We start from the raw sequence: 71,486 nt of genomic DNA, 5'->3' as shown, positions 1-71,486 counted from the left end.
CTGTCCCTGTGATGGGGCAACCCCGAATGTCCAGACAGACTGGGAAGGATATTCTGCATAGCAGCGCTGGAAAATGGCCTCTGGGGTCCTGGTGGATGGCCAGTTGGCCAAGAGTCAGTGGTGCTCTGGCGGGGGCTCCCTGCTCGGTCACAGGAGGGTTTTCAGACACACGAATCCTTCGCTTGCACACAGACACAGACAGTTCATGGTAGCAGGGTAGTATCTCCTGGGGTTCCTGCTGCCACTCCAGGAGCCTAGATGCACCTAAGCCCTTGTGGGGTGCCATCTGCTCTGCCACTACCTGAGATGCCCCACCGCCTGAGAGATGGAAACGCGGAGCTCTGTCCAGGAGAAGCACATCCCAGAGCTGCACGCATGGGCTTTGCCAGGATTTAGAACCGGAAATGCAATGTGACACCTAGACACTCTTTGTCCCACAGAACTTCAAGGTCTCCCCAGGAGGTTGATGGCAATTGTTCTTGCTCAGGGTCATCTCCCCACACCAACAGCAGGTGTGTGCTCAAGACTTGTCTGTGCAATGCAAACAGATACACGCTGTCTAGTTCTTCCTGTCTCTCCAAGGAAGGCAAAAGAATCTCTGTGTGCCGGGTGAGAAGCCGGTGCTGGAAGCTGTGGTTCTATTGTGAGTGCCAAGAGCGGATGGCAGGTCTGTGATGAATGCCCTGAGGAGATGACCTGGGTTTTCCAGTGCACATGGCAATAGATCACACCCTGCTTTGGTGGACATTTATGTCCTACGGAGGTGACAGAGATGGGAAAGAGAATGAAATTTTTGAATGTGCTTCTGAGTGCCCCTCAACCTGCTGCAAATGTGCAGATTCCAGTACATCCAGTTCAGGTGTGAGAGGTTGTTCCCTGGTCCTCTGAGCAAGAAGAGCTGGAGGGGGGCACAGCAGAACTCGCTTACTGAGACTGCATCTCCATGAATCCCAAAGCAAGTGCGAGGGTTTATGCCATGACCGAGTTTTCTCAGGGGAAGGTGTTTCTCCCATGCACTGCCTCCCCGTGGCACTGGTGCCACAGCCCCTGACAAAACCACAAGTGGTCTTTGTCCCTAGCAAAAGTGCTCCTACCGCTAGCAGGGATGTTCCACGGGAAAGGTCAGGAGAGGTTGAGTCCGGAGGGCACTGAGCCCGGAGGGATGTTCTGCCTCTCGTGCCCCTCGACCATTCTCGCAAGCCCAACCCGGCCCCGCCGGTTCTACGGTGCAGAGCACGGACCGCTGCCGCGCTGCCGCCGCTGTCGCCTCCCCTCCGCCTCCAGCCAGCACCTGAGGAGAGCCCGAGAGGCTCTCCAGCTGTCCCAGCCCCGGGGGCGGATTTGTCGGAGGAGGACAGGGGAGGAGGGAGAGGAAGGCAGAGGAGGCGGAGAGGAGGTAGTCCACCAGGAGCAGGGAGTCGGGGATTGCGGGGGCAGCGAGGCGCCGGGAAAAGGATCGGCTGCTGCGGCGCTGTCGAGGAGCGGTGCTGGCGGCGCTGGTCGCTGTTTTGATCTGTGTGTAGGGCTGGTGGCCGGAGACCGTGTCCATTCTTACCGGCAACTCCCGGGACATAGCCCCGAGCTACTTCTACGCGCTGCTAAATTGTCCAGAGACCTGCGGGCTCCAACGGGGTGGCTGTTGGTTACGGGAGACGGTCTTTCCGCTGTCCTCTGCCTCTCCGGACCCCATCATGGGAACGCGGCTCTGTATTCCTGGACCCTGGTGGACACGGACTCATTGACACTGTCGTCTTCAGAGATTTCAGGGAATTCTCTTAGAAACAAATCTCGGTTAATTGGTTCTACTTCATAGCAAATTAGCACCCCTATGAAAACATGGCTTTTCCTTCCTACACAGAGGGCAGGCTTGCGAAAGAGTGCCTGAGTGCAAAGTGATTTATACAGCACAGGGCAGCACAAATCTGGGCATCCTGCACTCAGCTGCCATGTGTGTCCCTAGTTTCTCTTGAGACATCGTCTCATGGTTACTCTGATCCACTCCAGGCAGGAGCCGCGATTCTCTGGTTCATGAAGATCTTTTTCTTTGTATAGGAGGAGGGGTTCTTGCCTTACCTGGAGTGTGGAAAAGACAGAGATTAAGGGTCCGCAAGATTTGGAGTGTCACTCGTCAAGGATCTGAACACTACATCTCGGACGTGTTCTGAAGAAGCTGTGAAGGCAGACAGTGCGAAGGAGCGAGGTGCAACCAAGCCAGACCAAGCGTTAGAGGTGGTGAGAGAGTAAAGCAAAGCAGTAAGAAAGGAGAGACCTCCAGCTATGTGGCCCTGGCCTCAGGAAGGATGGTTGCAGGACCATCCTTCATTAGCCTCTCAGTAAAAATGCAGAATTCTCAGCTTCCTCTAAATGTGTTATCTCTGCTCTGATACTTACGATGGTAGAAAATTTTCAGGAACACACAAGCATAAGGGGGGTGAACTCCATAATACTCTTCCACCTGGGAAGCATGTGAAAGCCTCTGTTTCCTGTGGTGTGATGGGTGCCTGGGATCCCTCTGGACTTGGTTCAGGGAAGGGGCTGGGTGTAAGGGTCTCCATCTGCCAAGCCCCCAGACCTTCAACTGCCCTGGGTGGGCCAGGGCTCTCCTAGCCCCACCACTCGCAAGCAACACTCTGGTAATTACCCCATGTGCTCCCTGCATGTGCGTAAGGGTCTTCATCCTGTTCCCTACTCATCCCTCAGTACATTCCCTAGGGCATATGCTCTCCTTGCCATCGCTGGAACTGGGATATCCAGCAGCCCTGCTGGAGCCACGTTCCTCTCAGACTTTGCGTTTTGGCAGAAGAGAAAGGCAAATCTAGAAACACTGGGCTGCTGCCCAGCAGGGCTCATCTCCCATTCCCAGGGAGCTGGGAGGGAGGCATTCTTCCCAGGCAGATGAAGAAGGACAGGGGAAAAGCCACAGAAGCGGAGGAGACACGTGTTCCCCGAGGAAGTTGCAAGCAGCCCAGATAGCTGCGGACAGCACGGGAAGATGTGAAACGTGCAGAAGGGTAGAAGCCCGGAACTCCCAAAAGCACAACAGTGGGTGTGCAGCAGAGCAGGCGATTGCAACTGGTGAGGGGAGGACTGCACTGCGAGCTGACCGGGAACAATCTCTGCCCATGAGTGAGACCCCAAAGCCAGGCAATGCTCAGAATGCCATCGGCTGGGGGAGCCAGACGAGCTGCTGCTTGGGGAGGGAGAAACCCAAAGAGAGCATTTGAGGTACTGAAAATACAGTTCATTTCCCAGCCCTCCTGCTTCCTTTGCTCCCCCTCTAAGAGATTTGTTTCTGGCAACTCTCTTCTCTCGGCACAGGGTGGAGATTTCTGACACTCTCGGCAAACAGGTAGGTTCGTCTCAGCATGAATTTTGGTTACCTCGTCGTCACTTTCTGCCTGGTACACCTCCTCTCTATATCCCAGCTTTACATAAATGCATTCTTTTTCCTCCCAGGAAATAGTCAACTGCATTTTCAGGCCCCGTGGGGGAATACAACTGAATAGAGAAACATCGCAGCCGATCATGTACTTGCTGTCCTTACTGTGTTCACTCCGGACGATCTTACTTCTCTAAAGAAATAAAGAGGGAAAGAAGAGAAAGCTCAGGCCTCCTTCTCTCTCTCTGCTCGCCACTTCAACTTCGCTATCCCTCTCCGTCTGTCCTCTCTTCCACATGCTGCCACCAAAAATATCTCGGCTCTCTCTGCAGTCACACATTTCTCCTTTTCTAAAGAAAATCAGGAGATCATTCCAAAGGTACTCCAGGCCTATCAAACTCTCATCTTATTAACTTTATAAATGCATCCCTTTCAACCTGCAGGTTGCCTCTGGCACGACTTCCAGTTTTCCCCGGCTGGCAACATATTAAAATCTCTCTGTTTGCAGTGGGCCATGGCTTACGGGAGTTGCGATACACCGGGAGACTGATCGACGTCTGTGGGGAGAGGAGCTGTCAGCAGAAGCATTTCCGCTGGAGACAAATAGCACCTTAGATTTAGACTTGGGCTGTGGCACCAGTTCTACGCCGAAGCAGTGCATGGGTGAAGCACCTGCCCATGAGAAATCACGGCATGGCATCTCCCACCCGCTTTGGACCAATGGAGATACAGTCTCCGTGATGAGATCCCAGTTGTGTCACTTCTCCTGCTCAGAAGACTAGGGAACACCTGAACTATGCATGCTTGTCCTGAAAACAGAGAACTCTAACTATTTGGGCAGCCTGGAGAAAACTGGAGGTCGTGCCAGAGGCAACCTGAAAGCAAAATCTGACGCATTATTAAGTTTAGTGAGATGAGGATTTGATAGGCCAGGGGTAAATTCAGTGTTCTAGCACTGGGGCCTCTTGCTCTGCGCTCTGCTTTTTACGTCACTTGACACCCAGGTACTCAAACCTGTTCTCTTTGTATGGCTGAAAACCCTGTTTTAATAGAAGGGCTAATACCCAACTCGTCTCCATGACGGTGCCCGGAGAGCCAGAGGACGGTGGAAAGACCATCACCCGTCACCCACAGCCACCCCGTTGGTGCCTGCAGCTCTCTGGACCGTTTAGCAGCTCTCTGTACCATTTAGCAAAGAGGAACTCGGGGTTGTGACCCGGGAGCTGCCGGTAGGAATGGATAAATTCACCGTTTCGTATGTTGGTGTGTAAGCACTTGGTGATTTCACTGCTCTCACTGGTCTCTACCAATGGGTCCTGCTGCACCTGGGCTCTACCTGCAGACACTGGCAGGGAGATGAAGAAAAGCTGTCGGAAGTGTTTTTGCACTGGATGTTTTTTCCCAAAACAAAGGGCACAGCAGCAGTCAAGCCAACACGGAGAAGAATTTTAAGAGGATATAAAGGTGTGTAGTAGTTGAAATGTCCATTAATATTTGCTGGAGAGAGGTGAGCGGAAAAGAGAAGTGGATTGGTGAAGTCACTGAAGAATGGAAAGCTACAGGATTAAGCCAAGCGAAGAGAGGAAGAAAAGTAGGAAAGGGGAAGGACGGACTGCACGAATTCCCTGAAGGAGAGAGCAAGGAAAGAATAACGGCTCGACAAAGAAAAAAGCGATGAATGTTCCCAGGGAATACTTTATGGACAGGAGGGAGGGAGGGCTGGGAAGATAGTTCGGGAGAAGAGCTTTGTGAAGAACCTACCAGACAGGAGGGCAGCCTCGAGGAATATGCACGTCCACCCCAGGGGGCTGCCCCGGCCCCTACGGTCTCCGGCCGCCAGCCCTGCGCACAGATCAAAACCGCGGCCAGCGCCACCAGCCCCGCTCCCCGACAGCGCCGCAGCCGCCGATCCGCTTCCCTGCGCCTCGCTGCCCCGCCAGCCCCGACTCTCTGCTCCTGGTGGGCTGCCTCCTCTCGGCCTCCTCTGCCTTCCTCTCCCTCCTCCCATGTCCTCCTCCGACAAATCCGCCCCGGGACTGGGACAGCCGCCGGTGCCTCTCGGGCTCTCCTCGGGTGCTGGTCGGAGGCGGAGGCCAGGCGACAGAGGCGGTAGAGCGGTGGCGGTCCGTGCTCTGCACCGTGGAACCGGCGTGGCCGGGCTGGGTGGCAGGGGTGGTGTTTGGTATCGAGGATCTTCAGATTGACAGGCCGTGTGCTTCTTACACCGCCATCGTCTCTTCCCTCACATCTCTCTTTTGGTACGTGAAGACTCCTGAATTGTCCCCAGGGCAAGCACTTGCAAGAATGGTCGAGGGGTACGAGAGGCTGAACATCTCTCAGGGCTCAGTACCCTCCGGACTCAACCTCTCCTGGCCTTTCCCGTGGAACATCCCTGCTAGCAGTAGGAGCACTTTTGCTAGGGACAAAGACCACTTGTGGTTTTGTCGGGGGCTGTGGCACCAGTGCCACGGGGAGGCAGTGCATGGGAGAAACACCTTCCCCTGAGAAAACTCGGACGTGGCATAACCCCTCGCACTTGCTTTGGGATTCATGGAGATGCAGTCTCAGGAAGCGAGTTCTGCTGCGTCCCTCGTCCAGCTCTTCTTGCTCAGAGGACCTGAACTGGATGTACTGGAATCTGCACATTTGCAGCAGGTTGAGGGGCACTCAGAGGCACACTCAAAAATTTCATTCTCTTTCCCATCTCTGTCACCTCCGTAGGACATAAATGACCACCAAAGCAGGGTGTGATCTATTGCCATGTGCACTGGAAAACCCAGGTCATCTCCTCAGGGCATTCATCACAGACCTGCCATCCGCTCTTGGCACTCACAATAGAACCACAACTTCCAGCACTGGTTTCTCACCCGGCACACAGAGATTCTTTTGCCTTCCTTGGAGAGACTGGAAGAACTAGACAGGGTGTATCTGTTTGCATTGCACAGACAAGTCTTGAGCACACACCTGCTGTTGGTGTGGGGAGATGACCCTGAGCAAGAACAATTGCCATCAACCTCCTGGGGAGACCTTGAAGTTCTGTGGGACAAAGAGTGTCTAGGTGTCACATTGCATTTCCGGTTCTAAATCCTGGCAAAGCCCATGCGTGCAGCTCTGGGATGTGCTTCTCCTGGACAGAGCTCCGCGTTTCCATCTCTCAGGCGGTGGGGCATCTCAGATAGTGGCAGAGCAGGTGGCACCCCACAAGGGCTTAGGTGCATCTAGGCTCCTGGAGTGGCAGCAGGAACCCCAGGAGATACTACCCTGCTACCATGAACTGTCTGTGTCTGTGTGCAAGCGAAGGATTCGTGTGTCTGAAAACCCTCCTGTGACCGAGCAGGGAGCCCCCGCCAGAGCACCACTGACTCTTGGCCAACTGGCCATCCACCAGGACCCCAGAGGCCATTTTCCAGCGCTGCTATGCAGAATATCCTTCCCAGTCTGTCCGGACATTCGGGGTTGCCCCATCACAGGGACAGAATCCGGCACTTCCCCTTGTTGAACTTCCTCTGGTTGAGGATTGCCCAAACCTCTGATTTGAGGTCTCTCTGCGGGACCTCCGTCTTCCATGAGGCCCTGGAGTGTTACAATGGCCCCTTGATTGCTTGGGAATGTGCTGTGTTCTGTGTTCCATGTGTTACATGAGGCCCCATATTGTCACAATGGCACTGAAATGAGAGAGGATCTCCATCCTTAATGGCTTCGTAAATCAGAAGTTTTTCTTAGATAAAAATCCTAATCAACAAAGGGGTTTGCTTTCCTGGCGTGGTAGCAGTCTTTTCTTTTCTTTTAAGACTACAATTAGTTGCAGGAGAGAGAATGTAGATGATACATGGAAACTAATAGAGAGTGTATCATATGCCCATCTTCATGAAATTAGCTTACACGTCTCAGAAAACTTGTTTAATAAGAGATTGTTCTGTTAAGAAGAAAGTCAATTATACATTGTTTAAGCAAATGGGAAGTTCTAAGACGCGTCTTAGCTGGTCCTAAAGTATTTAGTTTAGGGGTTAGGGGTCGGATAGATCAATCAGAGATACTACGAGGCCTGCTAAGGGAGAAGACCACTCTGTGAAAATGACTGCCCCTCCCAGAAGAAATGGACGCTAGATGGCAGTCTTGCTCCACGAATAAAATCCAAGAGGCTATTTGACCCTAAAAGCATAAGAGAATTTTGGACTGCTTGTGAAGGGGAGGGTCTTTCAAGTATCACTGTATTTATACTCCGAAATTTATACTGATTCTTTGATTCATGCATGGCAGAGTACCCCCATGAATCCCCAGCTGGCATATTAAAGAAATGTTCGATCCATTGGTTTTTTGGTCATGGGGTTTCTTTTGTTTTATCCCTTTGATTCCATGAAGTTCCAAAGATATCCCACGGTTTGTTTAATTCCATGAGGTCCCGTACATCCCAATGATGTCCCTTAAGTCCCTGGTTTCTGTTGTTTCCCAGGGAACATTTGCTTCTATGATGCAGGGCAGTGCCACGACGGCCACTTGATTCCGTGAGTTCCCCCAGTCTCCCAGCAGTCCTTTGGTTCCATGAGACCCTGCAATGTTGCAGTGGGTTGACCTGACCTGGATGCCAGGTGCCCACCAAGCTGCTCTATTGCTGCCCTTCCCAGCAAGACAGAAGAGACAGAATAAGATGGAAAATTATTTCTACCTTGAGATCAGGCACTTTACTAAAGCAAAAGCCAAAGCTTGCGCATGCATAAGTGAAGAGGAAAATAAAAAGATTTTCTCTCTACTTCCTGTCAGCAGCGATACCTGGCCACTTCATGGGAAGCAGGGCTTCACCACACAGAGAAGCCGCTCAGAAGGCATGTACTGTAAAAAAATGGATTTTCCCCCTTTCCTGTTCCTTTCCTGAGCTCTTGTAGCTGAGCTGACGCCATATATTCTGCAATGTCCCTTTGGTCCATTTGGCTCAACTGACCTGTCTGTATCGCCTCCCATGATCTTGCCCCCTATTCAGGGGATGAAGCTGACAATGCAGATGCTGCACCAGCCCTGCTCAGCAGTTGCAAAAGCAGTGGTGCGATTAACCCCTTTGTAGCTCCCAATGCAAAGCACAGCACTGTGACACCTGCAGTGAGAAAATGAACTCCAGCTCAGACAGACCCAACACATGTGGGATTCTGAAATGTCTCAGGGTTCCTTTGGTTCCACGATGCCCCTCTCAGACCTGGCAGTAGAAAAATAAATCAAAAAATTGAGAAGAAATCATCTTAAAGTCATGCTAAGCCTGTCTTCTACAGTCCAGAATCTATATATGTGTGACTGCAGATACTTGGGATGAGGGTAGATGCTCAGAGGAATTCATGGGTTTGATCTAGGAAACCTGTCCCAAAGTTTTCACTGCCTTTTCCTCCTTGGACATTTCCTGATGCCCGGAGGAAGCTCATGTCCAACAGCAGCTCCATCCCCCACTTCCTCCTCCTGGCTGCAGCTCTTGCACTTCTGCTTCTTCCTGGGCATCTCCCTGGCTGCCCTCCTGGGCAACGGCCTCATCCTCAGCACCGTAGCCTGCCACCACCACCCGCACACCCCCCAGGGACTTCTTCCTGCTCCACCTCTCCCTCACACACCCGGGCTGCATCTGCACCACTCTCCCCAAAGCCATGGTCAATTCCCTCTGGAACACCAGGGGTATGTCCTACTCAGGATGAGCTGCACAGGTGTTTTTTGCTTTTCTTCTTGATCACAAAGCGGAGCTTGCCCTTCTCACCATCATGTCCTAGGACCGCTACGTGGCCATCTGCAAAGCCCTTCACTACAGGACCCTCCTGGGCAGCAGAGCTTGTGCCCACGTGGCAGCAGCTGCCTGGGCCACTGGGAAGCGGGTCTGGCCCTGGGGCTGCAGGAGCTGCCGCCTGAGCTGATGATCTCCTGAGCAGTCCAGACATGCAGTCACTGTCCCTGTCCTCTATTGCCTCCCTTTCTTGCTGCAGGACCAGAAACGACTGTGCTGCTCTGCTGGGCTGGGGCGGGGCAGGGAGATGGGGGCACCAGGGAGGGGCTGGTCTGGGCAGTTACAGTGACTAGAAAACCCCAATGTTCATCTGAAGTGTAGGAGTGGGCAGGGTGGGAGCATTACAGGGCTGAGGTGGCTCCAGGCTCTGGGAGTGGTAGCAGGAGCCCAGGGAGACACTGTCCCTGTTGCAGTGAACTGCCTGTGTGTGTGCCAGGGAAGGACTCGTGTCTCTGAACAACCCCGTGTGTGCATCAGTCCAGCTCAGGGTTGGACACCTCTCAGAGCCCTGACACATTTCTCTGTGTGACTCCAGGAAAACCCCCGCTGTGCCAGGGAGTTACCAGATCCTTTGCTGTCACCCTCCTGGTGTCCTGTGTAATGATGAAACTAGAAAAGGTGATCATCATACCCTGGTAATTTTCTAAGAGGAGAAATGTCACTGCTGCAAAGAAGTGTCACTGAAGAGGTGAGAAGAGGGAACATCATTGTTTCCTTCAGTCTGTTCCACAGCAGGTTCCCCTGGAGCCCCAGGGACACCTGCGGGGAACCCAGAGGGGCAGAGAAAGGGCTGCCTTTGGCTCTTGTTGTGCTGCTCAGCTGGGCCGGGTTCCTGGCACACAGGGAAATCCTGGCAAGCGGGCAGCACTGCAGAGAGACAGCTCTGCCCAGGAGCAGCTCCTCTGCACAGCCCAGCAGGGCCGAGGGCACTGCCTGTAGGCACGAGAGAAGAGAAGAAAGGCAAAGGGAGGTTAAAGGCAGCAGAAAGATGGGAGGTGTTCAGCTGAGACACAACTTGGGGACACAACTTCACACTCCTCTGCAGAGTGAGTCTACAGGTGCAGGGCAATGTCGCTTGTGTTCCTGGAGGAATCTCCTAAAGCTACCACATCCCACAGCCTTGCACATCTGTCAGGAAGCTCCCAGTTTCTCTGTTGCGCAGGTTTCTCTCAGGTCACAGTGAGTGCACAGACATTCAGATGGAGTGGTGACAGGGAAGTCATGAATGGATTTCTGATGTTGAGTCTACTGTTTTGAAATCAGAAAATGTGGTGTTGAAGTCATCGTTAGCCTTTGAGAGGGAAACAGGAGAAAAATCGGATAAATTTGTTGCTAAAAATGAGCTGCTTCAAACTGAGGTTGACCACCTTCAAAGTCTTGTTAAAATTTGGATGATTATGAAACAGTCAACTCACGGATTACCCCCATCAATACTAGACAATGCCCGCAGTCTAAAGGCATAAAGCCCTCCCAGCCCCTCCAGGAACCCTCAAATCCCATCCCGGTCCCACAGGACACTCCCAACTTCCCCTTAAACCCTCCGAGGCCCCCAGACTGCCTCCCAGACCCACAAAAACCCACAAGATGCCCCCAAACCCCTCCCAGTTACCTCCAGCCCTCCCAGGACCTTTCAAACCCTCTCCTAGTTGCCCCCTTCCCCTTGAGTATGCCCCCAAACTCTCTCCCAGTTCCTTCCCACATCCCCGACGATTCCCCAAAACCCCTCACAGCTGCCCCAATCTCCCCAACCTCCCTCCCAAACCCCCAAACTCCCCCAAACACCTTCCCACTTACCCCCACGACCTCCAACCCCCTCTCAGCCTCCCCATTCCTTCCCAAAGCCCCTCCCAGTTGCCGGCCCGTCCCCCAGGCTCGGGTGAGGAGGTGCCCCAGGCTGACAGGCCCGCCCAGACAGGGGCGGTTCCAGCAGCATGTCAGGAGCCACCCCCTGCCCCGAAAGCTCCCGCCCGCCCTGGAGCCACCTCAGCTGCCCCTGCAGGGGAGAAATCCAGGCCGGAGCAGAGCAGGGGGCAGGGCCGGGCTGGGACCTCGATGGACGGGGGCACTGGGAGAGCAGGGGAGAGACCAGGATGGGCTGAGAGGGCACTGGGGGAGAGGGGAGACACTGGGATGGGCTGAGGGGGCACTGGGAGGGAGAGGGGAAAGTTTTTTGCCCCTTTCCTGGGCACTTGAACCCCCTCTGCACCCCCCTTCCCGGCCGTGCCGGCTGTCCTTCCCCCCCAAGCCATGAACAGGTTTTGGGGCTCCCTCGTGGGTCGCAGCCAATAGAACGGCTCTGCTGGAATGACGTCATTGCCAAATTCTGCTGGGCCCCTGTCCTTGTGCCGGTGAGTCACCCAATAGAACGTCGAAACTTCCGCGGGGTCTGCCGGGAGCGGGGCGGGGGGGGCGGGGGAAGGGAGGATCGGGATTGAACCCGATTGGTCCCGATCGATCCCGGCCCCAGGGTCTCCCCCCGCCGCGCTGTTTTTCACGTGCGGCCCCAAAGAGGCCATGGTGGTGTGGGGTGAGTTCAGGGGGTCCGGGGGCTCCTGGTGACCCCTCCGAATCTCCCCCAAGACTCTCAGGAACCGCCCAGATCCCCCACAAGTCTCCTGGGGACCCTCCGCCTTTCCCCCTCGTCCCCCAAATCTCCTGTGCATCCCCTTAACCCTTGAAAATCTCCTGGGACCACCTCAGACCCCCAGACTCCCTCCTGGGGACCCCCAAACACTCTTCAGGACTCCGGGGCCCCTCCCGACCCCCTCCTAGAGTCTTTTGGGTGTCACCAACCCTTTACGGTGGATTCCTCCGTCCATTTTTCCACCCCGGACTGCTGGGGGTCCACCCCCCCAAGAAACTACTGGGAACTCCCCAGTGTCCCACCACGAGATTCCTGGGTCCCTCCCCCCCCCAACCCCCTGGGGGTGCCCCCATCCTTTCTTCCCCTCGAAAATATTCTTGTGGGTCCCCCAATGTCTCCTCCAGCCCCCATCCTGCCAGGGATGGATTTGGGGGGATCTCCTTCCCCTTCCCTCTGGCCCGAAGGCAAATGCCCTCGCTGTCCTTCTTCCTTCACCCCCAGGCAGAAAAGAGAAGAGAAACAGCCAGTTGGCCCTGGCAGGTGTGGGTGTGTGCAGGCTGTGGTTGAGTGGTTGAGAAGGGAGAGGAGGGGGCTGGTGTTTGGGCCAAGTCCAGCAGGTGATGTCTTTTGTGTCTGGCAGTCCTTGGTCAGCTCCACGACCATCCAGCTGTCAGTGTTCATGACATACCCATCAGCCCTTCTCTTCTTGGCTCCTACACTTGCCAACCCTAAGCTGCTCCTAAGTTCTCTTGCTGTCAGTTCCTAAAGAGGTCTTGTCAAGTGTTACTGATTTAGAAACTAAAGCCTGACATCTTTGTCTTTGCCAAAGATGTGTGTGAAAGGGCAGTGCTGTTGCAAAGCAGTGTTGAGCTTCACATTGGGTGACTTGGCAGCTTCCTCTGCATCACCCATGCACCCTGGGTTTCTTTGAAAAGTACTTTTCACTCCAAATGTGACACCACATTAGCCTGTAGGACATCCTGTCCCCAAATGGATAACTGTAAATATTAATAATTAAAAAGTGACCCCCTCCATTATTCAAGAAAAGCTTGTATCTCTGTACTAAAAGCATCCAAGGGTCACGTCCCCCAGTTTTCTATCTGACAAGGGTTTGGAGGAGCTGCTTTGTGCAGGGAACCCTTTGGGGGCCCCTTGCACATGGGTAGGGCTGCACTCTGGGGGTGTGGGGCTTTGGTTCTTTGGTTGCCAGGGGCCACTGTGAGTCACTGAGCCGGGGTGGGGACAATGGGCAGGGCTGGCTGGGACAGGCTGTGGCACCTGTGACATAAAAGGGAAGTGTCCCCGTGGGGCAGCTCTGCAGGGCCCATCAGGGGATGCTGCCCAGTGCAGCCTGTGCTGTGGGGAGCACGCACACAGGGAGAGGCTGGGCCGGACGAGGGCCGGGGCAGCAAGGCTGTCCCAGGGAGTGGGTTCTGCCCCTGCCTGCAGGGCCCAGCCCCTGGCAGGAGCGCCTTGGGCAGGGCCTGGTGCTGCTGCTGGGGCAGGGGGTGAGGCCTTGCCGCCTGCCAGCTGCCTGGGCCCCTGTCCTTGCTGCGCCACATCCCCGAGGCTCCATCCCCGCTCCCCCAGCGCCAGCTCCCTCCTTCCCAGCCCCAACCAAGCCCTTCTCTGTGTCCTCCTGCAGGCCATGGCTTTCACAACATTCCTTTTGGTGCTTGTGCAAAGCATCATCCAGTCCCTGCAGGTGGTCGGGGAGGGGCTGCACAAGACTCAGTGAGCTTGGAGGTCTTTTCCAAGCTGAAGGACTCTTGGATTCTGTGATTGTGTGCTGGATTCAGCTGGGTCCGTGTTAGCAGCATTAGTTTGCTCCCAAAGTTTCCTCGCTGTCAGCTCTTGTGGCCTAAGGCTTGAGCTCCTTTAACTCCTTGTGCTGAGCTACTGATGGGAAAGGAGAGGCCTCTGCGAGCAGATTCCTGGTGTTCCCTGTAGAACAGTGAGGGAGAAGGTGTAGTCAAGTGGGAAGAGGAGTACTGTTTGTGTGTGGCCTCCTGTGTGGCCTTGGCGCCTTTGAGGGGCTTGAAGGAGAAAAGAGCTTTGTTAAAGTGAGAAGTGAAATAGTGTGTTGGCTGTTCTCTCTGCAGGGAGAAGCTGTCGGTGGGGGAGGGGTCACAGAGTGGGGGAGAGGCCGTAAAGTGGGGGAGGGGCCACAGAGTGGGAGAGGGGTCACAGAATGGGGGAGGGGTCACAGAGTGGGGGAGGAGCCACAGAGTGGGGGAGGGGCCATAAAGTGGGGGAAGGGTCTGAGAGTGGGGGAGGGGCCATAAAGTGGATGAGGGGCCATAGAGTGGGGGAGGGGTCAGAGAGTGGGGGAGGGGCCATTAAGTGGGAGAGGGGTCACAGAGTGGGGTAGGGGCCACAGAATGGGGAAGGGGCCACAGAATGGGGAAGGGGCCATAAAGTGTAGGAGGGGCCATGGGGTGGGGGAGGGGTCACAGCCTGGACTCGGGGGGTCAGGGCAGTGACCTCGGGGAGGGGGAGGGGTCAGGGCATGGGGTAGGGGTCTCACCTGATCCCGGGGCTATCGGGGCCATGGTGGGGCCGAACCTGGTGGGGACACCCAAGTTTTTCCCAAATTTCCCCTCATTTTTCCCAGTTTTTCATCCATTTCTCCCAAATTTCCCACTCTATCCCCAATTTTCCCCCCATTTCCCCCATTTTTCCCAAATTTCCCCGTTTTTCTCAATTTTTCCCCATTTTTTTTTCCAAATTCCTTCCATTGTTCCCAAATTTCCCCCATTTTTTCCCATCTTCCCCAAATTTCCCCCCATTTTTCCCAACTTTCCCCAATTTTTCATCCAATTTTACCCAAATTCCCCCATTTTTTTCTCAATTCACCCCATTTTTCCCAAATTTCCCCATTTTCCCCAAATTCCGCCATTTTTTCCCAAGTTTTTCCTAAATTTCCCCTAATTTTTCCCAATTATCCCCCATTTTTCCTGATTTTTCACCCCTTTTCCCCAAATTTCTTACTTTTTTCCCAGTTTTCCCTCCATTTCCCCTCAAAATCCCCCATTTCCCCAAATTTCTGACTTTTTCCCCAGAATTTCCCCCGATTTTCCACATTTTCCTGGATTTTCCCCCAGTTTTCCTAAATTTCCCCCCATTTTTCCCCCTTTTTATCAATTTTCCCCAAATTTCCCACTTTTTTCTCAAATTTTCCCCCATTTTTCCCAATTTTTCATTCATGTTCACCAAATTTCCCACTTTTTTTCCCCAATTTTTTCGCATTTTCCCCAAAATTCCTGGTTTTTTCCCCCCATTTTTTCCCACTGGGGAAATTTGGGAAATTTGGAAAACTGGGGACCCAAAAATCCAAGAAAATGTGGGGAAATGGGGGAAAAATGTGGGGAAAATCTGGAGAAAAATGTGTGAAAATGTGGGAAAAATGGGGGGAAAATCCGGAAAATGGTGAAAAATCTGGGAAAATGTGGGAAAATGGGGAAATTGCGAAAAATTCTGGGGAAAATGTGAGAAAAATCCGGGGAAATGGGGAAAACTGGGGGAAAATGTGGGAAATTCTGGGGAAAATGGGGAAAAATATGGGAAAATATGGAAAAATGAGGTAAAAAAGGGGGAAAATAAGGAAAAATGTGTGAAAATCTGGGAAAATGTGGGAAAAATGGGGGGAAAATCTGGGAAAATGGGGGGAAATGGAGAAAAAATCCGTGAAAATGGGGAAAAAATTGGGAAAAAACTGGGAAAATGGGGAAAAATTGGGAAAAACCCTGGGAAATTCTGGGGAAAATGGGAGAAAATCTGGGAAAAATGTGGGAAAAATGGGGGGGAAAGGGGAAAAAATGGGAAAAATCTGGGAAAATAGGGAAAAAATGGGGGGGAAAATGGGGAATATTCTGGGAAAATCTGGAAATATGGGGAAAAAAATCTGAGAAAAATGGGGAAAAATCTGGGAAAAATGGGGGAAAATGAGGAAAAACCTGGGAAAATGTGGAAAAAATGTGGGAAAAATCATGGAAAATGGGGGGAAATTGGGAAAACATCTGGGGAAATGTGGGAAAAAAAAGTGGGAAATCTGGGAAAATGGAGAAAATAATTGGGAAAAAATCTGGGAAAAAATGGGAAAACTGAGGAAAAATCTGGAGAAATAGGGAGAAAATCTGGGAAAATGTGGGAAAAAATTTGGGAAAATGTGGGAAAATGGGGAAAAATCGGAGAAAATGGGGGCAAAATGGGAAAAAATCTGGGGAAAATGGGGAAAATGGGGAAAAATCTGGGAAAATGTGAAAAAATTGGGAAAAACGGTGGGAAAATGGGGGAAATGAGGAGAAATCCGTGAAAATGGGGGAAAATGAGGAAAAATGTGTGAAAATGGGAAAAAATGGGAAAAAAATCCGGAAAAATGGGGAAAATCGGGAAAAATCAAGAAAAATGGGGGGAAATGGGGGAAAATGGGGGGAAATCTGGAGAAAAATCTGAGAAAATGTGGGAAAAATGGGAAAAATCTGGGAAAATCTGGGAGAAATCTGGGAAAATGGGGACAAACTGGGGGGGAAATGTTGGAAATTCTGGGGAAAACGGGGGGAAATGGAGAAAAATGGAAAAAAATCCCAGAAAATGGGGAAAAATGGGGAAAGATTTAAAAAAATGGGAAAAAATCTTGGGAAAATCTGGGAAAAATGGGGAAAAATTTGGGAAAATCTGGGGAAAATGAGGAAAAATCTGGGAAAATGTGGAAAAAATGGGAGAAAATCCAGGAAATGGGGAAAAATGGGGAAAGATAAAAAAATTTTGGAAAAATGGGGAAAATATGGGAAATTCTGGGAAAAATCCAGGAAAATAGGGGAAGAAATCTGGGCAAATCTGGGAAAAATGTGAGAAAAAATCGGGGAAAATGTGGAAAAAATGGGGAAAAAAAATCTGGGAAAATCTGGAGAAAAATGTGTGAAAATGAGTGAAAATGTGAGAAAAATGGGGAAAAATCTGGGAAAATGGGGGGAAAATCTGGAGAAAATGGGGAAAAATCTGGGAAAATGGGGGGAAAATAGTAAAAATCTGGAAACTGAGGGGCAAATGGGGAAAAATTCAGGAAAATGTGGAAAAATGGGGGAAAATCTGGGAAAAATGTGGAAATTGGGGGGAAATGTGGAAAAATGGGGAAAAATGTGGAAAAACTGGGTTAAACTGGGAGGAACTGGGAGAAACTGGGCCAGAGGGAAAGGGATGTTGCCGTGGAAATGTGAGCCCGCCCCTCCCCCACCCAGCCCAGGGCCCACGGGGGGGGGAACTGGGTTAAACTGGGACATACTGGGAGGCACTGGGGGGGACACTGGGAGTTACTGGGAGCTACTGGAAGCTACTGGGGGGTCACTGGGGTTACTGGGATGGACACTGGAGTTACTGGGAGCTACTGGGGGGGTCACTGGGGTAACTGGGATGGACACTGGGGTTACTGGGAGCTACTGGGGGGGTCACTGGGGTTACTGGGAGTTACTGGGCGCTACTGGGGGGCTTACTGGGAGTTACTGGGAGCTACTGGGGTGGACACTGGGGTTACTGGGAGTTACTGGGATGGACACTAGGATTACTGGGAGTTACTGGGAGCTACTGGGATAGACACTGGGGTTACTGGGGGCTACTAGGAGCTACTGGGGGGGTCACTGGGGTTACTGGGGGGGTCGCTGGAGATACCGGAGGCATTACTGGGGTTACTGGGAGCTACTGGGAGCCACTGGGAGCGGCCCATCCCCCTCCCTCCCCAAGGTCACCCCAAGGACACGGAGGGGGAGGAGGGGGGGAAGCCTTGCCCCCTCCCAGTCCCTCCCAGTCCCTCCCAGTTCCCTCCCAGTCCCTCCCAGTACCTGAACTGGTCACACTGGGAGCGGCTCCAGGTCCCCCCTCCAGTTTGGGCCCCCGGGGCTATTTTTGGGACCCGGTGACGTCACTGGGGGGGAGGGGCCTCGAGGGGGCGGCCCCTCCCCTCTCCCTTCCCAGTACAGACCAGTAAGGGACCAGTAACGGCCCCAGTGGGGGGGGGAGGGGAAGGAGGGAACACTGAGGGTGGGGATGGAGCAGGATGGTCCTTGAGCGTGGGGGAAGGGCAGGAGGTTCCCTGAGGGTGGGGGAGGGGCAGGAGAGTGTCTGAGGTTGGGGGAGGGGTCCTGAGGGCCCCTGAAGGTGGGGGAGGGGCAGGGAGGGCTCCTGAGAGTGGGGGAGGGGTAGCAGGTTCACTGGGGGGAGGGGAAGGAAGGGACCCTGAGGGTGGGGGAGGTGCAGGAAGGGGGGGGAGGGGCTTTGGGGGGGCCCTTAAAGGTGGGGGGGGGGCTGAAAGTGGGTCCATCATTGGGAGGGGACACGCCCACCCAAAACCCAGTAAGTCCCAGTTGAGCTCCCAGTTCAGGGAGGGGGAGAGGATGCAAAAGACACGCCCACTTGCAGAGGCTATGGCCACCTTGGGATGGGACACGCCCACCAGGGAGAGACCACGCCCACCTAAAGAAGGGACACGCCCACCCCCAAACCACTAAGTCCCAGCTGAGTTCTGCCTTAACTGGTCCTTACTGGTCCCACCACCCCATTCCGTGTTCCAGTGACCCGTACTGGTTTATATTGGTCTATACTGGTCCATACTGGTTTATACTAATCTATACTGGTCTATACTGGTCTGTACTGGTCTGACGTTGACGGAGATGCTGAAGTGCCCCCAACCCCCTTAACTGGTCCTTACTGGTCCCACCACCCCATTCCCCGTTCCAGTCACCTGTACTGGTCCATACTGGTTTATACCGGTTTATACTGGCCCATACTGGTCTATACGGGTCTATACTGGTTTATACTGACCTGACCCTGATGGAGATGCTGAAGTGCCCCCAACCCCCTTAACTGGTTCTTACTGGTCCCACCACCCCATTCCCCGTTCCAGGGACCCGTACCGGTCTGTACTGGTTTATACTGGTCTATACCGGCCTATACCAGTCCATACTGGTCTATACTGGTTTATACTGGTCTGTACTGGTCTGACCTTGACGGAGATGATGAAGCGCCCCCAACCCCCTTAACTGGTCCTTACTGATCCCACCACCCCATTCCCTGTTTCAGTGACCCGTACTGGTTTATATCGGTTTATACTGCTCTACCCTGGTTTATACTGGTCTATACTGGTCCATACTGGTTTGTACCGGTCTGTACTGGTCTGACCTTGATGGAGATGCTGAAGTGCCCCCAACCCCCTTAACTGGTCCTTACTGGTCCCACCACCCTGCTCGCTGTTCTAGTGACCTGTACTGGTCCATACTGGTCCATACTGGTCCGTACTGGTTTTTTACTGGTCTATACTGGTCTATACTGGTCTACACTGGTCTATACTGGTCTATAATGGTCTGACCTTGATGGAGATGCTGAAGTGCCCCCAAACCCCTTAACTGGTCCTTATCGGTCCCACTGCCCCATTCCCCATTCCAGTGACCCATATTGGTCTATACTGGTCCATACTGGTTTATACTGGTCTATACTGATCTATACTGGTCTATGCTGCTCTGTACTGGTCTGACCTTGATGGAGATGCTGAAGTGCCCCCAACCCCCTTAACTGGTCCTTACTGGTCCCACCGCCCTGCTCCCCATTCCATTGACCCATACTGGGTCGTGGTGGCAAGAACCCCAGCAGGAGCCAGGTGGGGTCTTCCTGCCATTGGATGAGTGCTCTGGGAGGTCAGGGCTGCTCCCAGATCCAGATCACACCAGCACATTTCCAAGAGCACTGTCAAATGGGAAGGGCAAAGCACAATTATTAGGAAGGAATGGAGCTTTTCTCAGTCAGTGTTTCCAGTTTCCTACTCCTGAGGAATCTGGGGTTGAGAAATGGAAAAGAAACTCTCATGTTGGACAAGTCACTGAGACTCCTGAGCTGTAACTTGGAATGCACAAGTGCTTCTGTAAGCAACTTCCTAAAGTGCTTTCGGCCTCTGCTCTGCTTTTGACAGAAGCAGCATCACTTCTGCTGGACCCATCTGTTTTTCCTTTATCTGCCCTTTTCCACCTGCCTGAGGTTTCTCTCAGGTCAAAGTGAGAGCACAGACATTCGGATGGAGTGCTGACAGGGAAGTCATGAATGGATTTCTGATGTTGAATCTACTGTTTTGAAATCAGAAAATGTGGTGCTGAAGTCATCGTTAGCCTTTGAGAGGGAAACAGGAGAAAAATCGGATAAACTTGTTGCTAAATATGAGCTGCTTCAAACTGAGGTTGACCACCTTCAAAGTCTTGTTGCGCCAGAGTGCAGAGAGAAAACTGTTGCTAAAAAAACAGGCTCCTGGTTTGGTCAGGCAACTTCCTAAACCAGTGTCTTACCCTGGCATTGAGACTTGGGAAACCACAGAGAACCCTGATTCTAAGTCTCAGGAGAGAAAGAAACAAGGAGAATTTGAAGTTCAACTGATGTTTCTAGAGTCTCCCAGCTTTCCTCACATTAATGAAAATAGACTGAGTGATCCCTGTGATAATGAACAAAGGGAAGATTATTCTTTACCTCCCTCAATTTCCTTTGTGCCTGATACTGAATCCACTAAAAAACCTTGGACTCAAAAAGAGAACCCGACCCAGAAAACAACTCAATTCATTCTGATTCAAGTGGTTAAAGAGCAGAAGCATTATGGCGATAAACCTGGACAAATTAAAAGCCAACCAGTGAAATCCTATCAATATATCACATACCTTGGGATTCCACTTTGTTCTCATCAACAGTTAATACAATTTCCAATGGATATGGGGACAAAATGTTTGCAGCAAAATGCCAAAGATGGGATTAAAACCCAGACGAAAAAGAATTAAAATCACTGGAGAAAAAGAAGAAACCAGTCTTCAACCAAGAGCTTCACCCTGTTACTGTTTTGTTGATATTACCTTTTTGCTTTTTATTCTAATAATCATATTGTATGTTAAAATTTGGATGATTATGAAACAGTCAGCTCACTGATTACCCCCATCAATACTAGACGATGCCCGCAGTATACACCCGTCCCAGCCCCTCCAGGAGCCCTCAAATCCCATCCTGGTCCCACAGGACACTCCCAACTTCCCCTCAAACACTCCGAGGCCCCCAGATTGACTCCTAGATCCAGAAAACTCTTGCTGCCTGCCCATGGAGTGCCCAGTGTGGCCCACCAACTGCACCACAAAGCCAAAGCTTCCAGGCTTTCTTTCCTGGGAATTAGGGCTGTTGTTTCCTATTTTCAGCCATGCCTCCCAACTGATAGCCCAACTCCCAAACTGCTAGCATGCCTGTTGATACAGAATTGTTAAAATAAACCTTGCCAGTATATGTTTTCAGACACCGATTATTTAGTGTCGTTTCACTTTAATCCACCCCAAGGGAATTATGAATAAAAACCTGAGCTACCCCCTCTCCCCTTTTCCTGGGGCGGGTTGTAACACCAATCAGCACTGACTCCGCCCAGTAGGCATAGCAAAGGAAGTTTCCTTTTGGTTTAGGGTTTAGTGTTAGGGTTAGGGTTAGGGTTAGGGTTTAAGGTTAGGGTTAGTGTTAGGGTCAGGGTTAGGGTTAGGGTTAGGGTTAGAAAGGATTAGGGTTAGGGTTAGGAAATTTAGGGTTAGAGTTAGAGTTAGCAAAAGTTAGGGTTAGGGTTAGGTTTAGGGTTAGCAAAAGACAGGGTTACTGTTAGGGTTAGGGTTAGGGTTAGGGTTAGCAAAAGACAGGGTTACTGTTAGGGTTAGGGGTATGGGTAAGGGTTAGGGTTAGGAAGAATTTGTCTCAGTGCGCGATCTAACAATCGCGGTTTTAGCCCATTCTGGGCACGAAGCGGTGCCCAATAAGCCTCTCTCAGGCTATAAGCCCGATTCATTGCCCACCGCTGTCAGAATCTTTTGCTTTTCCTCTTGAGTCTCTGCTTTTGCTGTTGCTGTTCAGTTGCGTCTGGCAGAATACCCACCGCCGTCCAGTATGTACTCTATTTCTATAGAGCACTGTCCCCTAACCCCAACATTAAAAGAGAGACTGGAAGCTATGCGCAAACCCTGTTCCCTAACCCTAACCCTAACCAAGAGACTGCAAGCTATGCGCAAACCTTTTTCCTAACCCTAACCTTAAAAGTGAGAATGCAAGTTATGCGCAAACCCTCTTCCCTAACCCTAACCTTAAAAAAGAGACTGCAAACTATGTGCAAACCCTGTTACCTAACCCTAACCTTAAAAAAGAGACTGCAAGCTATACGCAAACCCTTTTCTCTGAACCTAACCTTAAAAAAGAGACTGCAAGCTATGCGCAACCCCGATTCCCTGACCCTAATCCTAAAAAAGCGAATGCAAGCTATGTGCAAACCCTGTTCCCTAACCTTAACCTTAAAAAAGAGACTGCAAGCTATGCACAAAACCAGTTCCCTAACCCTAACTTTTAAAAAGAGACTGCAAGCTACTAGGGTTAGGGTTAGGGTTAGGGTTAGGGTTAGGGTTAGGGTAAGGGTTAGGGTTGGGGTTAGGGTTTAGGGTTAGGGTTAGGGTTAGGGTTAGGGTTAGGGTTAGGGTTCGGGTTAGGGTTAAGGTTAGGGTTAGGGTAAGGGTTAGGGGTTAGGGTTGGGGTTAGGGTTAGTCAGAATCTGTCTCAATGCGCGATCTAACTATTGCGGGTTTACCCCATTCCAGGAACGCAGTGGTGCCCAGTAAACCCCTCTCGGGCTATAAGCCCGATTCAGTGCCCACCGCTGTCAGAATCTTTTGCTTTTTCTCTTGGGTCTCTGCTTTTGCTGTTGCTGTTCTGTTGCGTGTCTGGCAGAATACCCACCGCCGTCCGGTATGTACTCTGCTTCTCTAGAGGACTGGCCCCGCCCACTGGGTGGAGTCAAGAGGTGGAGTCCGTGTTGATTGTTCTGCGTCACTGGCTCCGCCTACTGGGCGGAGTCAATGCTGATTGGTGTTACAACCCGCCCCAGGAAAAGGGGAGAGGGGGTAACTCAGGTTTTTTATTAATAATTCCCTTGGGATGGATTAAAGTGAAACGACACTAAATAATCAGTGTCTGAAAACATATACTGGCAAGGTTTATTTTAACAATTCTGTATCAACAGGCATGCTAGCAGTTTGGGTGCTGTCATACCACAATGTGACACAGAGATAACCTTTGGGGGGGGGAAAGAAAATGCATAGGGGAGAGAAAGGCAGGATAAGAGCAAGGGAGAGTAAGAGAAAGAAAAGCTGAGAGTGGACAGATGTATATAGTCACCGCCCGTGGGGTCCAGCGATGCTTCCATGTCTGTCAGTTGAAGTGGTGGCCTTGATCTGCCGGGGGTGAAGGAGGGAAGTCCCCATACTCCAAGAAGTTATGAGTTATAGCCATGATTAGTGTCACGGACCATGCCTCGAGCCTCCAACATCTCGAGGGTTGCAGTCTCTCTTCTAAGGTTAGGGAACAGGCTTTGGGCATAGCTTGCAGTTACTGTGTGGACCAATTGTCAGAGACTGAAATGGTTAATGATTTATGCATTCTAGGAGACTTTTCAGGCTTTTGACTTGTATGATACCTCTGATGAGCAGTCGGGCCCCTCCCTCCCTCCAGTGCTGACGGTGTGAAGCCCTGAAAAAGCAAGAGCTGAGCTTACAGGCTTTTGACTGTTGATATATCTGATGAGGAACCAGGCCCATCCCTCCCTCTGCTATGAGATGTTAGGGTTAGGGTTAAGGTTAGCAAGGGTTAGGGTTTAGGTTTTAGGGTTTACGGTTTGGGGTTTAAGGTAGAGTTAAACCATCATTTTCGGGGTATGGGCCCGATAACTTAATTAGCTGACCTTACTAGAAAATAATATAGAGGGAGTATAGAGGATTTTGATTCCTTTAGTGTAGGTTCGATTCCTACTTTTCTAAAATTAGGAAATGAGAGGATTGGTATACCTCTATGTTTACTTTATCATAGTAACCCTTTTGGATTCAGGCACATTTCCTTGAGTGTCTTAGGTAGGGGGGTAGGCCTGCATAGGAGATAGGAAGGCTGGTATGCCATAGGCATATGTTAGGGGTAAGAAGTTTTTTCAAAGCAAATGTATGAGTTGATCATATCGGAATCGAGGGTAAGAGGCGCGGATTCATAAGAATCCTGCGGAAAGGAGGAGGGGTTTTGTAGCTAAAGTAGGGGGAATGAGTTCTTGAGGGAGATTAAGTGAACTGGGGTTTAGGAATAGAATGGTTGTGAGTGCATTTATTAGTATAATATTAGCATATTCGGCAAGAAAAAATAAGGCGAATGGCCCTGCAGCATATTCTACGTTGAACCCTGAGACTAGTTCAGATTCTCCTTCTGTCAGGTCAAATGGAGCGCAGTTTGTTTCGGCAAGAGTGGAGATATATCATATTATTGCTAAGGGCCAGGAGGAGAAAATGAGGTAGAGAGGTCCTTGAGTTGTAGCTAGGGTATTGAGGGTGTAGTTACCACTAAGGATAATTACGGATAGGAGAATAATGGCTAGGGTAACTTCGTAAGAGATAGTTTGTGCGACTGCTCGGAGGGCACCGATTAAGGCATATTTTGAGTTAGAGGCTCACCCTGATCCTAGAATTGAGTAGACTGCCAAGCTAGATAGAGCTAGAAGGAAGAGTATGCCAAGGTTTAGGTCAGTAAGGGGAAAGGGTAGGGGAAGTGGTGTTCAGATTGTAATTGCTAGGAGAAGGGCTAAGATAGGAGTAGATATAAATAAGTAAGGGGATGAAGTTGATGGACGAATTGGTTCTTTAATGAATAGCTTTACTCCATCTGCTATAGGTTGTAATAGGCCAAATGGTCCTACAATATTAGGCCCTTTTCGGGCTTGCATATAACTTAGAATCTTACGTTCAGCTAGGGTAAGAAATGCTACGGCGATGAGGATGGAGAGAGCATAGGATATTGATATAATAAAGTAAGTGAGGGTTAAGTGAAATGTCATGTGGTTTGTGTTGGAGCTAGGGAGAGGATTTGAACCTCTGGGTAAAGGGCTTAAGCCTTCTGCATTTGCCAAGCTCTGCCACGCTAGCGGTCCTTTTCTAGGAGGGGGTTATGGTGGAGCTCTTAGTAATTTAGTTGGGTTCATTACTGGGTGCGAAGGCGTGCTTGTGGGTTAGGCCTTACTTCTTCTATCCTTTCATACTAGAAGGAGTTGTAACATAGATAGAAACCGACCTGGATTACTCTGGTCTGAACTCAGATCACGTAGGACTGTTAATCGTTGAACAAACGAACCCTTGGGAGCGGTTGCACCACTAGGATGTCCTGATCCAACATCGAGGTCGTAAACCTCCTTGTCGATGTGGGCTCTTGAAGGAGATTGCGCTGTTATCCCTGGGGTAACTAGGTTCATTAATCAATTATATTGGGTCTGGTTACTATTAGCACGTTGATGGGTAGTTCTTGGTTAAGATGGATTGTCTGATATTTGGAGGTTAAGTTTGTCTCCAAGGTCGCCCCAACCAAAAAATGCACACCAGCAAAATCCCGGGGGAGTAGGCCCTGTGGGTGAGTATTGTTTATGGGAGTGGTAGCAGATTTTAAAGTTCCACAGGGTCTTCTTGTCTTATGGGGTTATTCCTGCTTTTGCACGGGAAGATCAATTTCACTGATTATCTGTAGGAGACAGCTAAGACCTCGTTAAGCCATTCATACAAGTCCCGATTTATGGGACAATTGATTGCGCTACCTTTGCACGGTTAGGATACCGCGACCGTTGAACGAATTGTCACTGGGCAGGCTTCACCTTTAATACTTGGTTTGCTAAAGGCTATGTTTTTGGTAAACAGTCGGGCCTTGGATTTGCCTAGTTCCTTTTACAGATTTTAATCGTCTTTGGGGGCGCTCCATAGGTGGGTTAACAGAGTTTTGGGTATAAGGTCTTGTTAAGGTTAAAAAATATCCTGTGGATTGTTAATAATGTTGTAATGTAAGCTTGCGCCATAGAGGGGATCCCTAGTTACTTATTTTAGCATAAATTCTCTTATTTAATATAAGTTGGCCTATTGGGGAAGAGGGAGTCATGAGGAAGTTTAGATTTTTTTAGGTGAGGAGCTTTGACGCATTCTTTAATGGTGGCTGCTTGAAGGCCCACAATTAAGCTGTAATTAAATTTATCCGCTAGGGGAGAGTGTATTCTTTTTTAAAGGAGCTGTACCTCCTTTAAATAGCCCTTAATTCGCTTCATGTGGGTTGAGTGTAGTCCTGGGAGGTGAATTAAGAGGGAACTAAGATTCATTTCATAGGCAACCAGCTATCACCCAACTCGATTGGCTTTTCACCACTACTAACGAGTCTTCCCACTCTTTTGCAACAGAGACGGGTTTGCTCAGTAGATAGCTGCTCGTAAGTAGCTCGCTTGGGTTTCGGGGAAGCAAGCTTAAATTGGCGTTTTGCTTGGGTAGTTCTGGCTAAATCATGATGCAAAAGGTACAAGGGTTGGTCTTTGCTATTTATTGCTTGGTTTGTCATTACTCTTTCATTCTTCCCTTACGGTACATGATCTCTATTGCATCTTGAGTTTACCTTTCTATCGCCTATACTAGGTTGAGTGAGAGAATGTTTTGATTTAATGGGTAGTATTAACTTAGTTTCTATGTAATCTGGTAGAAGAACTAGAGTTAGGCTTCAAGGCGATCTGATATGGAACAGGTATCTTTCCGGTGTAAGCTGAATGCTTTAGTTATAGCTACGTCTTGGTAGACTAAGTGCATCTTCCGGTACACTTACCTTGTTACGACTTGCCTCATCTCTAGCTTAGGGGTTTATTATAAATAAAATTAATCCTAGCTTGTGAGGAGGGTGACGGGCGGTATGTACGTGCTTCAGAGCCAGCTTAAAGGAGGCATTATTATCCTGCTTTACTGCTAAATCCGCCTTTTAGGAGTGATTTCACACTCCTTGTCGTGAGGTATTCTATGCTAGAATATATGCTAGAATATATGAGCTATACCTTGACCTGTCTTATTAGTGGGATGTTGCTGTTGTGCCCACTGTTAAACCCTCAGTTTACCAAGCCTGGTAAGTTGCTTTAACTAAGTCAAGTTTACACTTATTGCTTAATATTAATTACTGCTGAAAACCCGTGGGGGTGTGGCTAGGCAAGGCATTTTGGGCTACAATTGGAGTGGTGTGCCTGATGCCTGCCCCTGCTGTCTTTTTAAGGTGCTGAGGGCATTTTCACTGGGATGCGGATACTTGCATGTATATATTTGGCAAGAACTAACTGTAAGGTTAGGACTAAGTCTTTTTTGTCCTTGGGTATGTGTAATAGCCGTCTTAACATCTTCAGTGTTATGCTTTATTGTAAGCTACAAGGACTAAGGCTGTTATAGGCATAGTGATTATTATTGGGGCTTGTTTTAGTTGTAGTAATAGTTGCTATTGATTTAGGATTTGTTTAGTGGTTGGAGAAGTAGTTCTAGTGGATAACAAAAATGTGTTGTTGAGAAGTTAGAAGAGTAGAAAGGGGCAGGATTGTAGTGTTGTGGGCGGGTTTGTTAAGGTTTTATGTTCTTGTAGTTGAAATTACAACGATGGTTTTTCAGGCCAAAGGTCTTGGATAGAGGCCAAGCAGGAATTGTTAGGACGTACTTTATACAATTTTTATACTTTATACTATGTTAGTTTTATTTTGGGAGGACTAGCAGTTGCTTCCAATCCTTCTCCATACTATGCAGTTGTGGGGTTAGTGTTAGCTTGCATTCTCACTTTTAAGGTTAGGGTTAAGGAAAAAGGTTTGCACATAGCTTGCAGTCTCTTGGTTAGGGTTAGGGTTAGGGAACAGGGTTTGCGCATAGCTTCCAGTCTCTCTTTTAATGTTGGGGTTAGGGGACAGTGCTCTATAGAAGCAGAGTACATACTGGACGGCGGTGGGTATTCTGCCAGACACGCAACTGAACAGCAACAGCAAAAGCAGAGACCCAAGAGAAAAAGCAAAAGATTCTGACAGTGGTGGGCAATGAATTGGGCTTATAGCCTGAGAGGGGCTTATTGGGCACCGCTGCGTGTCCGGAATGGGCTAAAACCGCGATTGTTAGATCGCACATTGAGACAAATTCTTCCTGACCCTAACCCTTACCCATACCCCTAACCCTAACTCTAACCCTAACCCTAACCCTAACCTTAACAGTAACCCTGTCTTTTGCTAACCCTAAACCTAACCCTAACCCTAACCCTAACCCTAACCTTAAACCCTAACCCTAACCCTAACCCTAACACTAAACCCTAAACCAAAAGGAAACTTCCTTTGCTATGCCTACTGGGCAGAGTCAGTGCTGATTGGTGTTACAACCCGCCCCAGGAAAAGGGGAGATGGGGTAACTCAGGTTTTTATTAATTATTCCCTTGGGGTGGATTAAAGTGAAACGACACTAAATAATCGGTGTCTGAAAACATATACTGGCAAGGTTTATTTTAACAATTCTGTATCAACAGGCATGCTAGCAGTTTGGGAGTTGGGCTATCAGTTGGGAGGCATGGCTGAAAATAGGAAACAACAGCCCTAATTCCCAGGAAAGAAAGCCTGGAAGCTTTGGCTTTGTGGTGCAGTTGGTGGGCCACACTGGGCACTCCATGGGCAGGCAGCAAGAGTTTTCTGGATCTGGGAGTCAATCTGGGGGCCTTGGAGTGTTTGAGGGTAAGTTGGGAGTGTCCTGTGGGACCAGGATGGGATTTGAGGGCTCCTGGAGGGGCTGGGACGGGTGTATAGTGCGGGCATTGTCTAGTATTGATGGGGGTAATCAGTGAGCTGACTGTTTCATAATCATCCAAACTTTAACATACAATATGATTATTAGAATAAAAAGCAAAAAGGTAATATCAACAAAACAGTAACAGGGTGAAGCTCTTGGTTGAAGACTGGTTTCTTCTTTTTCTCCAGTGATTTTAATTCTTTTTCGTCTGGGTTTTAATCCCATCTTTGGCATTTTGCTGCCAACATTTTGTCCCCATATCCATTGGAAATTGTATTAACTGTTGATGAGAACAAAGTGGAATCCCAAGGTATGTGATATATTGATAGGATTTCACTGGTTGGCTTTTAATTTGTCCAGGTTTATCGCCATAATGCTTCTGCTCTTTAACCACTTGAATCAGAATGAATTGAGTTGTTTTCTGGGTCGGGTTCTCTTTTGAGTCCAAGGTTTTTTAGTGGATTCAGTATCAGGCACAAAGGAAATTGAGGGAGGTAAAGAATAATCTTCCCTTTGTTCATTATCACAGGGATCACTCAGTCTATTTTCATTAATGTGAGGAAAGCTGGGAGACTCTAGAAACATCAGTTGAACTTCAAATTCTCCTTGTTTCTTTCTCTCCTGAGACTTAGAATCAGGGTTCTCTGTGGTTTCCCAAGTCTCAATGCCAGGGTAAGACACTGGTTTAGGAAGTTGCCTGACCAAACCAGGAGCCTGTTTTTTTAGCAACAGTTTTCTCTCTGCACTCTGGCGCAACAAGACTTTGAAGGTGGTCAACCTCAGTTTGAAGCAGCACATTTTTAGCAACAAGTTTATCCGATTTTTCTCCTGTTTCCCTCTCAAAGGCTAACGATGACTTCAGCACCACATTTTCTGATTTCAAAACAGTAGATTCAACATCAGAAATCCATTCATGACTTCCCTGTCAGCACTCCATCCAAATGTCTGTGCTCTCACTTTGACCTGAGAGAAACCTCAGGCAGGTGGAAAAGGGCAGAAAAAGAAAAAACAGATGGGTCCATGTCATGGTTTGAGATAGCCCTAAAATCCAATTCCCTAGCTCCATTCCCCCCTCCCACATCTCAACCTAATGTGAGATGGGTTTTTCCAGACAAAACACACCAGACTCAAAGTGGGGGAAAGGGAATATATTACAATGACTGTACAAATAAATACCACATCACATTATACACACAATCACAACTATCTCTACCATGACATATAGTATTTACAGTGGATCAGATCTCTTCTCCCCTCCAAATAAAAGTCCAGGAGGGAAAGAAGGACAGATCCCTTCCAGTCTTTGAACAGCAGCATCTTCTGAGGCAGCAATCTGTCTGTCTTCTCCACATGCAGCAGCTGATAGCTGGCTTTCTGCCAGCACTCACGAGGGAGGTATTCAAGCCTCTCTCGGCCCCATCGCCTCCAACCGAGGGGTCTTCCGTGGGCTTCGTAACCCCAGACAAGGTCGTATCACCACGTCATATCACGAAGACACAGGGGGGTCTTCGTGACGGTCTGGTATCTCCAGGAGACTCAGCTCCTTGCAGGGCCTCTGTGCCCTGTCTTCAGGCTGCCACCGTGGCAGCAGTGCAAGGAGGGGGAGCCAAGGTCAACTCCCCCGCATTCCTCTGGCCGTCCCGGTCCAGCTCCGGGACGCTCTGAGCTTCTCAGCTCCTCTCTCTCTCCGGTGCTGCATGTCCAAAACTGCTCCCAAAATAGGAGTCCATCTCCCTCTCTTCTCAGAGGGATCTCAAAGGAGTTTTGGGGATCTGGTACAGTCTTACCCCCAGAACTCTGTCTCTCAGGCTGCTGGCTCTCTTCTTCCTCGGCTCTCTTTCCAGGAGTCCTTTCTCTGGTGCTGCATGTTGCTTCTGCTGCTCCTTCAGTTCAGGTCTTATCTCTGGCTCTCTGCCACCGTTTCTCTGGTCCATGCCGGCTGCTGCTCTGTGCCCTTGGAGAAAAACATCTCCCGGCATACTACAGACACTTAGTCCAGTCTAAGACTGTTCCAAGTCTCTGCAATTCCCCCCAGCCAGGGCTGGGAGGGCCCAGAGGGCCCAAGGGGCTCAGAGCTCCTTCCTCGTGGCTCTACAACATGGCCACCTCTCCAACAACAACCCAACTACCACTCATCTTTTCCGGTGAGCTTGTGATATGTTTACATTTTTGCAGGAGCGCCCATTGGACAGAACTCCAAAACTTCCAGGGGTTTCCACCCCTTGGGGTCTACCACTTTTCTTAGCCTCTGGGGAAAACAAGATTCAAACCACGACAGTCCAGCAGAAGTGATGCTGCTTCTGTCAAAAGCAGAGCAGAGACTGAAAGCACTTTAGGAAGTTGCTTACAGAAGCACTTGTGCATTCCAAGTTACAGCTCAGGAGTCTCAGTGACTTGTCCAACATGAGAGTTTCTTTTCCATTTCTCAACCCCCAGATTCCTCAGGAGTAGGAAACTGGAAACACTGACTGAGAAAAGCTCCATTCCTTCCTAATAATTGTGCTTTGTCCTTCCCATTTGACAGTGCTCTTGGAAATGTGCTGGTGTGATCTGGATCTGTGAGCAGCCCTGACCTCCCAGAGCACTCATCCAATGGCAGGAAGACCCCACCTGGCTCCTGCTGGGGTTCTTGCCACCACGACCCAGTATGGGTCAATGGAATGGGGAGCAGGGCGGTGGGACCAGTAAGGACCAGTTAAGGGGGTTGGGGGCACTTCAGCATCTCCATCAAGGTCAGACCAGTACAGAGCAGCATAGACCAGTATAGATCGGTATAGACCAGTATAAACCAGTATGGACCAGTATAGACCAATATGGGTCACTGGAATGGGGAATGGGGCAGTGGGACCGATAAGGACCAGTTAAGGGGCTTGGGGGCACTTCAGCATCTCCATCAAGGTCAGACCATTATAGACCAGTATAGACCAGTGTAGACCAGTATAGACCAGTATAGACCAGTAAAAAACCAGTACAGACCAGTATGGACCAGTATGGACCAGTAAAGGTCACTAGAACAGCGAGCAGGGTGGTGGGACCAGTAAGGACCAGTTAAGGGGGTTGGGGGCACTTCAGCATCTCCATCAAGGTCAGACCAGTACAGACCGGTACAAACCAGTATGGACCAGTATAGACCAGTATAAACCAGGGTAGAGCAGTATAAACCGATATAAACCAGTACGGGTCACTGAAACAGGGAATGGGGTGGTGGGATCAGTAAGGACCAGTTAAGGGGGTTGGGGGCGCTTCATCATCTCCATCAAGGTCAGACCAGTACAGACCAGTATAAACCAGTATAGACCAGTATGGACTGGTATAGACCGGTATAGACCAGTATAAACCAGTACAGACCGGTACGGGTCATTGGAATGGGGAATGGGGCAGTGGGACCAGGAAGGACCAGTTAAGGGGGTTGGGGGCACTTCAGCATCTCCATCAAGGTCAGACCAGTACAGACCAGTATAAACCAGGTGTGCAAGTTTCGAGCTGGCTTCCCGCCAAGTCCCTGAAACTCGACAACAAGGACCCGCCTCCCAGAGAGGGAAAAGGAAAAAAAAAACCAAGCAGCCAAAGCTATAGCAAATATATATATATATATATATTACATATGAGACAGATACACAAAAGGAGAATACCACACACAGAAGGGGGGGGGGGGGGGGGGGGGGGGAAGGGAAGGGAGAAGGACAAAAAGGGGCAAGGACCGAACAAGCCAACCAGCCGACCGAAGGCAAACTAGCAAAAATCTCACCACTTCCCTTCGAACAGGCAGGATGGCTAGACACGGCCCAAGGCTCTCCCCTCACGCGTGGCAGATAACGGTAGTCACTGTAGGCCTCGGCTCCAGATAAACCAGACCAAAACAGGGACCCGCCGTTCTCGAACCTCGCCGGAAAGGAAGAGAGCGAGATGCCTCCCGCTGGCTTTATTTATACCTCAAGTTACGTAAAGGAATAGCATGGAATACTTCCGTGATCACTTTTCTAGTTCCTTCCTGGTTACAAGTTGGTCTCCAGGAAGGCCTAGAGTGAAACCACCACATTCTCCACCCCTTATTCCATACTATTTCTTTACATAACACCTATGTCTCACGTTCGTCTACATCCCGCGCATATATACACATATGCATATATATATATATATAGTTCTTGTTGGTCTCTCGGCACAGTTGTCTTGTCGTTGGAAAATCAATACCGATGTCAGTTCAGTCCAGATCTTTGGTCTCCTCAGTCACAATTACAGTTCTGATTTATGGTTATTTCATCACTGGACTGTCTCATCACCGGATACCAGCATCAGCTTAGTTCAGGTCTCTCTCTCATCTGGTGACTGGCTTCCTGTAAAAACACAACTTAGGACATACAATTAGTTTTTCCCCAAGGCTAAGTTTCCTTGAGGCACACACTGGATGACTCCATCCTTCCTCATTACCCACCACGTATGTCCTGGCCCTTGAGCAAAGACAATCCCACGAATGGGTTTGTCTTGGCCTGAGGCAGGGGTAACCCAAACAGCTTTCCCTAGCATTCCCCTCAAATGGATTGCTGGAACTTTATCTCCATCAACAATGTGAAGGGATTCTGCCTGTGCAGGGCCAGCTCGATTGACAGAACCCCTGGTGTTAACTAGCCAGGTAGCCTTGGCTAAGTTCTTGTCCCAGTTTTTATAAGTCCCCTCACCTAATAACTTTAGAGTGGTCTTCAATAATCCGTTATATCTCTCAACCTTCCCAGCAGCTGGTGCATGATATGGAATGTGGTACACCCATTCGATACCATGTTCCCTCGCCCAAGTGGTGACTAATCCATTTTTGAAATGAGTCCCGTTGTCCGACTCAATACGTTCTGGGGTCCCATGTCGCCACAGGACTTGCTTTTCAAGGCCCAGAATGGTATTCCGGGCCGTTGCGTGGGGCACTGAAAAAGTCTCTAACCATCCGGTTGTTGCTTCCACCATGGTAAGTACATAGCACTTACCTTGGCGGGTCTGTGGCAGTTTGATATAATCAACCTGCCATGCCTCTCCATACTTATACTTATCCCATCGTCCACCATACCACAGGGGCTTCAGTCTTTTCACCTGCTTAATAGCGGCACAAGTCTCACAATCATGGATAACTTCAGAAATGATATCCATGGTTAAATCCACCCCTCGGTCTCGTGCCCATCTGTGGGTGGCATCTCGGCCTTGATGACCGCAAGCATCATGGGCCCATCGAGCCAGAAACAGCTCTCCCTTCTGCTGCCAGTCTAGGTCTACTTGTGACACCCCTATCTGTGCAGCTCGGTCCGCTTCTCTGTTGTTATTATGTTCTTCATTAGCTCGCTTCTTGGGCATGTGGGCATCTACATGGTGGACTCTCACATTCAGACTGTTTACTCTGGCAGCGATGTCCTGCCACAAGTCAGCAGCCCAGATGGGTTTTCCTCCACGCCTCCAGTTCATCTTCTTCCATCGGTCTAACCATCCCCATAGAGCATTGGCTATCATCCACGAGTCAGTGTAGAGGTAGAGTCTTGGCCATCCTTCTCGTTCAGCAATGTCCAGGGCCAATTGGACGGCTTTGAGTTCCGCAAATTGACTCGACTCGCCTTGACCCTCAGCGGCTTCTGCCACTCGTCGGGTGGGATTCCAAACGGCCGCTTTCCACTTCCGGTTCCTTCCTACAATTCGGCAAGAACCATCAGTGAAAAGGGCATAACGCCTTTCTTCATCTGGCAGCTGATCAAATGGCGGAGCTTCCTCGGCTCGGCTCACTGGCTCTTCTTCTTCTTCTGCCAGACTGAAGTTCCCACCTTCAGGCCAATTGGTAATGATTTCCAAAATACCAGGGCGATTCGAGTTCCCGATTCGGACACGTTGTGTAATCAAAGCCATCCACTTGCTCCACGTGGCATCGGTGGCATGATGCGTAGGGGGCTGTTACGACCCGCCCCAGGAAAAGAGGGGGGAGGGAGTAACCCAGGTTTTATCAAAAATTCCTTTGGGGTGGATTAAAGGGAAACGACACTAAATAATCGGTGTATGAGAACATATATTGATAAGATTTATTTTAACAATTTTGAATCAACAGGTAAGTTAACATTTTTGGGTGCTGTCACAACCTTTCTGGGGAGGAGAAAAATGCATAGGGGAGAGAAAGGCAGGATAAGAGCAAGGGAGAGTAAGGGAAAGAAAAGCTGAGAGTGGACAGATGTCCATAGTCACCACCCACGGGGTCCAGCGATGATACTTGATAGTTGCAGCTTCCATGTCTGTCGGTTGAAGTGGTGGCCTTGATCTGCTGGGGGTGAAGGAGGGAAGCCCCCACACTCCAAGAAGTTATGAATTATCATATCCGTGGTCAGTGTCACGGGTCATGCCTCCTGCCTCCAACCTCTCCCTGGGCCCTGCAAGAGCTGCTGTGTCTGCCCTGGTTCCCGCCCTTTTCCCGACTGGCGGGGGGATGGGCTTCTATGGGCCATCAGAGGTACAGTGCAACAGTCAAAAGCCTGCAAGCTCGGCTCTTCCCGCCTTTTTGGGCTTGACATCTGTGCTGGAGGAGGGGGGATGGGCCCAGTTGCCCATCAAAAAGTCAAAAGCCTGCAAAAGTCTCCTAGAATGCATAAATCATCAAACACTTCAGTCTCTGACACCACCCCGTGATTTATGCATTCAATAATCTTTTGTCGTTCATTGTGAATCTTCTTTGTGGGCGGTGCTTTTCGTATAGTGGACAGGAAGACAGAAGAGTAAAGGAAAGGAAGAGATAGCCCCAATGCACTGCAATTCTCCTCTCTCAAAAAAAAACAAACTAATTTTATAATAACATAGTAAGCTAATTTGCATTAGTTACTCTCTCCACCCCGTGAGTAGTCATAGGGAATGTAATAGGATCTCAATGGCTACAATCAAATTTCTTAACATTAATGAGGTTACAAACATACACACAAATATTTGAAATTATACATCAAAAAACACTGAGTTACTTGGGAGCTGGTAAAAGGCTTTCTTATGTTTTCTTTTAGGCCTAAATTTAGTTCCATTTGTTAAATTTAACCAAATAGGAAATTCATTGCCTTTCAAGGTAGGAGGTTAATGTATATAATGCATATTTATGTGACTCTAAATATGCATAAATACTTGTACTAACTCCCAGGTTATATTTGGTTGAGTTTCTCAATCGAGAGAGATATTTAAAAAGACAAAATGAACTTGACAAAAAATCAAACTAACAGTACATCTTATATAATTTTACCAGTAAGTTGCTCATATAAAAGGAAAAACCACACAAGTTAACAATTATTAACAACTTGTTAATACAAGCAATTTTGGGAGTAGGGGAACACAAACACAATATTTGTGATAGGTTTTTACATATTGCAAAATTATTAAGATCATAACTTTTTTAAGGTAAAACACATACAACCAACCAATGTGGCAAAACAACAACAACAGCATAACTCTTCAGTCTTGTTGTTACTTCATGTTCTTATGTTTCATGCAGTTTGATTTCATCTGCTGGCAGGTTCCTGCAAAAAAAGAAAATCTGGTCCACTACGGACCCATTATTAAAAAGAAGGAATTATCTATTTATCCAACTCCTTTTCTTACCTGGCATAATGTTACTAGGGCAGTAATAATAGAGAAGTTTGGAACATGTTTTCTCCAAAAAACAAATAAACTCAGAGCATGCTGGAGTTCTTTTTTACTTCTCAGCATCTTTATTTGCTCTGGGGTGGCCAAGGTGTCAGGGGCAAAACACACTGTTACTTTTTCTGTGGGAATCTGAAGTCTCAGACTTTCTAAGTGGGTGATAGTACTTGTCTGAGTCTGGTCCTCTGTGGTGACATCAGCAATCTGGGCAATCAGTTCAGCTTTGTTATGTACAGCAGCTGTTTGTGAGCCAGTGTCAGCATCGAGGTAACTCACTGGCAGCTGCCACTGCCCATTAGGTTTATGGACAGACCATACTGTCCATGGTGAGTGTATAGGGACAACTACTCCTTGATCCTGCAATTCTTTAGTTTCTGGGGTAATGTTTTCACGTGCCCCTAAAGGAAGTGGGTAGGGTTTTACATTTGCTATTTTAGAAGGAGGTAGACTTGGAGCAGTTTGCAACAGACGGACAGAGGGGGATGGGAGACCAAACACCCATTCTCTCCCTCTGGCGTCTGTCCAGGCCCTCCCCTTTAGCAGATCTAACCCCAGGATGTTAGCTGGTAATGGTCCCACAATCATGATAGTTTCTGTGGCTGTCTCATCTCCAGGTAACCAGCATTTCACTCGAGCAGTGTACTGGGGTCGGGATTTGCCAAAAGCATCAGTTACCCATAACTTTTTTTTGTCTGGTTTAATGCCACACTGAATAGCAGCTTCAGTTTGGAGTGCTGAGACCTGTGCACCCGTGTCTACCACGAATGTAACCAAAGATTTAAAAGGGCCAAGAGGAAAAGTGATTACCAAATCTCCCTGGTTGTTTTCTGTAAGCTTTCTCTCATAAACCCACTGGCTATTATTTGGCTTATTTACTTGAGGGCAGTAAGTCCAGTTCCTTGACTCAGAAGTGGTCAAACTGGTTAGTCCGGTTTCTGGAGAGGCTGAGGGGATCACAGTGTTGGACTCTTTAGAGGGGTTGCCCTTAGGGGGTGCCTTGTGCTCTTTGATCTTATCCCACTGCTTTATCAAGTATTCTAAATTAGCAGTGGGTAATTTATCCATCACTTCTCGAGGAATTCCTTTTGCAACACCTTCTCTCCACAGACTGTATCTCTTTCTCCCGCTAGATGACACATTTTGTTGACAAATACCTGGCGAGGCAGGTTTTTGGACTTTCCCTGCCCTCCTGCAGTGTATTCTCTGGCCATTGGTACCAGAGAGCCCCAGCTGCTGACCAGTAGCTATTAATTCTTGGGCTATTTCCAACCAGGTTATTCCTGATGGAGCACCCCTTCCTCTAGGTCTGGGGGTTGCCTTTATGCGCTCCTGTAATTGTTTAGCATAAACTTTTAGTGCATCAGGCAGGCCTCGAATTAAAACTGGAAATCTCTGTGGATCTGCCTCGAGTTCCATTGGGGAATTTCGTTGTGGGTCTAATAATTTTGTATGCATTAACTGAAGACATGCGGTTTTTTGTACACTTTTTACAATGTGGCCAATTGTGGGTGTTTTAATCGTGTAAGGATCTCCCCTTTCTATAGGGTCTAACCCACCTGCCCAGTAGGCAGTTCTCTGGGTCAGGGACCACGGGGCTCGGTTATCATTTGTGGTCAGGAAGACCCCTGGGCCCCAAAATCCTCTGGCCTCATCTTCACTTAATAAAATTCGGTCTCCCCCAGTAAGGGACACCCTCCACACATATTCAGTCTCTGATTCACTGGCCTTACGGCTGTATTTCTCCTGAATTCTGGCCAGTGCTTCCCCCGTGTACGGGGTAGTTCGTGTGGTAGTTTGCCTATTTGCCCCCTGGCCAGTGGTTTCAGTTTTAATGAGGGGACGCATATGTATTACCCCGTCCTCCGGGTAACTTTGCTTCAACTCCTCTAATTCCCCAGAGGGGTACAGGGATTTGTTAACATCTACCGGTTTAGGGTATTTTGAATGAATGTCTCGCAATTCACAATTTTTCATTTCCAGTATCTTTTTAAGCCTTTCATTTTGTTCCTCCTCATCTTGCAGAGCTGACCGAAGCAATGAGTTAATCTCTCTCTCTTTCTCCAGTGCCTGACGCTCCGAAGCTAACTGCAGGCGTTCTTTTCCTAATTGCTCCTGTAATGCCTTCATTGACTCCTGAAGAGATCTTATCACCTCACCGGTAGATTTTTGAATAGCTTCTTTTTGTAGTTGGTCCTGCAAAGATCTCATTGACTCTTGGAAAGATTCTATCACTTCACTTACAGATTTTTGAATAGCTGATTTTTGCTTTTGCACTGCTCTAAGGAACAAGCCTAAGACAGCACCCACAAAAAACAGTTCTAAACCAAGGGTAACTATCAGGAGGGAATAATCCCCATATAACTCAACCTGGGGTGTCATCCCCTTTGCTTCAATCATTAACCCAGCTTAGGTTAATGTCTTTCTCCCCCTTAACCCTCTGAGGGCTGGTTTGACTCTCTCCTGGAAAACCTTTCAACAGGTCCAGGTACCAGAGAACCTTTCAACAGGTCCAGGCCACACCAGGAAACCTTTCAACAGGTCTAATGTGCCCGGGTCACACCGAGAGGAGAAAAATTCTCACTATAATTTTACAACGAAGGGATAGTCACCATTTGACTCACCCTCGGTATCAGTTTTAGAATACACCGATTACTCCACCACATCCAAAGTATCCTGCCGACTACGCCAAAAATGTTACGACCCGCCCCAGGAAAAGAGGGGGGAGGGGGTAACCCAGGTTTTATCAAAAATTCCTTTGGGGTGGATTAAAGGGAAACGACACTAAATAATCGGTGTATGAGAACATATATTGATAAGATTTATTTTAACAATTTTGAATCAACAGGTAAGTTAACATTTTTGGGTGCTGTCACAACCTTTCTGGGGAGGAGAAAAATGCATAGGGGAGAGAAAGGCAGGATAAGAGCAAGGGAGAGTAAGGGAAAGAAAAGCTGAGAGTGGACAGATGTCCATAGTCACCACCCACGGGGTCCAGCGATGATACTTGATAGTTGCAGCTTCCATGTCTGTCGGTTGAAGTGGTGGCCTTGATCTGCTGGGGGTGAAGGAGGGAAGCCCCCACACTCCAAGAAGTTATGAATTATCATATCCGTGGTCAGTGTCACGGGCCATGCCTCCTGCCTCCAACCTCTCCCTGGGCCCTGCAAGAGCTGCTGTGTCTGCCCTGGTTCCCGCCCTTTTCCCGACTGGCGGGGGGATGGGCTTCTATGGGCCATCAGAGGTACAGTGCAACAGTCAAAAGCCTGCAAGCTCGGCTCTTCCCGCCTTTTTGGGCTTGCCATCTGTGCTGGAGGAGGGGGGATGGGTCCAGTTGCCCATCAAAAAGTCAAAAGCCTGCAAAAGTCTCCTAGAATGCATAAATCATCAAACACTTCAGTCTCTGACAGGGGCACCTTCCCTTTGAACATCCAGCTCAAGACGGGTAATCGGGGTGCCAGGAAGAGCTGTGCTTCGGTACCAATTACCTCTGAAGCTGCTCGTATACCTTCATACGCCGCTAAGATTTCCTTCTCCACAGGGGTGTAATTGGCCTCAGAACCTCTGTAGCTTCGGCTCCAGAAACCCAGTGGTCGCCCTCGCGTCTCGCCAGGCACCTTTTGCCAGAGGCTCCAGGAGGGACCTTTATCTCCAGCTGCAGAGTAGAGCACATTCTTTACATCTGGTCCCATTCTAACTGGTCCAAGAGCCACGGCATGTGCAATTTCTTGCTTGATCTGCCTGAAAGCTTGTTGTTGCTCAGGACCCCACTGGAAATTGTTCTTTTTACGGGTCACAAAGTAAAGAGGGCTCACAATCTGACTGTATTCTGGGATATGCATCCTCCAGAAGCCTATGGCTCCCAGAAAAGCTTGGGTTTCTTTCTTGTTTGTGGGGGGAGCCATTGCTACAATCTTGTTGATTATGTCTGTTGGTATCTGGCGTCGTCCATCTTGCCATTTCACCCCTAGGAATTGGATCTCTCGGGCAGGTCCCTTGACTTTGCTCTTCTTGATAGCGAAACCGGCCTCGAGGAGAATCTGGATGATCGTCTGTCCTTTTTTGAAAACTTCTTCTGCTGTATCCCCCCATACAATGATGTCATCGATGTACTGGATGTGTTCGGGAGCCTTACCCTTCTCTAGTGTGACCTGGATCAGTCCATGACAGATGGTTGGACTGTGTTTCCACCCCTGGGGCAGTCGATTCCAGGTGTATTGAACGCCCCTCCAGGTGAAAGCAAACTGTGGCCTGCACTCTGCCGCTAAAGGAATGGAGAAAAACGCATTGGCTATGTCGATGGTGGCGTACCACTTTGCTGTCTTGGACTCCAACTCATATTGGAGCTCCAACATATCTGGCACGGCAGCACTCAATGGTGGCGTAACTTCATTTAAGCCACGATAGTCCACAGTCAGTCTCCACTCTCCATCGGATTTACGCACAGGCCAGATGGGGCTGTTGAAGGGTGAATGGGTTCTGCTGACCACCCCTTGGCTCTCCAACTTTCGGATCATTTTGTGGATAGGGATCACAGCATCTCGGTTTGTCCGATACTGTCGTCTGTGTACAGTTGTTGTGGCTATTGGCACTTCTTGATCTTTAACTCGTAGTAATCCTACAATGGAAGGGTCTTCTGAAAGGCCAGGAAGGGCAGACAATTGCTTGGACCCCTCTTCAATCACCTTGGCTACACCAAAAGCCCACCGGTACCCTTTCGGGTCCTTGAAGTATCCTCTTCTTAGGTAGTCCATACCAAGGATGCAAGGGGCTTCTGGCCCCGTCACAATGGGACGCTTTTCCCATTGGTCTCCCGTCAAGCTCATGTCCACCTCTACTACTGACAATTCTTGAGACCCTCCTGTCACTCCAGAAATAGTAACAGTCTCGGTACTCTTATACTCCGAAGGCATTACAGTACACTGGGCTCCAGTATCTATCAAGGCCTGGTGTCTCTGAGGATCCGATGTGCCAGGCCATCGGACCCACACAGCCCAGTAAACCCGGTTATCTTCTTGGTCCCTCTCCTTCTCCTGGCAGAAGGCAGGGCCCCTCTACTGGTCTTGATCAGAGCATTCATCGTCAGAGTTTGACTTTGACTTCTTAGACTTTTTGCCGTTGTCGAAGTGGACCTCCATCTTCTCATGTTTCGGCGATCGCAGTTTCTCTTCTAAGAAATCTCCATCTACTACATAGACAACTTTCTTGTCAGTCTTCTTTCGCTTCAGCTCCCTCACTCTAGCTTCAAGCTTAGAAGTGGGTTCACCATCCCACTTCTTCATGTTTTCTCCTTTACTACGAAGGTATGCCCATAGTTGGTTACGTGACCCACGCTTAGAGTTCTCTTTCCTTCGACGTGTGAATGACAGGGATCGTGAGCAAGATCGAGACCAGGATCGAGGTCTAGGCCGAGGTTGTCTTTGTCGGTCCCGCCGTGATCTTCCCATTGGCCTTTCTTGGTAATCTCTATACCTTCTGTCCTCTCTGTCTCTAAGGTCGTCCTCATATCTGGAATATTCATAATCTCTCTCCGTTCTTTCCCTATCGTAGGTGCGTCGGTACAGGGGATTGAAGGAGTCTTCCATATTTTCCTCGATGGTTCTTATCCAAGCACACATAGTGTCCACGCTTGGTTCATCCATCTTTGGATTATATACGGGTATCAAGCAGGAAATATATGGTTTAGGGGCACCTTGAATTACCTTTTTCCACATTGGTTGCGTGCAGGGAACATTCTCAGGAACTTGGATATCATAATAATCTGGATCAGAATAGATGATCTCCAGCATGGCCAATTCCCGTAGGTATTGGATGCCTTCTTCCGCAGTCCTCCACCTTCTTGAAGAACTCTTCAGGGACTCCTTAAATGGGTATTTCACTCTCACCGCGTGGAGTATTCGGAGCCAAAGACTGGACGCCATTTTCTCCCTCCCCATTTCTTGCTCTATCACAGGGTCTCGAGCAATGGATCCCAACTGTCGTGCTTCATCACCTTCAATTACATGACTATCAGCTCCCTTGTCCCAGCATCGCACCAGCCAGGTGAGGACTTCTTCACCAGGCAAGCGCATATAATCTCTCCGTAAATCTCGAAGCTCTCTTGTGGTCAGTGATTGTGTAATTTCGCTTTCTCGCATTATTTCTTGTCCATCTCTCCCACGTAGAATCTTTTCCACCTCTCTCTTTACTCTTCCACTCCTACGTGGGACTGCTCCCACTTCCTCCCTATATCTCTCATGTGGAGGTGGAGACTGAGCATGCCGTGGGGATAAGCTTCTATATTGTTCACGCCGCGGAGATGGTTTCCTATGCCGTTCATACCGTGGGGATGGACTCCTACGCCGTTCACGCCGCGGAGATGGACTTCTGCGTCGTTCACGCTGTGGAGATGGACTTCTATGCCATTCACGCCGTGGGGATGGACTCCTGCGTCGTTCGCGATACCCAGCGGGTGGAGGTAGTGAGTAATCTTTCACGTGGTGAGATAAGGGCCTCCTCCTCCAATCATTCACACCTCCAAGAGAAGGCTGGGTCTGGAGGGGTAGGGATAATTCCCCCTCCAATTGAGGGGGATGCTTTGGCTCCTTCTTTGCATCTTTTGTAACACTGAATGTGTAGTCAGGATATAAATCATCAAGCGACAATATACCACCGGCCGTTTGTACTGTTGCTTTCTTTTCTCTTGACGCTGTTCTGTATTCCTTTGGGCGTGCCCCTAGTTCTCTTGGACGTGCTCCTTCCCGTGTAGCCGTTTCTTCCTCTCTGGTACCTGCTTCTTCTCTTCCAATCGCTCCTTCCTCAGTCACAACCACTACTTCCTCTCTCGCAGTCGCACCTTCATCACTTGCTGTTGCTCCTTCTCCCATTGCTGCCGCTCCTTCGTCCACTACATCTTGAGTGAATTGGATAGGTTCTTCTGTTCCTTCTTCTTCTTCTTCTTCTTCTCTTTCTTCTGTGCGTTCTGGTTGGGGAGATGAGTCTGTAAGTTCCTTGATCTCTCTTACCCACGTCTTCTTCTTCTTCACAGGGGCAATGATGACCTTCCGGTTCTTAGCTTGAGTCCCGGTTCTAGTGGGCTTAGTAGAAATGGCATTGACTTCAAGTTGTGTTTGGACCCCAACTTCTGTGGACCTAATAGGGACATCACTGGTTTCAAGTGGCGTGGTTTGGGTTTCTGTGTCGACCTTAACCCTTTGAAGGTGGTCTATGGCAGCTCGATAAGCATTAGCCAGGCCCCAGCACAAAGCGGAGAATTGCATATTCGGATCTTTGTAGGAAAAACACCCTTCTGCCAAACAGTGGGCCATCTCACCAGAATCAAACATTTGTTCTGGTGTGAACTCCCAATTAATGGGGGGTGACACATGTCCTACTAATCTACCGAAATCTCCCCAAGCTCCATGCCACCCGGGGACTGGCCTGTCTGCAGCCCTTTCCAAAGTTCCAGCGAGTCCCTTTGAGGTGTGATCTTTCCTACAAGAGGGAAGGCAACGGAACCCCATTCTTCCAAGTTTAAGTAGCACTTCCAGTACCTTTATCAATGACAGTACTGTTGCAAAAAGATTTATATAGTAATTAGAGCCGATTTTAACCATGGGGATTTCCTTTACCAAACCTTCGATGTCAAAATTAAAGGATGGAAGCAATTCGTTCCATCCATCCTCAAGGTCTGGACGTCTCCCTATACGGTAGCCTAACACAGGTCTAAAGGTGGCTAGAATTATAAGACAAATTAATGAAATAGCCATTGTTTTTTGTTATTATTTCTTCTTGATCCCAAAACAAACCTTTGTTTATATAAACAAAGTTTCCTTGGCTGCTTTCCCAGACTCTGGCAGTGTTCCCAGACCTGTTCCCAAAACAATAGATTGGTTTTGCAAAACAACAATGAGCTTGGCTGTCTTCCTGGAAAAACGTTTATCAAAACAAGCCAAACTTAACCAAAATATCCCACTTCTGACACCAAAAATGTTGTGCAAGTTTCGAGCTGGCTTCCCGCCAAGTCCCTGAAACTCGACAACAAGGACCCGCCTCCCAGAGAGGGAAAAGGAAAAAAAAAACCAAGCAGCCAAAGCTATAGCAAATATATATATATATATATATATATTACATATGAGACAGATACACAAAAGGAGAATACCACACACAGAAGGGGGGGGGGAGGGGGGGAAAGGGAAGGGAGAAGGACAAAAAGGGGCAAGGACCGAACAAGCCAACCAGCCGACCGAAGGCAAACTAGCAAAAATCTCACCACTTCCCTTCGAACAGGCAGGATGGCTAGACACGGCCCAAGGCTCTCCCCTCACGCGTGGCAGATAACGGTAGTCACTGTAGGCCTCGGCTCCAGATAAACCAGACCAAAACAGGGACCCGCCGTTCTCGAACCTCGCCGGAAAGGAAGAGAGCGAGATGCCTCCCGCTGGCTTTATTTATACCTCAAGTTACGTAAAGGAATAGCATGGAATACTTCCGTGATCACTTTTCTAGTTCCTTCCTGGTTACAAGTTGGTCTCCAGGAAGGCCTAGAGTGAAACCACCACACCAGGGTAGAGCAGTATAAACCAGTATAAACCAGTACGGGTCCCTGGAACGGGGAATGGGGTGGTGGGACCAGTAAGAACCAGTTAAGGGGGTTGGGGGCACTTCAGCATCTCCATCAAGGTCAGGTCAGTATAAACCAGTATAGACCCGTATAGACCAGTATGGGCCAGTATAAACCGGTATAAACCAGTATGGACCAGTACAGGTGACTGGAACGGGGAATGGGGTGGTGGGACCAGTAAGGACCAGTTAAGGGGGTTGGGGGCACTTCAGCATCTCCGTCAACGTCAGACCAGTACAGACCAGTATAGACCAGTATAGATTAGTATAAACCAGTATGGACCAGTATAGACCAATATAAACCAGTACGGGTCACTGGAACACGGAATGGGGTGGTGGGACCAGTAAGGACCAGTTAAGGCAGAACTCAGCTGGGACTTAGTGGTTTGGGGGTGGGCGTGTCCCTTCTTTAGGTGGGCGTGGTCTCTCCCTGGTGGGCGTGTCCCATCCCAAGGTGGCCATAGCCTCTGCAAGTGGGCGTGTCTTTTGCATCCTCTCCCCCTCCCTGAACTGGGAGCTCAACTGGGACTTACTGGGTTTTGGGTGGGCGTGTCCCCTCCCAATGATGGACCCACTTTCAGCCCCTCCCCCCACCTTTAAGGGCCCCCCCAAAGCCCCTCCCCCCCCTTCCTGCACCTCCCCAACCCTCAGAGTCCCTCCTGTCCCTCCCCCACCCTCAGGGTCCCTTCCTTCCCCTCCCCCCAGTGAACCTGCTACCCCTCCCCCACTCTCAGGAGCCCTCTCTGCCCCTCCCCCACCTTCAGGCGCCCTCAGGACCCCTCCCCCAACCTCAGAGACTCTCCTGCCCCTCCCCCACCCTCGGGGAACTTCCTACCCTTCCGCCACCCTCAGGGACCCTCAGGGCCCCTCCTTCACTTTCGGGGTCCCTCCCTGCCCCTCACCAACCCTCAGGACCCTCCTGCCCCTCCCCCCACCTCGGGGTCCCTCCTGCCCCTCCCCCACCCTCAGGGACGGTCTTGCCCTTCCCCCACCCTCAGGGAACCTCCTGCCCTTCCCCCACCCTCAGGGAACCTCCTGCCCTTCCCCCATGCTCAAGGACCATCCTGCTCCATCCCCACCCTCAGTGTTCCCTCCTTCCCCTCCCCGCCACTGGGGCCGTTACTGGTCCCTTACTGGTCTGTACTGGGAAGGGAGAGGGGAGGGGCCGCCCCCTCGAGGCCCCTCCCCCCCCAGTGACGTCACCGGGTCCCAAAAATAGCCCCGGGGGCCCAAACTGGAGGGGGGACCTGGGGCCGCTCCCAGTGTGACCAGTTCAGGTACTGGGAGGGACTGGGAGGGACTGGGAGGGGACAGAGCTTCCCCCCTCCCCCCCCTCCGTGTTCTTGGGGTGACCTTGGGGAGGGAGGGGGATGGGCCGCTCCCAGTGGCTCCCCGTAGCTCCCAGTAACCCCAGTAATGCCTCCGGTATCTCCAGCGACCCCCCCAGTAACCCCAGTGACCCCCCCAGTAGCTCCTAGTAGCTCCCAGTAACCCCAGTGTCTATCCCAGTAGCTCCCAGTAACTCCCAGTAATCCTAGTGTCCATCCCAGTAACACCCAGTAACCCCAGTGTCCACCCCAGTAGCTCCCAGTAACTCCCAGTAAGCCCCCCAGTAGCTCCCAGTAACTCCTAGTAACCCCAGTGACCCCCCCAGTAGCTCCCAGTAACCCCAGTGTCCATCCCAGTAACCCCAGTGACCCCCCCAGTAGCTCCCAGTAACTCCAGTGTCCATCCCAGTAACCCCACTGACCCCCCCAGTAGCTTCCAGTAGCTCCCAGTAACTCCCAGTGTCCCCCCTAGTGCCTCCCAGTATGTCCCAGTTTAACCCAGTTCCCCCCCCCCCCGTGGGCCCTGGGCCGGGTGGGGGAGGGGCGGGCTCACATTTCCATGGCAACATCCCTTTCCCTCTGGCCCAGTTTCTCCCAGTTCTTCCCAGTTTAACCAAGTTTTTCCACATTTTTCCCCATTTTTCCACATTTCCCCCCATTTTCCCCAGATTTTCCCCCATTTTTCCACATTTTCCTGAATTTTTCAACATTTCCCCCCCAGTTTCCAGATTTTTCCCAATTTTCCTACATTTTCCCAGATTTTTTCCCATTTTTCCCCCATTTTCCCAGATTTTTCCCCATTTTCTCCAGATTTTCCCCCCATTTTCCCAGATTTTTCCACATTTTTTCCACATTTTTCTCACATTTTCACACATTTTCACACATTTTTCTCCAGATTTTCCCAGATTTTTTTTCCCCATTTTTTCCACATTTTCCCCGATTTTTTCTCACATTTTTCCCAGATTTGCCCAGATTTCTTCCCCTATTTTCCTGGATTTTTCCCAGAATTTCCCATATTTTCCCCATTTTTCCAAAATTTTTGTTATCGTTCCCCATTTTTCCCTATTTCCTGGATTTTCTCCCATTTTTTCCACATTTTCCCAGATTTTTCCTCATTTTTCCCAGATTTTCCCAAGATTTTTTCCCCATTTTTCCCAGATTTTCCCAAGATTTTTTCCCATTTTTTTAAATCTTTCCCCATTTTTCCCCATTTTCTGGGATTTTTTCCCATTTTTCTCCATTTCCCCCCCATTTTCCCCAGAATTTCCAGCATTTCCCCCCCAGTTTGTCCCCATTTTCCCCCCAGTTTCTCCCAGATTTTCCAAGATTTTTCCCTATTTTTTCCCCATTTTCCCGGATTTTTCCCAGATTTTTCCTCCACTTTTCCCCAAATTTCCCACATTTTCCCACATTTTTCCCACATTTTTTCCCATTTTTCCCACATTTTCTCAGATTTTTCTCCAGATTTTCTTCCAGATTTTCCCACATTTTCCCACATATTCCCCCATTTTTCTTGATTTTTCCCGATTTTCCCCATTTTTCCGGATTTTTTTCCCGTTTTTTCCCATTTTCACACATTTTTCCTCATTTTCCCCCATTTTCACGGATTTCTCCTCATTTCCCCCATTTTCCCACAGTTTTTCCCAATTTTTTCACATTTTCCCAGATTCTTCCCCATTTTCCCCATTTTCCCCACATTTTTCCCCATTTCGCCCCCATTTTCTCCGATTTTTCCCCATTTTCCCACATATTCCCAAATTTTTTCCCACATTTTCCCAGATTTTCTCCCTATTTCCCCAGATTTTTCCTCATTTTCCCCATTTTTTCCCAGATATTTTCCCGATTATTTTCCCCATTTTCCCAGATTTCCCCCCTTTTTTTCCCACATTTCCACGGATTTTTTCCCAATTTCCCCCCATTTTCCATGATTTTTCCCACATTTTTTCCACATTTTCCCAGGTTTTTCCTCATTTTCCCCCATTTTTCCCAGATTTTTCCCCATTTTTCTCAGATTTTTTTCCCCAGATTTCCAGATTTTCCCACAATATTCCCCATTTTCCCCCATTTTTTCCCCTATTTTCCCAGATTTTTCCCAATTTTCCCCTTTCCCCCCCATTTTTTCCACATTTTTCCCAGATTTTCTCCCATTTTCCCCAGAATTTCCCACATTTTTTCCCAATTTTTCCCCATTTTCCCAGATTTTTCCCAATTTTTTCCCAAATTTCCTGGATTTTTTCTCCATTTCCCCCCATTTTCCCAGATTTTCCCCCCATTTTTCCCACATTTTCCCAGATTTTCACACATTTTTCCCCATTTTCCCCCTTTTTTACCTCATTTTTCCATATTTTCCCATATTTTTCCCCATTTTCCCCAGAATTTCCCACATTTTCCCCCAGTTTTCCCCATTTCCCCGGATTTTTCTCACATTTTCCCCAGAATTTTCCGCAATTTCCCCATTTTCCCACATTTTCCCAGATTTTTCACCATTTTCCTGATTTTCCCCCCATTTTTCCCACATTTTCACACATTTTTCTCCAGATTTCCCCCACATTTTTCCCCCATTTCCCCACATTTTCTTGGATTTTTGGGTCCCCAGTTTTCCAAATTTCCCAAATTTCCCCAGTGGGAAAAAATGGGGGGAAAAAACCAGGAATTTTGGGGAAAATGGGGAAAAATTGGGGAAAAAAGTGGGAAATTTGGTGAACACGAATGAAAAATTGGGAAAAATGGGGGAAAATTTGAGAAAAAAGTGGGAAATTTGGGGAAAATTGATAAAAATGGGGAAAAATGGGGGGAAATTTAGGAAAACTGGGGGAAAATCTGGGAAAATGTGGGTAAACGGGGGAAATTTTGGGGAAAAAGTCAGAAATTTGGGGAAATGGGGGATTTTGAGGGGAAATGGAGGGAAAACTGGGAAAAATGTAAGAAATTTGGGGAAAACGGGTGAAAAATCAGGAAAAATGGGGGATAACTGGGAAAAATTAGGGGAAATTTAGGAAAAAATTGGGAAAAAATGGCGGAATTTGGGGAAAATGGGGAAATTTGGGAAAAATGGGGTGAATTGAGAAAAAAATGGGGGAATTTGGGTAAAATTGGATGAAAAATTGGGGAAAGTTGGGAAAAATGGGGGGAAATTTGGGGAAAATGGGAAAAAATGGGGGAAATTTGGGAACAATGGAAGGAATTTGGAAAAAAAAATGGGGAAAAATTGAGAAAAACGGGGAAATTTGGGAAAAATGGGGGAAATGGGGGGAAAATTGGGGATAGAGTGGGAAATTTGGGAGAAATGGATGAAAAACTGGGAAAAATGAGGGGAAATTTGGGAAAAACTTGGGTGTCCCCACCAGGTTTGGCCCCACCATGTCCCCGATAGCCCCGGGATCAGGTGAGACCCCTACCCCATGCCCTGACCCCTCCCCCTCCCCGAGGTCACTGCCCTGACCCCCCGAGTCCAGGCTGTGACCCCTCCCCCACCCCATGGCCCCTCCCACACTTTATGGCCCCTTCCCCATTCTGTGGCCCCTTCCCCATTCTGTGGCCCCTACCCCACTCTGTAACCCCTCTCCCACTTAATGGCCCCTCCCCCACTCTCTGACCCCTCCCCCACTCTATGGCCCCTCATCCACTTTATGGCCCCTCCCCCACTCTCAGACCCTTCCCCCACTTTATGGCCCCTCCCCCACTCTGTGGCTCCTCCCCCACTCTGTGACCCCTCCCCCATTCTGTGACCCCTCTCCCACTCTGTGGCCCCTCCCCCACTTTACGGCCTCTCCCCCACTCTGTGACCCCTCCCCCACCGACAGCTTCTCCCTGCAGAGAGAACAGCCAACACACTATTTCACTTCTCACTTTAACAAAGCTCTTTTCTCCTTCAAGCCCCTCAAAGGCGCCAAGGCCACATAGGAGGCCACACACAAACAGTACTCCTCTTCCCACTTGACTACACCTTCTCCCTCACTGTTCTACAGGGAACACCAGGAATCTGCTCGCAGAGGCCTCTCGTTTCCCATCAGGAGCTCAGCACAAGGAGCTAAAGGAGCTCAAGCCTTAGGCCACAAGAGCTGACAGCGAGGAAACTTTGGGAGCAAACTAATGCTGCTAACACGGACCCAGCTGAATCCAGCACACAATCACAGAATCCAAGAGTCCTTCAGCTTGGAAAAGACCTCCAAGCTCACTGAGTCTTGTGCAGCCCCTCCCCGACCGCCTGCAGGGACTGGATGATGCTTTGCACAAGCACCAAAAGGAATGTTGTGAAAGCCATGGCCTGCAGGAGGACACAGAGAAGGGCTTGGTTGGGGCTGGGAAGGAGGGAGTTGGCGCTGGGGGAGCGGGGATGGAGCCTCGGGGATGTGGCGCAGCAAGGACAGGGGCCCAGGCAGCTGGCAGGCGGCAAGGCCTCACCCCCTGCCCCAGCAGCAGCACCGGGCCCTGCCCAAGGCGCTCCTGCCAGGGGCTGGGCCCTGCAGGCAGGGGCAGAACCCACTCCCTGGGGCGGCCTTGCTGCCCCGGCCCTCGTCCGGCCCAGCCTCTCCCTGTGTGCGTGCTCCCCACAGCACAGGCTGCACTGGGCAGCATCCCCTGATGGGCCCTGCAGAGCTGCCCCACGGGGACACTTCCCTTTTATGTCACAGGTGCCACAGCCTGTCCCAGCCAGCCCTGCCCATTGTCCCCACCCCGGCTCAGTGACTCACAGTGGCCCCTGGCAACCAAAGAACCAAAGCCCCACACCCCCAGAGTGCAGCCCTACCCATGTGCAAGGGGCCCCCAAAGGGTTCCCTGCACAAAGTAGCCCCTCCAAACCCTTGTCAGATAGAAAACTGGGGGACGTGACCCTTGGATGCTTTTAGTACAGAGATACAAGCTTTTCTTGAATAATGGAGGGGGTCACTTTTTAATTATTAATATTTACAGTTATCCATTTGGGGACAGGATGTCCTACAGGCTAATGTGGTGTCACATTTGGAGTGAAAAGTACTTTTCAAAGAAACCCAGGGTGCATGGGTGATGCAGAGGAAGCTGCCAAGTCACCCAATGTGAAGCTCAACACTGCTTTGCAACAGCACTGCCCTTTCACACACAGATCTTTGGCAAAGACAAAGATGTCAGGGTTTAGTTTCTAAATCAGTAACACTTGACAAGACCTCTTTATGAACTGACAGCAAGAGAACTTAGGAGCAGCTTAGGGTTGGCAAGTGTAGGAGCCAAGAAGAGAAGGGCTGATGGGTATGTCATGAACACTGACAGCTGGATGGTCGTGGAGCCGACCAAGGACTGCCAGATACAAAAGACATCACCTGCTGGACTGGGCCCAAACACCAGCCCCCTCCTCTCCCTTCTCAACCACTCAACCACAGCCTGCACACACCCACACCTGCCAGGGCCAACTGGCTGTTTCTCTTCTCTTTTCTGCCTGGGGGCGAAGGAAGAAGGACAGCGAGGGCATTTGCCTTCGGGCCAGAGGGAAGGGGAAGGAGATCCCCCCAAATCCATCCCTGGCAGGATGGGGGCTGGAGGAGACATTGGGGGACCCCCAAGAATATTTTCGAGGGGAAGAAAGGATGGGGGCACCCCCAGGGGGTTGGGGGGGGGAGGGACCCAGGAATCTCGTGGTGGGACACTGGGGAGTTCCCAGTAGTTTCTTGGGGGGGTGGACCCCCAGCAGTCCGGGGTGGAAAAATGGACGGAGGAATCCGCCGTAAAGGGTTGGTGACACCCAAAAGACTCTAGGAGGGGGTCGGGAGGGGCCCCGGAGTCCTGAAGAGTGTTTGGGGGTCCCCAGGAGGGAGTCTGGGGGTCTGAGGTGGTCCCAGGAGATTTTCAAGGGTTAAGGGGATGCACAGGAGATTTGGGGGACGAGGGGGAAAGGCGGAGGGTCCCCAGGAGTCTTGGGGGGGATCTGGGCGGTTCCTGAGAGTCTTGGGGGAGATTCGGAGGGGTCACCAGGAGCCCCCGGACCCCCTGAACTCACCCCACACCACCATGGCCTAGTTGGGGCCGCACGTGAAAAACAGCGCAGCGGGGGGAGACCCTGGGGCCGGGATCGATCGGGACCGATCGGGTTCAATCCCGATCCTCCCTTCCTTCGCCATCACCGCCCCGCTCCCGGCAGCCCCCGCGGAAGTTTCGACGTTCTATTGGGTGACTCACCGGCACAAGGACAGGGGACCAGCAGAATTTGGCAATGACGTCATTCCAGTAGAGCCGCTCTATTGGCTGCGACCCACGAGGGAGCCTCAAAACCTGTTCATGGCTTGGGGGGGAAGGACAGCCGGCACGACCGGGAACGGGGGTGCAGAGGGTGTTCAAGTGCCCAGGAAAGGGGCAAAAAACTTTCCCCTCTCCCTCCCAGTGCCCCCTCAGCCCATCCCAGTGTCTCCCCTCTCCCCCAGTGCCCTCTCAGCCCATCCTGGTCTCTCCCCTGCTCTCCCAGTGCCCCCGTCCATCGAGGTCCCAGCCCGGCCCTGCCCCCTGCTCTGCTCCGGCCTGGATTTCTCCCCTGCAGGGGCAGCTGAGGTGGCTCCAGGGCGGGCGGGAGCTTTCGGGGCAGGGGGTGGCTCCTGACATGCTGCTGGAACCGCCCCTGCCTGGGCGGGCCCGTCAGCCTGGGGCACCTCCTCACCCGAGCCTGGGGGACGGGCCGGCAACTGGGAGGGGCTTTGGGAAGGAATGGGGAGGCTGAGAGGGGGTTGGAGGTCGTGGGGGTAAGTGGGAAGGTGTTTGGGGGAGTTTGGGGGTTTGGGAGGGAGGTTGGGGAGATTGGGGCAGCTGTGAGGGGTTTTGGGGAATCGTCGGGGATGTGGGAAGGAACTGGGAGAGAGTTTGGGGGCATACTCAAGGGGAAGGGGGCAACTAGGAGAGGGTTTGAAAGGTCCTGGGAGGGCTGGAGGTAACTGGGAGGGGTTTGGGGGCATCTTGTGGGTTTTTGTGGGTCTGGGAGGCAGTCTGGGGGCCTCGGAGGGTTTAAGGGGAAGTTGGGAGTGTCCTGTGGGACCGGGATGGGATTTGAGGGTTCCTGGAGGGGCTGGGAGGGCTTTATGCCTTTAGACTGCGGGCATTGTCTAGTATTGATGGGGGTAATCCGTGAGTTGACTGTTTCATAATCATCCAAATTTTAACAAGACTTTGAAGGTGGTCAACCTCAGTTTGAAGCAGCTCATTTTTAGCAACAAATTTATCCGATTTTTCTCCTGTTTCCCTCTCAAAGGCTAACGATGACTTCAACACCACATTTTCTGATTTCAAAACAGTAGACTCAACATCAGAAATCCATTCATGACTTCCCTGTCACCACTCCATCCGAATGTCTGTGCACTCACTGTGACCTGAGAGAAACCTGCCCGTTTGCAGCGCACTGACTGGGCAACTTTTCTTTTTGCAGGTGGAAAAGGGCAGATAAAGAAAAAACAGATGGGTCCAGCAGAAGTGATGCTGCTTCTGTCAAAAGCAGAGCAGAGGCCGAAAGCACTTTAGGAAGTTGCTTACAGAAGCACTTGTGCATTCCAAGTTACAGCTCAGGAGTCTCAGTGACTTGTCCAACATGGGAGCTCCTTTTCCATTTCTCAACCCTCAGATTCCTCAGGAGTAGGAAACTGAAAACACTGACTCAGAAAAACTCCATTCCTTCCTAATAATTGTGCTTTGTCCTTCCCATTTGACAGTGCTCTTGGAAATGTGCTGGTGTGATCTGGATCTGGGAGCAGCCCTGACCTCCCACAGCCCTGACCACACACACCTCATCCAACGGCAGGAAGAACCTGCCTGGCTCCTACTGGGGTTCTCACCACCCACCGACAGCTTCTCCCTGCAGAGGGGTGGGCAACTACCCAGGCAGGATGAGACCTGACCCCAGCAGGCAGCAAAGTCCCTGCCCTGGCACAAAGAACCCCGGAGCACAGGGACCCTGCTCTGCAGGACAACCCCGGGCATCCCTGGCTGCACCCCCACCTTCCCACCCCGCAGCCATCCCTGGGAGAAGGAATCCACCGTCCCTCTGACGGTGCTGCAGGGAAGGCCTGCCCTGGAGAACATCCTCCTCCGGCGCAACAGAGAAACTGGGAGAGTCCTGACAGATGTGCAAGGCTGTGGCATGTGGTAGCTTTAGGAGATTCCTCCAGGAACACAAGCGACACACAGAGAAATGTGTCAGGGCTCTGAGAGGTGTCCAACCCTGAGCTGGACTGATGCACACACGGGGGTGTTCAGAGACACGAGTCCTTCCCTGGCACACACACAGGCAGTTCATTGCAGCAGGGGCAGTGTCTCCCTGGGCTCCTGCTACCACTCCCAGAGCCTGGAGCCACCTCAGCCCTGTAATGCTCCCACCCTGCCCACTCCTACACTTCAGATGAACATTGGGGTTTTCTAGTCACTGGAACTGCCCAGACCAGCCCCTCCCTGGTGCCCCCATCTCCCTGCCCCGCCCCAGCCCAGCAGAGCAACACAGTCGTTTCTGGTCCTGCAGCAAGAAAGGGAGGCAATAGAGGACAGGGACAGTGACTGCATGTCTGGACTGCTCAGGAGATCATCAGCTCAGGCGGCAGCTCCTGCAGCCCCAGGGCCAGACCCGCTTCCCAGTGGCCCAGGCAGCTGCTGCCACAAGCTCTGCTGCCCAGGAGGGTCCTGTAGTGAAGGACTTTGCAGATGGCCACGTAGCGGTCCTAGGACATGATGGTGAGAAGGGCAAGCTCCGCTGTGATCAAAAAGAAAAGCAAAAAACACCTGTGCAGCTCATCCTGAGTAGGACATGCCCCTGGTGTTCCAGAGGGAATTGGCCATGGCTTTGGGGAGAGTGGTGCAGATGCAGCCCGGGTGTGTGAGGGAGAGGTGGAAGAGGAAGAAGTCCCTGGGGGGTGTGCGGGTGGTGGTGGCAGGCTACGGTGCTGAGGATGAGGCCGTTGCCCGGGAGGGCAGCCAGGGAGATGCCCAGGAAGAAGCAGAAGTGCAAGAGCTGCAGCCAGGAGGAGGAAGTGGGGGATGGAGCTGCTGTTGGACATGAGCTTCCTCCGGGCATCAGGAAATGTCCAAGGAGGAAAAGGCAGTGAAAACTTTGGGACAGGTTTCCTAGATCAAACCCATGAATTCCTCTGAGCATCTACCCTCATCCCAAGTATCTGCAGTCACACATATATAGATTCTGGACTGTAGAAGACAGGCTTAGCATGACTTTAAGATGATTTCTTCTCAATTTTTTGATTTATTTTTCTACTGTCAGGTCTGAGAGGGGCATCGTGGAACCAAAGGAACCCTGAGACATTTCAGAATCCCACATGTGTTGGGTCTGTCTGAGCTGGAGTTCATTTTCTCACTGCAGGCGTCACAGTGCTGTGCTTTGCATTGGGAGCTACAAAGGGGTTAATCACACCAGTGCTTTGGCAACTGCTGAGCAGGGCTGGTGCAGCATCTGCATTGTCGGCTTCGTCCCCTGAATCGGGGGCAAGATCATGGGAGGCGATACAGACAGGTCAGTTGAGCCAAATGGACCAAAGGGACATTGCAGAATATATGGCGTCAGCTCAGCTACAAGAGCTCAGGAAAGGAACAGGAAAGGGGGAAAATCCATTTTTTTACAATACATGCCTTCTGAGCGGCTTCTCTGTGTGGTGAAGCCCTGCTTCCCATGAAGTGGCCAGGTATCGCTGCTGACAGGAAGTAGAGAGGAAATCTTTTTATTTTCCTCTTCACTTATGCATGCGCAAACTTTGGCTTTTGCTTTAGTAAAGTGCCTGATCTCAAGGTAGAAATAATTTTCCATCTTATTCTGTCTCTTCTGTCTGGTTGGGAAGGGCAGCAATAGAGCAGCTTGTGGGCACCTGGCATCCAGGTCAGGTCAACCCACTGCAACATTGCAGGGTCTCATGGAACCAAAGGACTGCTGGGAGACTGGGGGAACTCACGGAATCAAGTGGCCGTCGTGACACTGCCCTGCATCATAGAAGCAAATGTTCCCTGGGAAACTACAGAAACCAGGGACTTAAGGGACATCATTGGGATGTGCGGGACCTCATGGAATTAAACAAACCGTGGGATATCTTTGGAACTTCATGGAATCAAAGGGATAAATGAAAAGAATTAAACCCCATGACCAGAAACCATTGGATGGAACATTTCTTTAATATGCCAGCTGGGGATTCATGGGGGTACTCTGCCATGCATGAATCAAAGAATCAGTATAAATTTCGGAGTATAAATACAGTGATACTTGAAAGACCCTCCCCTTCACAAGCAGTCCAAAATTCTCTTATGATTTTAGGGTCAAATAGCCTCTTGGATTTTATTCGTGGAGCAAGACTGCCATCTAGCGTCCATTTCTTCTGGGAGGGGCAGTCATTTTCACAGAGTGGTCTTCTCCCTTAGCAGGCCTCGTAGTATCTCTGATTGATCTATCCGACCCCTAACCCCTAAACTAAATGCTTTAGGACCAGCTAAGACGCGTCTTAGAAATTCCCATTTGCTTAAACAATGTATAATTGACTTTCTTCTTAACAGAACAATCTCTTATTAAACAAGTTTTCTGAGACGTGTAAGCTAATTTCGTGAAGATGGGCATATGATACACTCTCTATTAGTTTCCATTTATCATCTACATTCTCTCTCCTACAACTAATTGTAGTCTTAAAAGAAAAGAAAAGACTGCTACCACGCCAGGAAAGCAAACCCCTTTGTTGATTAGGATTTTTATCTAAGAAAAACTTCTGATTTACGAAGCCATTAAGGATGGAGATCCTCTCTCATTTCAGTACCATTGTGACAATATGGGGCCTCATGTAACACATGGAACACAGAACACAGCACATTCCCAAGCAATCAAGGGGTCATTGTAACACTCCAGGGCCTCATGGAAGACGGAGGCCCCGCAGAGAGACCTCAAATCAGAGGTTTGGGCAATCCTCAGCCAGAGGATGTTCAACAAGGGGAAGTGCCAGATTCTGTCCCTGTGATGGGGTAACCCCGAATGTCCGGACAGACTGGGAATGATATTCTGCATAGCAGCGCTGGAAAATGACCTCTGGGGTCCTGGTGGATGGCCAGTTGGCCAAGAGTCAGTGGTGCTCTGGCGGGGGCTCACTGCTCGGTCAGAGGAGGGTTTTCAGACACACGAATCCTTCGCTTGCACACAGACACAGACAGTTCATGGCAGCAGGGCAGTATCTCCTGGGGTTCCTGCTGCCACACCAGGAGCCTGGATGCACCTAAACCCTTGTGGGGTGCCACCTGCTCTGCCACTATCTGAGATGCCCCACCGCCTGAGAGATGGAAACGCGGAGCTCTGTCCAAGAGAAGCACATCCCAGAGCTGCACGCATGGGCTTTGCCAGGATTTAGAACCGTAAATGCAATGTGACACCGAGACACTCTTTGTCCCACATAACTTCAAGGTCTCCCCAGGAGGTTGATGGCAATTGTTCTTACTCAGGGTCATCTCCCCACACCAACAGCAGGTGTGTGCTCAAGACTTGTCTGTGCAATGCAAACAGATACACCCTGTCTAGTTCTTCCAGTCTCTCCAAGGAAGGCAAAAGAATCTCTGTGTGCCGGGTGAGAAGCCAGTGCTGGAAGTTGTGGTTCTATTGTGAGTGCCAAGAGCGGATGGCAGGTCTGTGATGAATGCCCTGAGGAGATGACCTGGGTTTTCCAGTGCACATGGCAATAGATCACACCCTGCTTTGGTGGTCATTTATGTCCTTCGGAGGTGACAGAGATGGGAAAGAGAATGAAATTTTTGAATGTGCCTCTGAGTGCCCCTCAACCTGCTGCAAATTCCAGTACATCCAGTTCAGGTGTGAGAGGCTGTTCCCTGGTCCTCTGAGCAAGAAGAGCTGGACGAGGGACACAGCAGAACTCGCTTACTGAGACTGCATCTCCATGAATCCCAAAGCAAGTGCGAGGGGTTATGCCACGTCCGAGTTTTCTCAGGGGAAGGTGTTTCTCCCATGCACTGCCTCCCCGTGGCACTGGTGCCACAGCCCCCGACAAAACAACAAGTGGTCTTTGTCCCTAGAAAAAGTGCTCCTACTGCTAGCAGGGATGTTCCACGGGAAAGGCCAGGAGAGGTTGAGTCCGGAGGACACTGAGCCCGGAGGGATATTCTGCCTCTCGTGCCCCGCGACCATTCTCGCAAACCCAGCCCGGCCCCGCCGGTTCTACGGTGCAGAGCACGGACCGCTGCCGCCGCTGTCTCCTGGTCTCCGGCTCCAGCCAGCACCCGAGGAGAGTCCGAGAGGCGCCTGCACTTGTCCCAGCCCGGGGGCGGATTTGTCGGAGGTGGACAGGGGAGGAGGGAGAGGAAGGCAGAGGATGTGGAGAGGAGGCGGCCCACCAGGAGCAGAGAGTCGGGGCTGACGGGGGCAGCGAGGCGCCGGGAAGCGGATTGGCGGCTGCGGCGCTGTCGGGGAGCGGGCCTGGCGGCGCTGGTCGCGGTATTGATCTGTGTGCAGGGCTGGTGGCCCGAGACCGTATCCATTCCTAGAGGCAGCTCCCTGGTCACAGCCCCGAACTCCTCGTACGCAATTTTAAATGGTCCAGAGAGCTGCGGTCGCCAACGGGATGGCTGTTGGTGACGGGAGACGGTCTTTCCGCCGTCCTTTGGCTTTCCGGACCCCATCATGGGAACGCGGCTCTGTATTCCTGAACCCTGGTGGACACGGACTCATTGACACTGTCGTCTCCAGAGATTTCAGGGAATTCTATTAGAAACAAAACTCGGTTAATTGGGCTGCCCAGCAGGGCTCATCTCCCTTTCCCAGGGAGCTGGGAGAGAGGCATTCTTCCCAGGCAGGTGAAGAAGGACAGGGGAAAAGCCACAGAAGCGGAGGAGACACGTGTTCCCCGAGGAAACTGCAAGCAGCCCAGAGAGCTGAGAACAGCACGGGAAGATGTGAAAGGTGCAGAAGGGTAGAAACCCGGAGCTCCCAAAAGCACATCAGTGGGTGGACAGCAGAGCAGGCACTTGTAACTTGGGAGGGGAGGACTGCACTGCGAGCTGAGCGGGAACAATCTCTGCCCATGATTGAGACCCAGAGCCAGGCAATGCTCAGAATACCATCGGCTGGGGGAACCAGACGGGCTGTTGCTTGGGGAGGGAGAAACCCAAAGACAGCATTTGAGGTACTGAAAGTACAGTTCATTTCTCGGCCCTCCTGCTTCCTTTGATCCCCCTCTAAGAGATTCATTTCTGGCAGCTCTCTTCTCTCGGAACAGGGTGGAGATTTCTGACACTCAGCAAACAGGCAGGTTCGTCTCAGCATGAATTTTGGCTACCTCGTCGTCACTTTCTGCCTGGTACACCTCCTCTCTATATCCCAGCTTTACATAAATGCATTCTTTTTCCTCCCAGGAAATAGTCAACTGCCTTTTCAGGCCCCGTGGGGGAATACAGCTGAATAGAGAAACATCGCTGCCGATCATGTACTTGCTGTCCTTACTGTGTTCACTCCAGGCGATCTTACTTCTCTAACCAAATAAAGAGGGAAAGAAGAGAAAGCTCAGGCCTCCTTCTCTCTCTCTGCTCGCCACTTCAACTTCGCTATCCCACTCCGTCTGTCCTCTCCTCCACATTCTGCTTCCAAAAGTTATCTCGGTGTTCTCTGCAGTCACACTTTTCTACTTTTCTAAAGAAAATCAGGAGATCATTCCAAAGCTGCTCCAGGTCTATCAAACTCTCATTTCACTAACTTTATTAATGCATCCCTTTCAACCTGCAGGCTGCCTATGGCACGACTTCCAGTTTTCCAAAGCTGGCAACATGGCTTACGGGGGCTGCGGTACACCGGGAGGCCGATCGACGTCCGTGGGGAGCGAAGCTGTCAGCAGGAGCATTTCTGCTGGAGACAAATAGTTTTAGACTTGGGCTGTGGCACCAGTTCTACGCCGAAGCAGTGCATGGGTGAAGTACCTGCCTATGAGAAATCACGACATGACATCACCCACTTTGGACCAATGGATATAGAGTCTCCGTGATGAGATCCCAGTTGTGTCACTTCTCCTGCTCAGAAGACTAGGGAGCACCTGAGATATGTATATTTGTCCTGAAAACAGAGAGTTCTAGCTATTTGGGCAGCCTGGAGAAAACTGGAGGTCGTGCCAGAGGCAGGCTGGAAGCAGAATCTGACGCATTATTAAGTTTAGTGAGATGAGGTTTTGATAGGTCAGGGGTAAATTCAGTGTTCTAGCACTGGTGCCTCCTGCGCTGCGCTGTGCTTTTTACGTCACTTGGCACCCAGGTACTCAAGCCTGTTCTCTTTGTATGGCTGAAAACCCTGTTTTAATAGAAGCGCTAATACACAACTCGTCTCCATGACGGTGCCCGGAGAGCCAGAGGACGGTGGAAAGACCATCGCCGGTCAACCACAGCAGCCCCGTTGGCGCCCGCAGCTCTCTGGACCGTTTAGCAGCTCTCTGGACCATTTAGCACCGAGGAACTCGGGGCTGTGACCCGGGAGCTGCCGGTAGGAATCGATAAATTCACCGTTTCGTACGTTGGTGTGTGAACACTTGGTGATTTCACTGCTCTCGGTGGTCTCTACCAATGGTTCCAGCTGCACCTGGGCTCTACCTGCAGACACTGGAGGGGAGATGAAGAAAAGCCGTCGGAAGTGTTTTTGCACTGGATGTTTTTTCCCAAAACAAAGGGCACAGCAGCAGTCAAGCCAATACGGAGAAGAATTTTAAGAAGATATAAAGGTGTGTAGTAGTTGAAATGTCCATTAATATTTGCTGGAGAGAGGTGAGCGGAAAAGAGAAGTGGATTGGTGAACTGAAGAATGGAAAGCTACGGGATTAAGCCAATCGAAGAGAGGAAGAAAAGTAGGAAAGGAGAAGGACGGACTGCACGAATTCACTGAAGGACAGAGAGTAAAGCAAGGAAAGAATAACGGCTCGACAAAGAAAAAAGTGATGAATCTTCCCAGGGAATACTTTATGGACCAGAGGGAGGGAGGGTTGGGAAGATAGTTCGGGAGAGGAGCTTTGTGTAGAACCTACCAGACAGGAGGGCAGCCTCGAGGAATATGCACGTCCACTCCAGGGGTCTGCCCCGGCCCCTACGGTCTCCGGCCGCCAGCCCTGCGCACAGATCAAAACCGCGGCCAGAGCCACCAGACCCGCTCCCCGACAGCGCCGCAGCCGCCGATCCACTTCCCGGTGCCTCGCTGCCCCCGCGAGCCCCGACTCTCTGCCCCTGGCGGGCCGCCTCCTCTCGGCCTCCTCTGCCTTCCTCTCCCTCCTCCCCTGTCCTCCTCCGACAAATCCGCTCCTTGGCCGGGACAGGTGCCGGTGCCTCTCGGGCTCTCCTCGGGTGCTGGTTGGTAGCGGAGGCCAGGCGACAGCGGTGGCATTGCGGCGGTGGTGTTTGGTGTCCAGTATCTTCAGATTGACAGGCCATGTGCTTCTTACACCGCCATCGTCTCTTCCCTCACATCTCTCTTTTGGCACGTGGAGACTCCTGAATTGTCCTGCAGGGAAAGCGCTTGCGAGAATGGTCGAGGGGCACGAGAGGCAGAATATCCCTCCGGGCTCAGTGTCCTCCGGACTCAACCTCTCCTGGCCTTTCCCGTGGAACATCCCTGCTAGCAGTAGGAGCACTTTTGCTAGGGACAAAGACCACTTGTGGTTTTGTCGGGGGCTGTGGCACCAGTGTCACGGGAAGGCAATGCATGGGAGAAACACCTTCCCCTGAGAAAACTCGGACGTGGCATAACCCCTCGCACTTGCTTTGGGATTCATGGAGATGCAGTCTCAGTAAGCGAGTTCTGCTGTGTCCCTCGTCCAGCTCTTCTTGCTCAGAGGACCAGGGAACAGCCTCTCACACCTGAACTGGATGTACTGGAATCTGCACATTTGCAGCAGGTTGAGGGGCACTCAGAGGCACATTCAAAAAATTCATTCTCTTTCCCATCTCTGTCACCTCCGAAGGACATAAATGACCACCAAAGCAGGGTGCGATCTATTGCCATGTGCACCGGAAACACCAGGTCATCTGTTCAGGGCATTCATCACAGACCTGCCATTCACTCTTGGCACTCACAATAGAACCACAACTTCCAGCACTGGCTTCTCACCCGGCACACAGAGATTCTTTTGCCTTCCTTGGAGAGACCGGAAGAACTAGACAGGGTGTATCTGTTTGCATTGCACAGACAAGTCTTGAGCACACACCTGCTGTTGGTGTGGGGAGATGACCCTGAGCAAGAACAATTGCCATCAACCTCCTGGGGAGACTTTGAAGTTATGTGGGACAAAGAGTGTCTCGGTGTAACATCGCATTTCCGGTTCTAAATCCTGGCAAAGCCCATGCGTGCAGCTCTGGGATGTGCTTCTCTTGGACAGAGCTCCGCATTTCCATCTCTCAGGCGGCGGGGCATCTTTGATAGTGGCAGAGCAGGTGGCACCCCACAAGGGTTTAGCTGCATCCAGGCTCCTGGTGTGGCAGCAGGAACCCCAGGAGATACTGCCCCTGCTACCATGAACTGTCTGTGTCTGTGTGCAAGCGAAGGACTCGTGTGTCTGAAAACCCTCCTGTGACTGAGCAGGGAGCCCCCGCCAGAGCACCACTGACTCTTTGTCAACTGGCCATCCACCAGGGCCCCAGAAGCCATTTTCCAGCGCTGCTATGCAGAATATCATTCCCAGTCTGTCCGGACATTCGGGGTTGCCCCATCACAGGGACAGAATCTGGCACTTCCCCTTGTTGAACATCCTCTGGTTGAGGATTGCCCAAACCTCTGATTTGAGGTCTCTCTGTGGGGCCTCCGTCTTCCATGAGGCCCTGGAGTGTTACAATGGCCCCTTGATTGCTTGGGAATGTGCTGTGTTCTGTGTTCCATGTGTTACATGAGGCCCCATATTGTCACAATGGCAATGAAATGAGAGAGGATCTCCATCCTTAATGGCTTCGTAAATCACAAGTTTTTCTTAGATAAAAATCCTAATCAACAAAGGGGTTTACTTTCTTGGCATGGTAGCAGTCTTTTCTTTTCTTTTAAGACTACAATTAGTTGTAGGAGAGAGAATGTAGATGATACATGGAAACTAATAGAGAGTGTATCATATGCCCATCTTCACGAAATTAGCTTACACGTCTCAGAAAACTTGTTTAATAAGAGATTGTTCTGTTAAGAAGAAAGTCAATTATACATTGTTTAAGCAAATGGGAAGTTCTAAGACGCGTCTTAGCTGGTCCTAAAGCATTTAGTTTAGGGGTTAGGGGTCGGATAGATCAATCAGAGATACTACGAGGCCTGCTAAGGGAGAAGACCACTCTGTGAAAATGACTGCCCCTCCCAGGAGAAATGGACGCTAGATGGCAGTCTTGCTCCACGAATAAAATCCAAGAGGCTATTTGACCCTAAAATCATAAGAGAATTTTGGACTGCTTGTGAAGGGGAGGGTCTTTCAAGTATCACTGTATTTATACTCCGAAATTTATACTGATTCTTTGATTCATGCATGGCAGAGTACCCCCATGAATCCCCAGCTGGCATATTAAAGAAATGTTCCATCCAATGGTTTCTGGTCATGGGGTTTAATTCTTTTCATTTATCCCTTTGATTCCATGAAGTTCCAAAGATATCCCACGGTTTGTTTAATTCCATGAGGTCCCGCACATCCCAATGATGTCCCTTAAGTCCCTGGTTTCTGTAGTTTCCCAGGGAACATTTGCTTCTATGATGCAGGGCAGTGCCACGACGGCCACTTGATTCCGTGAGTTCCCCCAGTCTCCCACCAGTCCTTTGGTTCCATGAGACCCTGCAATGTTGCAGTGGGTTGACCTGACCTGGATGCCAGGTGCCCACCAAGCTGCTCTATTGCTGCCCTTCCCAGCCAGACAGAAGAGACAGAATAAGATGGAAAATTATTTCTACCTTGAGATCAGGCACTTTACTAAAACAAAAGCCAAAGTTTGCGCATGCATAAGTGAAGAGGAAAATAAAAAGATTTTCTCTCTACTTCCTGTCAGCAGCGATACCTGGCCACTTCATGGGAAGCAGGGCTTCACCACACAGAGAAGCCACTCAGAAGGCATGTATTGTAAAAAAATGGATTTTCCCCCTTTCCTGTTCCTTTCCTGAGCTCTTGTAGCTGAGCTGACGCCATATATTCTGCAATGTCCCTTTGGTCCATTTGGCTCAACTGACCTGTCTGTATCGCCTCCCATGATCTTGCCCCCGATTCAGGGGACGAAGCCGACAATGCAGATGCTGCACCAGCCCTGCTCAGCAGTTGCCAAAGCACTGGTGTGATTAACCCCTTTGTAGCTCCCAATGCAAAGCACAGCACTGTGACGCCTGCAGTGAGAAAATGAACTCCAGCTCAGACAGACCCAACACGTGGGATTCTGAAATGTCTCAGGGTTCCTTTGGTTCAACGATGCCCCTCTCAGACCTGGCAGTAGAAAAATAAATCAAAAAATTGAGAAGAAATCATCTTAAAGTCATGCTAAGCCTGTCTTCTACAGTCCAGAATCTATATATGTGTGACTGCAGATACGTGGGATGAGGGTAGATGCTCAGAGGAATTCATGGGTTTGATCTAGGAAACCTGTCCCAAAGTTTTCACTGCCTTTTCCTCCTTGGACATTTCCTGATGCCCGGAGGAAGCTCATGTCCAACAGCAGCTCCATCCCCCACTTCCTCCTCCTGGCTGCAGCTCTTGCACTTCTACTTCTTCCTGGGCATCTCCCTGGCTGCCCTCCTGGGCAACGGCCTCATCCTCAGCGCCGTAGCCTGCCACCACCACCTGCACACCCTCCAGGGACTTCTTCCTGCTCCACCTCTCCCTCACACACCTGGGCTGCATCTGCACCACTCTCCCCAAAGCCATGGCCAATTCCCTCTGGAACACCAGGGGCATGTCCTACTCAGGATGAGCTGCACAGGTGTTTTTTGCTTTTCTTCTTGATCACAGCGGAGCTTGCCCTTCTCACCATCATGTCCTATGACCGCTACGTGGTCATCTGCAAAGTCCTTCACTACAGGACCCTCCTGGGCAGCAGAGCTTGTGCCCACGTGGCAGCAGCTGCCTGGGCCACTGGGAAGTGGGTCTGGCCCTGGGGCTGCAGGAGCTGCCGCCTGAGCTGATGATCTCCTGAGCAGTCCAGACGAGCAGTCACTGTCCCTGTCCTCTGTTGCCTCCCTTTCTTGCTGCAGGACCAGAAACGACTGTGCTACTCTGCTGGGCTGGGGCGGGGCAGGGAGATGGGGGGACCAGGGAGGGGCTGGTCTGGGCAGTTCCAGTGACTAGAAAACCCCAATGTTCATCTGAAGTGTAGGAGTGGGCAGGGTGGGAGCATTACAGGGCTGAGGTGGCTCCAGGCTCTGGGAGTGGTAGCAGGAGCCCAGGGAGACACTGTCCCTGCTGCAATGAACTGCCTGTGTGTGTGCCAGGGAAGGACTCGTGTCTCTGAACACCCCCGTGTGTGCATCAGTCCAGCTCAGGGTTGGACACCTCTCAGAGCCCTGACACATTTCTCTGTGTGACTCCAGGAAAACCCCCGCTGTGCCAGGGAGTTACCAGATCCTTTGCTGTCACCCTCCTGGTGTCCTGTGTAATGATGAAACTAGAAAAGGTGATCATCATACCCTGGTAATTTTCTAAGAGGAGAAATGTCACTGCTGGAAAGAAGTGTCACTGCTGGAAAGAAGTGTCACTGAAGAGGTGAGAAGAGGGAACATCATTGTTTCCTTCAGTCTGTTCCACAGCAGGTTCCCCTGGAGCCCCAGGGACACCTGCGGGGAACCCAGAGGGGCAGAAAGGGCTGCCTTTGGCTCTTGCTGTGCTGCTCAGCTGGGCCGGGCTCCTGGCACACAGGGAAATCCTGGCAAGCGGGCAGCACTGCAGAGAGACAGCTCTGCCCAGGAGCAGCTCCTCTGCACAGCCCAGCAGGGCCGAGGGCACTGCCTGTAGGCACGAGAGAAGAGAAGAAAGGCAAAGGGAGGTTAAAGGCAGCAGAAAGATGGGAGGTGTTCAGCTGAGACACAACTTGGGGACACAACTTCACACTCCTCTGCAGAGTGAGTCTACAGGTGCAGGGCAATGTCGCTTGTGTTCCTGGAGGAATCTCCTAAAGCTACCACATGCCACAGCCTTGCACATCTGTCAGGACTCTCCCAGTTTCTCTGTTGCGCCGGAGGAGGATGTTCTCCAGGGCAGGCCTTCCCTGCAGCACCGTCAGAGGGACAGCGCAGGTGGGCTCCTTCTCCCAGGGATGGCTGCGGGGTGGGAAGGTGGGGGTGCAGCCAGGGATGCCCGGGGCTGTCCTGCAGAGCAGGGTCCCTGTGCTCCGGGCTTCTTTGTGCCAGGGCAGGGACTTTGCTGCCTGCTGGGGTCAGGTCTCATCCTGCCTGGGTAGTTGCCCACCCCTCTGCAGGGAGAACCTGTCGGTGGGTGGTGAGAACCCCAGCAGGAACCAGGCAGGTTCTTCCTGCCGTTGGATGAGGTGTGTGTGGTCAGGGCTGTGGGAGGTCAGGGCTGCTCCCAGATCCAGAACACACCAGCACATTTCCAAGAGCACTGTCAAATGGGAAGGACAAAGCACAATTATTAGGAAGGAATGGAGCTTTTCTCAGTCAGTGTTTTCAGTTTCCTACTCCTGAGGAATCTGGGGGTTGAGAAATGGAAAAGGAGCTCCCATGTTGGACAAGTCACTGAGACTCCTGAGCTGTAACTTGGAATGCACAAGTGCTTCTGTAAGCAACTTCCTAAAGTGCTTTCGGCCTCTGCTCTGCTTTTGACAGAAGCAGCATCACTTCTGCTGGACCCATCTGTTTTTTCTTTATCTGCCCTTTTCCACCTGCAAAAAGAAAAGTTGCCCAGTCAGTGCGCTGCAAACGGGCAGGTTTCTCTCAGGCCACAGTGAGTGCACAGACATTCGGATGGAGTGGTGACAGGGAAGTCATGAATGGATTTCTGATGTTGAGTCTACTGTTTTGAAATCAGAAAATGTGGTGTTGAAGTCATCGTTAGCCTTTGAGAGGGAAACAGGAGAAAAATCGGATAAATTTGTTGCTAAAAATGAGCTGCTTCAAACTGAGGTTGACCACCTTCAAAGTCTTGTTAAAATTTGGATGATTATGAAACAGTCAACTCACGGATTACCCCCATCAATACTAGACAATGCCCGCAGTCTAAAGGCATAAAGCCCTCCCAGCCCCTCCAGGAACCCTCAAATCCCATCCCGGTCCCACAGGACACTCCCAACTTCCCCTTAAACCCTCCGAGGCCCCCAGACTGCCTCCCAGACCCACAAAAACCCACAAGATGCCCCCAAACCCCTCCCAGTTACCTCCAGCCCTCCCAGGACCTTTCAAACCCTCTCCTAGTTGCCCCCTTCCCCTTGAGTATGCCCCCAAACTCTCTCCCAGTTCCTTCCCACATCCCCGACGATTCCCCAAAACCCCTCACAGCTGCCCCAATCTCCCCAACCTCCCTCCCAAACCCCCAAACTCCCCCAAACACCTTCCCACTTACCCCCACGACCTCCAACCCCCTCTCAGCCTCCCCATTCCTTCCCAAAGCCCCTCCCAGTTGCCGGCCCGTCCCCCAGGCTCGGGTGAGGAGGTGCCCCAGGCTGACGGGCCCGCCCAGGCAGGGGCGGTTCCAGCAGCATGTCAGGAGCCACCCCCTGCCCCGAAAGCTCCCGCCCGCCCTGGAGCCACCTCAGCTGCCCCTGCAGGGGAGAAATCCAGGCCGGAGCAGAGCAGGGGGCAGGGCCGGGCTGGGACCTCGATGGACGGGGGCACTGGGAGAGAGGGGAGACACTGGGATGGGCTGAGGGGGCACAGGGAGGGAGAGGGGAAAGTTTTTTGCCCCTTTCCTGGGCACTTGAACACCCTCTGCACCCCCGTTCCCGGTCGTGCCGGCTGTCCTTCCCCCCCAAGCCATGAACAGGTTTTGGGGCTCCCTCGTGGGTCGCAGCCAATAGAACGGCTCTGCTGGAATGACGTCATTGCCAAATTCTGCTGGGCCCCTGTCCTTGTGCCGGTGAGTCACCCAATAGAACGTCGAAACTTCCGCGGGGGCTGCCGGGAGCGGGGCGGTGATGGCGGGGGAGGGGAGGATCGGGATTGAACCCGATTGGTCCCGATCGATCCCGGCCCCAGGGTCTCCCCCCGCCGCGCTGTTTTTCACGTGCGGCCCAACGAGGCCATGGTGGTGTGGGGTGAGTTCCGGGGGTCTGAGGGCTCCTGGTGACCCCTCCGAATCTCCCCCAAGACTCTCAGGAACCGCCCAGATCCCCCACAAGTCTCCTGGGGACCCTCCGCCTTTCCCCCTCGTCCCCCAAATCTCCTGTGCATCCCCTTAACCCTTGAAAATCTCCTGGGACCACCTCAGACCCCCAGACTCCCTCCTGGGGACCCCCAAACACTCTTCAGGACTCCGGGGCCCCTCCCGACCCCCTCCTAGAGTCTTTTGGGTGTCACCAACCCTTTACGGCGGATTCCTCCGTCCATTTTTCCACCCCGGACTGCTGGGGGTCCACCCCCCCAAGAAACTACTGGGAACTCCCCAGTGTCCCACCACGAGATTCCTGGGTCCCTCCCCCCCCCAACCCCCTGTGGGTGCCCCCATCCTTTCTTCCCCTCGAAAATATTCTTGTGGGTCCCCCAATGTCTCCTCCAGCCCCCATCCTGCCAGGGATGGATTTGGGGGGATCTCCTTCCCCTTCCCTCTGGCCCGAAGGCAAATGCCCTCGCTGTCCTTCTTCCTTCACCCCCAGGCAGAAAAGAGAAGAGAAACAGCCAGTTGGCCCTGGCAGGTGTGGGTGTGTGCAGGCTGTGGTTGAGTGGTTGAGAAGGGAGAGGAGGGGGCTGGTGTTTGGGCCAAGTCCAGTAGGTGATGTCTTTTGTGTCTGGCAGTCCTTGGTCAGCTCTACGACCATCCAGCTGTCAGTGTTCATGACATACCCATCAGCCCTTCTCTTCTTGGCTCCTACACTTGCCAACCCTAAGCTGCTCCTAAGTTCTCTTGCTGTCAGTTCATAAAGAGGTCTTGTCAAGTGTTACTGATTTAGAAACTAAAGCCTGACATCTTTGTCTTTGCCAAAGATGTGTGTGAAAGGGCAGTGCTGTTGCAAAGCAGTGTTGAGCTTCACATTGGGTGACTTGGCAGCTTCCTCTGCATCACCCATGCACCCTGGGTTTCTTTGAAAAGTACTTTTCACTCCAAATGTGACATCACATTAGCCTGTAGGACATCCTGTCCCCAAATGGATAACTGTAAATATTAATAATTAAAAAGTGACCCCCTCCATTATTCAAGAAAGGCTTGTATCTCTGTACTAAAAGCATCCAAGGGTCACGTCCCCCAGTTTTCTATCTGACAAGGGTTTGGAGGGGCTGCTTTGTGCAGGGAACCCTTTGGGGGCCCCTTGCACATGGGTAGGGCTGCACTCTGGGGGTGTGGGGCTTTGGTTCTTTGGTTGCCAGGGGCAACCAGTGACTGTGAGTCACTGAGCCGGGGTGGGGACAATGGGCAGGGCTGGCTGGGACAGGCTGTGGCACCTGTGACATAAAAGGGAAGTGTCCCCGTGGGGCAGCTCTGCAGGGCCCATCAGGGGATGCTGCCCAGTGCAGCCTGTGCTGTGGGGAGCACGCACACAGGGAGAGGCTGGGCCGGACGAGGGCCGGGGCAGCAAGGCCGCCCCAGGGAGTGGGTTCTGCCCCTGCCTGCAGGGCCCAGCCCCTGGCAGGAGCGCCTTGGGCAGGGCCCAGTGCTGCTGCTGGGGCAGGGGGTGAGGCCTTGCCGCCTGCCAGCTGCCTGGGCCCCTGTCCTTGCTGCGCCACATCCCCGAGGCTCCATCCCCGCTCCCCCAGCGCCAGCTCCCTCCTTCCCAGCCCCAACCAAGCCCTTCTCTGTGTCCTCCTGCAGGCCATGGCTTTCACAACATTCCTTTTGGTGCTTGTGCAAAGCATCATCCAGTCCCTGCAGGTGGTCGGGGAGGGGCTGCACAAGACTCAGTGAGCTTGGAGGTCTTTTCCAAGCTGAAGGACTCTTGGATTCTGTGATTGTGTGCTGGATTCAGCTGGGTCCGTGTTAGCAGCATTAGTTTGCTCCCAAAGTTTCCTCGCTGTCAGCTCTTGTGGCCTAAGGCTTGAGCTCCTTTAGCTCCTTGTGCTGAGCTACTGATGGGAAAGGAGAGGCCTCTGCGAGCAGATTCCTGGTGTTCCCTGTAGAACAGTGAGGGAGAAGGTGTAGTCAAGTGGGAAGAGGAGTACTGTTTGTGTGTGGCCTCCTATGTGGCCTTGGCGCCTTTGAGGGGCTTGAAGGAGAAAAGAGCTTTGTTAAAGTGAGAAGTGAAATAGTGTGTTGGCTGTTCTCTCTGCAGGGAGAAGCTGTCGGTGGGGGAGGGGTCACAGAGTGGGGGAGAGGCCGTAAAGTGGGGGAGGGGCCACAGAGTGGGAGAGGGGTCACAGAATGGGGGAGGGGTCACAGAGTGGGGGAGGAGCCACAGAGTGGGGGAGGGGCCATAAAGTGGGGGAAGGGTCTGAGAGTGGGGGAGGGGCCATAAAGTGGATGAGGGGCCATAGAGTGGGGGAGGGGTCAGAGAGTGGGGGAGGGGCCGTAAAGTGGGGGAGGGGCCACAGAGTGGGAGAGGGGTCACAGAATGGGGGAGGGGTCACAGAGTGGGGGAGGAGCCATAGAGTGGGGGAGGGGCCATAAAGTGGGGGAAGGGTCTGAGAGTGGGGGAGGGGCCATAAAGTGGATGAGGGGCCATAGAGTGGGGGAGGGGTCAGAGAGTGGGGGAGGGGCCATGAAGTAGGAGAGGGGTCACAGAGTGGGGTAGGGGCTACAGAATGGGGTAGGGGCCACAGAATGGGGAAGGGGCCATAAAGTGTGGGAGAGGCCACGGGGTGGGGGAGGGGTCACAGCCTGGACTCGGGGGGTCAGGGCAGTGACCTCAGGGAGGGGTCGGGGTCAGGGCATGGGGTAGGGGTCTCACCTGATCCTGGGGCTATCGGGGACATGGTGGGGCCGAACCTGGTGGGGACACCCAAGTTTTTCCCAAATTTCCCCTCATTTTTCCCAGTTTTTCATCCATTTCTCCCAAATTTCCCACTCTTTCCCCAGTTTTCCCCCCATTTCCCCCATTTTTCCCAAATTTCCCCATTTTTCTCAATTTTTCCCCATTTTTTTTCCAAATTCCTTCCATTGTTCCCAAATTTCCCCCATTTTTCCCATTTTCCCCAAATTTCCCCCCATTTTTCCCAACTTTCCCCAATTTTTCATCCAATTTTACCCAAATTCCCCCATTTTTTTCTCAATTCACCCCATTTTTCCCAAATTTCCCCATTTTCCCCAAATTCTGCCATTTTTTCCCAATTTTTTCCTAAATTTCCCCTAATTTTTCCCAATTATCCCCCATTTTTCCTGATTTTTCACCCGTTTTCCCCAAATTTCTTACTTTTTTCCCAGTTTTCCCTCCATTTTCTCCTCAAAATCCCCCATTTCCCCAAATTTCTGACTTTTTCCCCAAAATTTCCCCCGCTTTTCCACATTTTCCCGGATTTTCCCCCAGTTTTCCTAAATTTCCCCCCATTTTTCCCCATTTTTATCAATTTTCC

The sequence above is a fragment of the Manacus candei genome, unplaced genomic scaffold (assembly GCF_025592945.1).
Source record: "Manacus candei isolate 608988 ecotype Guabito, Panama unplaced genomic scaffold, ASM2559294v1 h1tg000112l, whole genome shotgun sequence".
Lineage (NCBI taxonomy): Eukaryota > Metazoa > Chordata > Aves > Passeriformes > Pipridae > Manacus > Manacus candei.
The sequence above is the reverse complement of the archived record's forward strand: the minus strand, read 5'-3'. Positions refer to the sequence as shown.